Here is a 72089-nt window from a genome sequence, read left to right as displayed (position 1 = left end):
TAGAATTAGGATGAATACCAAGCGTCAGTCCTGCAATTGTTGCTGACAAAAATATTTCATTTTACACCAGTTTATGGTTGCTGACTCCGCCTCGAATGTTTTTTTCACGTTGAGTGATAGCTTCGAGATTTGCAATCATGTTCTCAACTTTATTGACCTTTAATTGGTCCATGACTACGCCTTCTGGAATGATTTCTTTGCGGCATTCCTATATAAATCAATGCGCACTAACTACATTTTGAAACAAGCGAGCACCAGATATGCCAAGAAAGCAGTACGTTATTGTTCAATCGCTAGGCAAGGATTTTCTGTCTTTTACATGTCACATCTATGTTCACACTCGCCTCATAATTATCATAGACGGGTTGTTTTCAACATTTCACATTTATTGATATTAGTAGCTATGTCTCTAACTGGAGTGTTGGTTTCAGCATACTTTGTAACCCACCAAAACAATTCAGCTTCCTTTGTTTGATTGGCTGTACTATGATTCTTACGCCTAATTGGAAATCATACTCATTTAGAGAAAATATTTAGTTTTGTACGTGGAGGCTAGTGGGGCTGCCATGATGCTACTGCTAGAACGCGGTCTCTAATTGAAAATGCTGTTTTTTTAGCAATCATTTTAGATCAGATAAGATCTAGGAGGGTTATCAGAGTTACGGTTATGGTACCATTACTTTTGTCACGTTGAATTTTCTAACGGCACTTTTCATGTATAATCAACTAGACTATTGTGACGAATGTGAGTGTAACGTTTTATGGCATTATTCCAAGTAGTTTAGGAGGCGCAGAGATAGCAAATTTGAATGGACTGACTAAGGACAGCATGCCATTCCACAAGCTCTTCTCGACTAAAAGAGCTTAAGACGCGCGCGCGCGCGCTTGTGTGCGTGTGTGTGTGTGTGTTTTATTTAGATTGCTTTTCAGGGCCATATAGGAGATTAGATGTTTGTAACGCTAACTTTATTACTATCTTGAAATAGATGATGATGATAATGATGTATATTGTATTTACAGATGACATAATGAACTTTTGGGTGGTGAAGACGAACTATGTCAGCTATGCTGTAATATATGGCTGCATTCACGAAGAATCATATGGTGATTGTTCCGACGCAAGAGTGGAAGTCCTCAGTAGAAAACCCATTCTATCTGACCGTCTCTACACCACCGTGAACAGTTCAATCAGATCTGTTTGTGTCAACCTAGCGGACATCAAAAGTGTCCCTCAGAATAACAGTAAGTACAGTATATAACCCTTTATGTACTTCTTTATATACGACTATCGGTCGCTTTTATTTAGCATCATACATAAGGATAATATATTCTGTATTTCAAATTTAAAATTGTTTGTTTGATGTCATTTAATATAGTGGTTTGAGCTGGAGTACAAGATCTCTCCTGGGATTAACTCCCTACCTAGCCTGCTAAATCTCAGGTGTGTCCTATTATTATGAGGATGAGGTCGAGTGTTGTTCTGGAGGTTAGGTAAGCCCTTTGATACCCTGGGGGTTACGCGAGTTTTTAAGGAAAGCCATTTAATACCATTGGGGTTACGCTGAAGGTTAGGCAACCTATTTGAAACCCTGGAGTTACGCTAGAGGTTAGGTAAGCCCTTTAATAACATTGGGGTTACGTTGAAGGTTGGGCAGGCCTTTTGATACCCTGGGGGTTACGCTAGTGTTTGGCAGGCCCTGTAAATACGCTCTCAGCGAGGTGTATAGTGAACTGAGTAGAAATGCCATGAATGTTCATCAGATATAATTAAGGTTGTCGCCATTCGTCTCTTTTTTGATTGCATCTATATCTGGTTTCATTTTGTCTGGCAAAAGATAATCCAATGTCGCTCAGAATAATTTTACCATCTGTCAGACCCTGAAAGAACACCTATCTAGAATATGGTCGAAAAATACAACCCTATTTCAGACAGCCCTTAAACCTCTAGCCCCAACTGTCGGAAGATCTGAACCACCACTTACACTGGGTGGGTCCTAAAGGTAACAGAAGCACATTCATGTCAAGTATTTTGTAAACCATACTACTCCAGTAATTCAGAATTAATATAATTAATACATGTATATGACATTTTCGAAAAATATGTGCGAGTGCATGTTTATAATTTATTTGACATTTATGCAAATATTTCGGAGAGGGAAAAATTCATTCTTAATTTCCATCAAAGATTTAAACTACTAAGTTGCTTCAATTTTTTTATATAGAAGATACTTGAGTAATTACCATTTCCATGCTCTCTGTACATTGATAAGAACATACGGCAAAATTCAATTTTAAAATAGGTGGTCATTTTTCATTGAGGTCAACCTAAAGGTGTGATTCAGGTACAAACCGTAGTGTATGTCGCGCGCTGTGATATCACAATGAAAGCTGCGCCATATTTTTTAAGGTTAAATTCTTCAATCTTGCAAAGAAAGATAGAAATTGTATTGTCGAAAGGTATACCAGTTTAATATAGGTCTTACCGCTTTTCCGACGAATTGGAAGCGTAGAATGTTACCAAACTGAATTAATATTCATGGAATTCCCTCTCAACAAAAGTGTCTGGAGCTTTCTATGTTCCTACAAATCACCAAGCTTAGCAAAATGCTGTTTTTGAGGCTGGTATAGGTGTGAAATTAAATAATATCTTTACCAAACATGTAGATGTATGTTTGATATGCGATCTCAGCGATGATCTTTTAAATACAGAATACGTCAAATCCTTAGATCAATCTTTGTTACTTTCGATTTAACCCAGACAGTTTTATTAAAGACTGCACAACTTCCCTAAGAGATAGCATTGCTACTTAGAAACCACACTTCGTTTGTCATAGTAGAAATGTTGCATGTGACGGAAATTATTGACATCCCAATGATATCCACAACATTAAAATAATACAGTTTTTCTAATCGATGGATAAAACTCACGTCTAGAAGTTGCAACAATTTTGATAAGAACAATTCCTTTGATTTTAATGAAATACGTTTTTGCGTCATTGACACATTTGAAGATAATGGTTAATATCTGGAACATGAAAAGATGCTTTTGGTCATCATTAGTAATTACGCTCTCAAAAAGCGAACATACACCAAAAATTTCCCCACCTCCCTACATGAACAGCGAAATTAGAAAGGCAGTATGTCAAACGTATATGACCTTAACAAAACAAATTAATATGAAATTTAATAATTCTGAAAAACTTGAAAGTCACGTAGAAATTTTGTCATCAACCAAGCACAGAAGACGAACATCAGACTTAATTTCATTGAAAGGTGTAGTGTTGGAAACATAATCTAATGACCATTACATCTTTCTATCAACCAAACGTTCCGACTGTAATACCATTATGATGGAGGGCGAATCCCAGATTACTGGCCAAACAAAAGTCTGTGAAACTGTCAACGAGCACTGCATTACCATTTGATCAACGAACTCTTAGAGAACCATACTATCACAATAGCATCCAAGCTCGGCACTCAACCACCTATATTACCATTTGATCAACGAACGCTTAGAGAACCATACTATCACAATAGCATACAAGCTCGGCACTCAACCACCTAAACAAATATCAAACTCTTAAACATCAACCTGAAATGGTAGAATAAATTCTCAAAATTATGAAAAGCCATCATCCAAAGAAATCCATACTTCTTACAGGTATCAACTTAGACAGTTTTATGCTCAGTAATTAACATACATACATAAGAGGAGAATTTTTCAGATTGTCTTAGAGAATGTCAATCTACAAAATAGATGATCCTAACAGACCAGTTAGCATTTTATCTTGCACTTCCACATTTTAAAGTCTTTTATGTAATGAGCTCTAAATCTATTTTGAAATCATTTTTCATAATTAACTATCTGCTCTTAGAAACGGGTATGGCTGTCAAGCCATACTACTGAAACTGGCAGAGGACTGTATGGGCGCCCTGGAGAATATTTCCAAAATGGATGCAATCTTAATGGATCTGTCCAAGGTCTTCGACAATCTTCCGCACAGCTTCATCATTAAAAAGATGAAAGCCTATAACACTGATCAGAGCACGATACACTAATTGAAAACTACTTTTCTAACCTATAACAGGGTGTTAAAATGGGATTCTCGTACACTAATTGGAATATGGCCTGCAAATTAGTACCACAATGCACAACACTGTGACTTCTTTTATTCAATATTTTCGGTACGACACATTCTAATCACTAAACAGACAACAGCGTATAATTACGCTTTTGACAACACCATATCTTACATCGATTAAGATAAAAAAAAGTCCAATTTATGTGTTACAAAATGAGAGCAAGGTACGAACTGTCTGTTCTGCAATCAATTGCATGCAAGCAGATAGCCTGCAAGGACAATGGGAAACTCAGTGGAGCATATATTGACTCACGACTAAATTTTAGCAACCACGTATTTAAAATCTGTCAAAACAACGAAACAATTAAACGTCTTGCAACATATCAGCCAGCATTTGCCCACTAATATTGGGCTGTTCATCTAAAAATGCTTTATATGGTCAAACTTCAACTACTGCATGCTTATTTGGCATTTCTTTAGCAAACAAAATTCTAACAAAATGGAACCAAAATTTAGTATAATGCACTAAAATGGATGTTAATGATTTAAATAGTCTATATGACTCTCTGCTAAGAAAAGAACATATTCTTATTTTGCATATTAGTACATTAGCATACATGACAACTAAAGCATGTAAGATACTTCACAAGACAATACAGAACTGATTGTGTAATATGGCCGCATTCAAAACCTACAGCTATGATCTGAAATACCAAGAGTTTGGCAACTATCTCAAGAATAAAGATCGCGACGTACGGTAAGCTTCCATTCAAATTTGATGCTCCGCAGAATCCTGAACAACCGGTCCCATGAATTGAGAACAATCACTAATTTCATTATTAGGACTTTTAAAATTTAATTTGTGGATTAATCTTGAATTATTTTTGGATTTGATTCTTAAAACGGTAAATTCTTCTTTTTATTATTTTTAATGTATTTTTCCATGAAAATAAATTACTTGTTAAACTTTTTAAAGCTTGTTATTTTCCCTCTTTCTTATGTTGCTGTTTATTCGAGCCTAAACACGTAACATAAGACATGAAGTATTTCCAAATGAACTGGCTAGCGGAGATCATTTTCTACTTTCACGATATGAATCCTTCCAAAAGTGATTCATATTGTTACAGAACTACATTTAAGCATGAGAGTCATATATATATATATATATATATATATATATATATATATATATATATATATATATATATATATATATATATATATATATATATATATTCTAAAATTTCCATTCTTTCAATGTATATATTAACTAATCCCTTGATCTTCTCTGATCATTCAGAAAATCACTTCGCGGCTTGTCATTATCACACAATGACCAGTAATTGTCCCTTGCTTCTCTAAGAAATTATTCCACATAGTCATTCCAGCCCAAGCCAACCTCGGGCGACCGAGTAGTCTAAGGCGCTTGCCTTTACAGGTCACTTAGAGCTCACCTCCGTCCGCGTGGGTTCGAGTCTCGACTTGACCAACGTGGATAGGTGATAAAGTTTGCCAGTAATTGTGGTTCTTCTCGGGGTCTTCCACCACTAGCTATATTGGACTTCATCTATAGACCTTTTTCAGGAAGTCGAATTTGGGGTTTTCCACTCCAATATCTAACGCATGCGCAATCAACGTAGGACAACTTTTAAGCGATTGTCATTAACATAGTGTATGTTCGTGAAGAAATTTTCAAACAAATTTGTAAAGGTTTAACATCTGTACACCCTTCACAGAAATAGTACAGTGTTTAAAAATTATGAGTGAATAGTTCAGTAATCTGCCTAAAACAGAAAAGTAGATATGAGCCCAAAAAGTATCAGAGAGGACCAGAACAGCGGGAAGAATTTGTGGGCCCTAGGAAAAATTATCCAGTAGGCCCACGTTAAAACAACGGTGGAACCTTTGACCATTGTGGTCCCCTGGAATTTGTCTTACCCTGTCCGCGGTTCTGGATAAGACTTACAAAGTTGGAAGATCCATTTCTGAAAGGAAAGGGGTGGGTGGATGATTTTCATATGTGACAGAATTACAAATTGTACAAATCTACGTGTATTTAGATGACTCTTCAAGACTATATACTCTCGAAAACATGAGGACTTACAAATATCTTTGTTGCGTATAATTAATTGCATAGTGGATGGATGCATACAGGTGAACACAGCATTATCAATACCAACGTAATCAGATCCCAAGCCCAATCCGAGAAGCCATACGAGTTACACATAGTTAACAGTACTGTAACAGCTGGCCATTGCAAACAATTCGCAGGATGAGTTACCTCATCATTATTATCCATATTTGCTCAAGGAGTTAGCAAACTAAGGAGAGAGAGAGACAGAGAGACAGAGAGAGATTCCTTAGCCAATACAATGTATCATAAGCAGTTTTGAGATTCACATTCATTCCCATTTCATTTATTAACTAAATGGCAAATACTTGAGGAATCTACTTAAGCTGTGATGTGCCGTCTTTGGTGTTCATTGTTTGCTGCTAATTAAACAAGTCAACTTGTTTATTTTCGGAGCATTCATTACCATGCAGTCATAAGAGGGGGTTCGGTGAGTTTAGATGAGAGTCACGATGCAGTAACATAAAGTAATTGATACTCATTTATTGTTAAAAAATACTTGATGAAAACGTACATTTCAACTTTTATGCTTGTGGGCTGGCATATTATTGTTCACTACTATCTGCGGCTTTCTAAAATGACAAATGTTCTATTCATGTAAGAAGTGTAGGTCACTCGAGTTGCCCCACGTCAAATGACCGTACAGGATGCGGCTCTGTGATATGTTTGGCCAGCTAAAAATATAATCTGAAAATACTCTATAGTATAGCATGTGCTGAAAATGGCGCTAAACCCTACAAATAACAACTATTCCAGCCCGGCACGACACGTTTTCTGCGGTTAGCACTCTGATGGCGTTATTGGCATCTAGACACACTTTTACAACCTTTTGAAAAAACTTTTTTCATATCGTGTCAATGTCCAGCGTTATTATACAGCAAGACTTGAAAATACATGTGAATGTTATTGATAATTCTGCACTCTAATACAACTAAGATATACTAAGTAGATCTGATGAACACCGATGTGAAATTATATTCTGTTGCCCTTTGATTCACCAATCAAATTACAGCTTTCACGTTAACGAACGCGAACAAAAACATTTGAAACATATAGCTAATAACCATAAAGCTCCCTATCAAGAAATACAATACTTTATCTGATAGGCTGCTGACGATACGTGAGACTGGAATTCAAAACGTTAGCAAAACATAAGCTTTTGTTTATGCATGACAAATCACCATTGTATTCAGCGTCTTGATTTTAATCAGATTTTATAAATTTGTTAAATCATATAGTGTTATCTATATCATTCAATTTATTGTTTTCTTATCAAACAACATTTTGTAGCATGTGTATTGGAATAATTCTTTTCATACACTAATATAGCAGATCCTTACATTGTCAAGTCACTTTGATTTGCTATTCCAAGCATAAATTCAGTGTGTTTTAATGATGAATATAATTTTGTCTTTCAGTGTGCCACATTCCAGGTAAGAAATTTGTATTTTTGTTTAGCGCTTTTAAAGACAACAAAATAAATCAATAAATACACATTATTCTGAGAATAAATCTAAAACTACATTGATACAGCCTAAATATTACCCACTTTTCGATTTGAGGAAAGAAATGTGTAACAAGTATAATAATATACGACTAGAAGCATGCTCATGAAACATGAAAGCCACACAGTACCTGGAAATTGACTCGCACAAAGCTTAACCAGGTAATACTACAAGCTCAAACATAAAAATAGGAGAAAATATTTTTTATAAACCAGTTTTAAAGATCTTTCTTCAAATTACAGAACATACGTTTTTAATTGTATTTGTTTTACGAATAAATCTTGAATGTCTCTAAACGTAAAACTTTAGTAGGCATTATTAAACATATACCTTGTAGGTCACGACTACTTTCCGTTTTCGACTAATATTCTCAGTGTGAAAAAAATAGTCACGCAGCAAAGCTGCAATTTCCAAATTGTATTAATTTTATTTTTATTTAACTTGTTAGGTCTCTTTACAGAGCGTAACAAAAATTATAGATTAAAACATGACATTATAAACATGTACATGAGTAACTCTGAAAACCGGTAAAATAGACGACAAATAAAGATTCAAAATCAATTGAAACAAGTATGTAAATGATAGAAGATCGAGTATTGACATAGAAATAAAACAATATTATATACAAGTTTAATGATGAGATGATTCTAAATAGTATAAACCATAAGATGTAATTTTCTTAGAATAAAAAAGCAGACTTTGCCATAAGTCTAATGACATAAGGGCTGATGCAAAGAAGAACCAATCGGTTTTATACTAATAGGTGATAACCATTGTTACAAATTTGGCAGGTTCCAGTACAAAAAATTAATCTATCACATCAAAATAAAGTGGATAGTAAAATAATGCATGAAATTCATCTTCACTATGGTGTTGTTCTTTAATAAAAAAACGGACGTACAGTTAATGCATCATATCCTGGTAAATCGTCAAAAGAAGCAGCACATCAGCCGTGTTTTAAAGGGGGAAAAACTACCCTAAATAAACACGTGAACATCAAACTAGCAATATTCTGGTTCAAAGCTGCATTTGGTAAGTTTATTTTCCGAGCTTTTTACCTCCTCTGCAATTCAAAACTGTTTCACTTATCAAATCATTTGCAAATATGGTGAAAACACCATTACATACGCTATCAGACATTGCCCTGAAGGAGCATTAGGTATATCTGTAGAATTATTCAAAGTCATTAGATATACGATAGATTTATATTCTAAAACTACAGTTCATAAACATATTTCCTCATTGTTGAAAATAATAAAGGAATAAACACTTACCGAGGTACAAACCAAGCGTATTCAGCAAATATTGGCCAATAAGGACTAAAATCATTTCCAGTCTTACAACTAGAGGTACCCATCACATTCCATATGATTTTGCTGCATTTCAATACCTAATAAAGAACGCACGATGCATGAATGATATAAATGAAGTAAAGTTGTATTGGTCTCTAAATTGATTAGGTAACTCATTTCACAGAATGACAGTTCATTTCTAAAAGATTTTTAGTCTTGCTGAGTTTTAATTCTTGGAACATCTAAAATATTTCTCCGTCCTATGGAAACATTAAACCATTTAGTCGTGAACTTCTTACACACGGTGACACAGGCTGACAGAGGGATTTCAAAGTCTTCAACATTGTATCATACAGGGGTTGTTTATTGAAGTCTCTGGTTTTGCAAGAAATCTACCTCTAATGGCACCTTTTAACCTCTCAAAGAGATAAGTCAGGCATGGTCTATCCACACCTTATGGGGACTTAAATCTACTCGATCCGGCTTTCATTAATTTGCCTCGCCCAATTTGCCCAAAGTCGCATTACTAGCCTACAATTTTGAGCCATTTTGTACCTGATATTCGCATTTTAACCTTCTGTGTCTATATTGAAGTAGGTGGGTGGAAGTTTTGTGGTAGAATGGGTATCTTTACGGGTAAATGTCGTGTTTAATACAATAAATAGTTGTTATTATATGCATTACATTCAAATTTGGAAACTTGAAGTGGTTACGAATATGTTAATTTCATGCAGATGTAAAATATATGTAATAGAAATTTTAAACTATCATTCAATTCTTACTTGATGAGTATTTAATTAATTTAATTAATTTCCTTATTATTTCAGATAACATGAGTCCCGGAAATATGGCTATAACTGCTGAAGGAGGGATGCTTCTCATTGCTTCTTTTGCCTTTATTCTAATACTCTTCACTTCAATCAGATCTCTTTAAGTCTGTTTGAAATTAATTCACATAAAGTTTTTAGCAAATCAGTTACAATCATCTTATCTGAAAATACTTTGTATTTTAGGACAGAAACTAATGTGCTTTAATTGCCATTTTTAATTGTGCTAAAATTACTTGCAAATAAAATTAGGTCAAAAGGACTTGTTTTTGATATGCTGAATTTAAAGATCTCAGAATACAACCCTGGTAATTATGGCAAAATCTATATGCAAAATGGTAAAGCAAAAATAAAGAAGACGGAAAAATTATTACGTGTATAAAATTACCAAAACACCTTACCTTTCTTCCTAAAATAAGAAATGCCTTAACTTTCACTAAGCTGTAAGTTTACGATGGGAGTACTACCGTATCTTAGATAACTGGTTCACATATTCCAACGCTTACGTCCCAATTTAAAACATTCAAAGTATACATGCCTCCATAACCGCCCTGCCCCCTGGTTGTAACACCAGGATCAGACACACCCTTTGCATATGTATCTTCAGTTATGACTGCCTCTACATGGTCTTTTTCCAAAATATTTTAAAATGCCGTTATAAATGAAATTTTGGTACACTTGACATTTAGTTCACACCCAATAATGCTGCCAGATTAATACCCATTTGTCACATGACTATCATGTAAAAAAAGGTTTAGGAGGACACTGTAAGGAAGAGATGGATAAGAAGGTAGAGGGCATCAGAGTGTCACAAGGTAATTGTTACAAAAGCACAGGAATAAAAATACAGACCCGTTTAAACGTCTGAAAACAATGTTTACAGTAAAATATGACATATTATAAAACGTGTTTTATTTACGTGTTTTAATTTGAACACCCAAAACAAGGATGAGTAATTACAGATTAGCAGCATCGTGTCTATTACAATGGAGGAATAGGTTACCTAATGCTTAGTTTACCTGTAACAAAATTATAATTGTGATGTGACCCTAGTGACACAGATATTTAGTTATTAGACAGACAAGGAAAGTATGCAAGTTTCATGTTTCTGTCCAAAAGGACATTTGAGCAGAAAGTGCACAAAAGGGAAATACAATTATTAGTAATCATGACCTTGTATACAACCTTGACTGTCATATATGAGATGCCATCAAACATAACAACATTAGTGTTCCAAGGTTCAGCTCTGAACTTCAAACACCTTTGATAACATAAAGTGGAAACAAACTGAGACATGTGCTATACAGTGGTGACCTTGAAGAGAGGACCCCATAAGTGTACCGCATCTTTTAGTGACAATGGAATAGTATACCAAATTCTACTTGTATAATGATTATCAGTTATAGAGAACAAGGGTAAATGTTACTAAACCTAAAATACTGGCCTTTCACCTTGTCCCTAAAGATAGGACTCCAATGTGATACATTACAAATATACTAAGTTTTATCACTTAAGAATTTCTGTCTTTTTAATATAGCCAAAGAAAGCCAAAATTATACTTAAATTTTAATTTTAAACAAACCCAATATTTGTAAATAATGCTCAAATGATTTTGTAGAAAACACATTTTGAATGTTTGACCTTGAATAGCGAAGCATTGATTTGATAAATGCAAACTTGAAGGAGTCTGATGTATCGATATTCACTGAAACATGGCTTGAACAGACAAATCTGAATTGTGAAATGGCCATTTTAAACCCCTCGAGACCGTTTAGGAAGGATAGTGCTACTCTTGGCGGTATCGTGGCTATTTACATATTAAAAAACAAAGAAAAAAATCTTCTGACAATTCTAAGGTCAGACTTGAATCTTCCTTATCTTGAATGCGTTTGGATATAAATATATTTTAAACGGGAGAAATCGTTAACCGAAGGAATATACAGACTGTTCAGTTGCAATGTATCTGTTTGAGAGCGTTTCGAATTAAGGATAGAGAGAGCCCAAACTACTAATCCTGACTATATAACTTTAATGAGAGACTTTAACGAAATCTGCCTTTTTCCAATTAACAAAATTACATTGTTGTGCCAGTCAAGTAATCTTTGCCAGTTAATAATCAGCCCAAATAGTTTTAAAGAGCATTCAGAGACCAAGATTAATCTTATTTTGGTATCAAACCCGACTTAATATACTCTGCAGACATTTTGGTCTCCTTTTGTTACCACTGTCTATACATGTTACCTTTAAATAGACCGTGTTATGAAAAAGAAATCTGGTCATATGACCAAGGGAATTATACACTTTTGAATTCAATACTGGAGTCGTTTGCTTGGGACAGCGTAATTAACGAAAATGATATTAATGTCAGTGTTGAGAAATGTATAGATCTCGACCAGAATGCAGTAAGGAAGTATTATTTGTCCTGTATATAAGTGCGTGCGGTGACAAAACTATCCAAACAATTACAGAGGTATTTCTGGTATTGATACTCTATGCAAAATCTTTACTAATATATTGAATACTTGCATATACACGTGGGCGGAAGGCAATGGTGTTTTAGACGAAGCACAGGCAGGCTTTAGGAAAAATTACTCCGCATGTGACAATATCTTTATTAATCAGGCTTTAGCTCAGAAATATATATTCAAAAGAAAAGGTAAATTTTATTGTTAGATTTTTTTGTGGTAGATTTTGTTTTTAAAATAAAAGCTTTTGATAAAGTACAGCATGATATATTATTTTTGTTGATAATACGTAAGGGTATCAATGGTAAAATAGTAAACATTTTAACAGACATGCACAGAAATCTAAAAAGCTGTGTCCGAACACCCAAAGGTTTAACTACTTATTTCGAATGTACATTATGTACAAGACAAGACTGTTTTAAGCCCTATCATATCTTCCCTTTTTGTTAATGATTTGAGTATACAGCTGAAGATCTAATGAAACAGAGGTGGATTTACCTCAGAAGATATTGATGATATTTTTGTAATACATTACGATGACGATGTTGCTAATTGCGCCGACACAGTACAGCTACTTCAGAACCTAATAAATGTTATCGAACGTTTCCGTGATAAAACTCGTATAATGGTCAATCTCAATAAAAGTAAAATCATTGTTTTCAGACTTGGGGGATATCTCAAGCAAAAGGAGATAATGTTTTTCCAAGAAAGTCGTATTGAATGTGTGCCTTATTACAAGTACATGGGTTTATTTTTCACCCCAAAGTTGGTTTAAACGAAACCAAATCAGATTGTAGCAGCTCAGACAAAGAAAGAATTATCAAAAACGACTCGGCTGCTTTAGTGTTGAGGATGCATTTAACATATTTGATTGGGTAATAAAACCAATTGCTTGTTATGGGTCAGAAATTTGGGGATATGAATTTAGTAGAGATATTGACATTGTGCAATACAATTTTTGCAAACAGTACATAGGTATTCCTAAATCGACCAATAATGCGATTGTGTTAGGGGAATGCGGAAGATACCCACTTTGTACTTCATAATTTTTACGTTGCATTAAACTCGATACCCACACCAATGTTATTTAATGTTGAAACGATTAGATGAAACTAACCGTGTCACCTGTGCTACCAAAGTTAAAGACTGTTTTTTTGTTTCGGTTTTGGGTATGTTTGGCTAAATAAAGTTGGAGACGAAAAACAATTTTTCGCCCTATTTTTGCAAAGAATTCAGGATTCAACACTACAAAACTGGCAAAGTGATATTAACAACTCACATAAATGTGGGTCTTATAGCATGCGTAAAACCGAATTAGGACCGGAATAATACTTCATGTCGATTATCGTATTTTCATAGGAAATTACTTGCTAAATTTAGATACTCAGCGCATACGCTGAAAATAGAGACAGGTTGCAGGATTGAAATAAAAAATAGGTATTGTGAACTATGTCGGAAAAATAAATGTTTAGTTGGTAGACGATGAATTCCATTTTGTTTGTGTTTGTCCAGTTTACGACCATATTAGAAAGAAATACTTCAATTAAGTTTATTATCCCTTTCCGTCTATAGACAAATTTGTATCTCTAATGAGTCATAGCTGTATATTATTATAAGAAATCTTTTTTACTATACCAACTTGGCTTTTCGTCTTAGAAAATCTTTGATAACTCAAACGAATGGTGAATAATATACTTAGAGGTAGTAACATCTTTATAAAATAATGCACCGATTATTGGAAATTATGTATCTATACTCATGACGAACACCATATTTAACTTCTTTAAACCATGGCGCACATTATATTTACTTGTATTTTATAATATGGCCGGTGGCATAAATTACTGAATAAAGTATTATTATTATTATTATTATTAAAACAATGCACTGCAGACTTCTGAAATAGGTTCATCTTAAAGCATAAACAATACAATCAACGTATGGACGCGACTTTGTAACAGTCTCTTTTATTTATGGTTTATCATGCGTGTTCGTCTTTTTTCTCGTCATTATGGCTATTGTTGTTGCTATTATTATTATTATTATTATTATATGGTTGCAAGTCTGGAACCCCCAGACCTATACCTATTAACCCATACTTACTCTTAAATTCATTTGTAATGAGCTAGTGTTTCTGCCTACACCACCGACAGTGTGTACCCCTCTAACGAATTTTAAACGAAAGTGAAGGATATATAAAATGTACAAGACTTACTCATTTCATTGATTTATAATTTCTAACTCGACTGCCACCAAGTGGACCCTAACATTATCATCTTAGCTTTTCAACGAATGTATGAATACTTGAAAGCCATCTAAGACAGCATGCTTATCAGTTGTTTTTTTTTTTTTTAAACTCTAGCAGTTACTGTGAAGACATTTAATGATTTTGTTTTAGTTTTAGCAACAGCAGCCATATTTAACTGCAGATTAGCATCACTTGTACATACTGAAAGCCATCTCTGTCAGGATGCTTTCTGTCAGATTTGGCTGAATTCTGTTTAATGGTTTTGGAGAAGCAGTCATTTAATGGGTTTTCTACTAATAGAAATGGCGACTATATTTGATGTTGAATTGGCATAATTTGTAAATATGTGCAAGCCTTCAACGGCACAGATGCTTTCTATTAAATTTAATCTAATTATATTCAGCAGTTTCTGAGACACCATTAAAAGCTTTTTAAAAAGATTTTTGTCCTTTTATTATTGGCAACCATACATGGCAGAATGTTATTAAGGCCCTCTAAGTCTGGATGCCTTCCGTCAAATTTGGTCAAAGTCTAATGACTGGTTATTACGAAGCTGTTCAACTTCTGTTTTTAGTAGTACCCATACAGATTGACATATTGGCAACCACTGAACAAATTTTTAAATTCTTGAGGACAGAATGCTCCCTGCTAAATCATGTATAAAACTGGTCAACAAGTGTTTGGAAGTAGTAAATAACAACAAATAATGTATGGTAGATCATGCATGATAAACAACACATGACAGATGGAGGACCATGTTACATATGGTAGCTAAAATGGCCAGGTGAGCTTAATATGTTCAGTGTTAAAGCAAGTCAAACCTGAAACAACAGTACGGTCAACAGCACATCATATGCCAATACTATATTTAATAATACTCTATACTGGAACTAGTAGGGCGTGATAAAACAAATTAATGATAGAAAAAGAGACAATAAGGTGCTCACGACCACAGCCAGTCTGATACAAAATCATGTCATTAATACATTCATAGCTGTTTTCATCCAAGATCTTAGTGTTTAAGCCTATTTATCAAGTTTGATCAAATCTGAATCATAAATACTACGTAAAGAGTGGTAACAAGTGCAGCAAATTATATGCAAGATTACCTCATTAGTATGTGTGGATAATGCACATTAATCAAACTCTTATGTCATCAAACTAATCCAAAATCCTGAAGAAACAAGACCATATTCGAAGTTTGATAAAAACTGAATCAGTATAAAATATGGCCAACAGAGTGATACAACTCAGCCAGTCATATGATTGATTACCTCATGAATAGATCTTGCACATAATTTAACCCACCTAAGATCTTGATTATAAATAATAATACTTCCTGTTTTATCAAAATCTGATCATATACAAGGGCTCCCAAGTGGAAACAAGTTCAGTCAATCACATGCAAGATCACATTATTTGACCCCCAAATCAATATAGACTTATTCCTTACTCCATGTGCAAGTCATCCCCAAAGCTTGGTCCAGGTCTGTGATGTACAACTAATGTTATTGTGCAGAAATTAAATTCTTCTTTCAGTATATTACATTGAACTACTTACCCCAAAATCAACAGACTCCTTCCTTATCCCAGCAGCATGCCATCAGCAAAGTTTGGCAAAGATATATGCTCTGAAGTGCAGTTACAATGCAGACTAGTTAAAGTTAATGAATAGACTGGGCCATAGCACAATACAATCTGACCAAAAGTGGGCATATAAAAAGGTCTCCTATACAGTACATGTTCAGTTCAGTTCTACAGTATGTACCATGACAAAACGTTAATAGCTTGTTCATTTAGGCATGATCTTTTATTCCAGTTGATATACAAATATTGCAAATAATAGTATAGATTCTAACACTCAAACACAAATGGGAAAAATGTCCACACAGTAACTTTCATTGCACACTAAATAATGGCACCAAATTTGAAGGATAGCTTGTTGTTGCTGGAAAAGAGATACAGAAGGAAATAAGCCAATGATGAAGAGCTGGACAGATTTAAAATCAGGATTACAATGACAAATGGTTCTACATGAAAACTGGTATTTTATGCCATCTTCTTGCAACATTCAGAAATGATCTGCTATATTGTCCCAGTAGGAATCTACTGCTTACAGACTAAAAGATCAAAGTCACTGACCCATCAGTTGATATTGTCTAGAGTCAACCATACTCTATTTGTGCCCTCATATTGGAATTATTAATCAGGGGGCAGGCTCATAATGTACCATTCACAGTACTATTGTATCACATGTGATAATGGGAATCAATGGAAAATATTAAAGTCAAGGGACAATACTGAGACAGATAAAAATCCCACAAAATCCACACAACTTCAGCTCTCCCTCATTATAACATGGTAGCAATCAACAACCATGTACCAAACCACATTGATAGTGAAAACTGCAATATTTACAAACTATCTGGCTATCTTTGTCAGAATTCTGTCAAATTTAGTCAAATTGTGCTGAGTGCTCTGGAGAATAAGTCATTTAAATTTTATTTATTTTTTTCATAATGGTGACCATATCTGATGACAGATCTGCATTAATGAACAAAATTTAGTACAAAATGTAAAAACTGGTCATATTCTGCTGAGCCTTTTTGGAAAAGTTGCTGAATTGTTTAAGTTTCTTTAGTAGCTGGCCAAATCAGATTATGTATCTGTATCCAATGAACAAATCTGAAAGGTGCTGATGCCAGATTGCTCCCTGTAACTTCATGTACAAATCAGTCAAGCACTGTTAAGAAGATAGTGATAACAATTGGGAATTTACGATGCATAACTATTATGGGCCATACAATATGCTCACTTGGTCTTATGGGACATATATCAAATCATTGATGCTGAATGTAGAAACTACATTTGAAATAAAAAATGACATCTGTTTGTATAAAACAGATCACTGTGCATCATCCATAAATCTCCCTGTGTGAATATCTTAATATAAGCTTCCCATGCATGTAAAAATATAACATTTAAGACATGCAGGTGGTTAACATCACCTTTATTGTTTTATCACCTATAAATATATTGGCCCTCTAAATTATATCAAATATGGATCAAATTAACTGCAACTTGTAAGAGTCTGGGTTAGTTACAATAAAACGAAGAAATAAAACAGGATTTAAACAGTTTTTCATTTTAAAATACAAAATTCTAATTATCAGACAAGAATTCCAATAAAATGGCTCATGTATGACTATATAAATTCTTGGCATGAATACTTGTAAAATATGTGCACTGACAATTTACAAGATAAATTTTTCATTAAATGTGAGAAACCAATCATGCAGTCTTGAATTCAACAGGACTATCATTTAATTAGCATCATAATTTTTTTAATTAGCATCATAATTATTTTAATTAGCATCATAATTATTTTAATCTGTCATAAATCATTTCAGTCTAATTTGCCAGATAAAAATAAGTGTAGGCAAAACATATAATCCAGCCTAGTTCTTCTAAGTCTTTACATGTGAAATTTTGTATGGTGCAAAAGTCAGAATGAAAGACAGAGCAAAAGGAAAAATAAAAAAAAGGTTATATTTTATGAAAGAGAAAGTGAGCAGGTGAATTACAAAATAGACATCACATTATCCTTTTGTGCTTAAATCTCAGAAGGCACACACTAAACATTTTTTCCATCTGATGTCCTTGAGCTTGTGTAACCACAGAATGACCACAAAGTTTATGCATGGCTAGTCAAATATTTGCTTTTCTTGGCAACAGTGGTGAAAATTATAAAGCTCTTGTACCTCTTTAAGTTCTGACACATTAGATTCTTCAAGTGACAGTAATACCGAATACTCTGTACATAATGTAGTTGTTGTTGTTGTAGGGTTTAACGCCATTTTTCAGCAGACGATAGGCTATACATGGGGGCCAGTATTAATGGTGGAAGAAGAATCCGGAAAAACCACAGAAAGAACCACCGACCCATGAGAAGCTACTGGCAAGCTTTCTCACGTACCCAAATTAGCTGAATCCAAGTCTCGAACCCACACAGACAGAGGTGAGATGGCAGTGATCCATAACGGAGAGCGCTTTAGACCACTTGGCCACTTGGGGCCCCGTACATAATGTAGAAAGACACATGTCCTGAAATATAAGTACATGACGTACTGTCATGTATCTCTTCTAACTTTCAAGAGAATTAGGAAGAATTACAATGTAGAAAAAACATTGAATCTTGGATGAAACCTGCCATCTTGGTACATTTCACTCCTGATTTTTTGTGTCAAGTGAGTAAATACTGAGTAAAAGAATGTATGTGAGAGCAAACAATGACTAATTATAGGTGATCCACCTGATCACCTGATAAAAGAATTCTAGCTGAATCATACTTAAACATGCCCAACTTTCATCCAGATTAAATATTTTAAATCTAAGATTCAAAATTCTCTGTTAATATGACCTCTGATTGGATAAATGTAGAAAAACCATGAAAAACTTGGATGAAACCTGCCATCTGGGTGCATTTCACTCCCGATTCTTTGTGTCAAGTGGATGATGTTGTTGTTGTTGTTGTACGGTTTAACACCATTTTTCAGCACATGATAGGCTATACATGGTGGCCAGTATTAATAGTGGAGGAAGAACCCGGGAAAACCCCGGAAAGAACCACCGACCCACGAGAAGCTAGTGGCAAGCTTTGTCATATACCCACATCAGCTGATCAAATGGATGCAAAAACTTTTATCAAGATTAAATACTTTAAATCTAAGAATCAAAATTTTGTGTTAATATGACCTCTGATCGGATAAATGTTTAGTGTGAAAGGGATGACAAAAGGTAACAATCGCAGACGATCAAATGACAGAGAAAATGAAAAATTAATGTTCACATGATAATTTGCTTAGCAAATGTTGTAAATCATAAATATTCATGAAATTAATTTTTTGGGAAATAGGTCAAACAAATAATTTTGTTGTGATAACATTTCTTAATGTATCAAAAATACTATTATATGATGAATTTACTTTCACAAATAGTATTACCCATGAAAAAAGCCTATTAAATCCTTCAAGAAAATTTCTGATTTTACAGAAAAAGAAAAAAAAGGGAAAAGATAAAGAAAAAAATAACTTTTGAAAAGAGTGAAGACAAAACCTAAATGACTTATGCTGGTGGAGTAAAAGAATGCATGTGAGAGCAAACAATGACTGATTATAGGTGATAAAAGAATTCTGACTGAATCATACATGCAAATTTTAGACAAAGCAAAATCTGTGTTGGAGTCAGAAATAAAATTTGTTCCATAAACGTGACTAAATATTAATAGACTATGACAGTTCCACTATTTCTGTCAACTAAAGATCATCATTTGATACAACAGTACTGGGCAATAAAGAGGAAGTTTTATTTATGTTACAGACTTGCAAAAAAATTATGAATTAGTGCTCAGTCTGCTAAATATACAATCTATGTTGCAATATTAACCATAAATAGCTCAATTTATCTGTTCTGTTGGTTTCCTTGTAGACTTCATCATTTTTTTTAATTTTGCCCAACTATAGCGTACAGATTTGGCCATCCCTGCTGTAAACGCTGTCTTTAAGGTCTGAGTTATACTAATCCTGTAGACAATGTTGGCTATACTTCGTTCAACAAACTCCTTGCAGTGGCTATCATGGGCAAGTAATCGGATAACCTCTTCTGTGTCTGGAATATTTGTAAGATAACGATACTTGAGCTTAACAAGGTTTTTTAGAACCTCTTTTGGAAGTAGATTTAAATGATGAAACTGGGCCACATGGTTTGGATACTGCTCTAAGGTTCCTTTGGACTTGTTCCAGAACACGTGTTCTTCACTCTCCAGAAAATGTTCATAGAGGTGACGAAAGCGTTCAATGTTTGGAGTGACGATGTTGTGAATCTTATTTTTGTCCTCGCCAATTGTCATCCGAAAATCTCCATTGTAGGAAAGACTGGTGATCTTCAAAAATAATTGCTCCTCAGTGAACATTTCTGGAAGCATTAACAATGAAGCATGAAGAGCACTTTGCAGATTTGTTGCCATGGCTTTCATCAATTCTTGTGATGTTGGGTCTATGATAAGTTGTACAGGCTTATGTAACCTGCCACTTACATATAGCGCATCCCAGTCTAATAAATCTACAATCAATCTATTTGTACTAATCACTCCATATTTTATCAATCTTTCTTCAAATGGAATAAGCGTGTTGAAGTATATCCCACCACAAGAATTTTGCAAGATTGATATGTTTCGTGGACCAAAATATTTCACAATGGAATAATGCTTACGATTCTGATGCAAATTTTTCTTATGCCATAAAATAGGATCATCAACAACCAATATTAAATCTAGCATATTTTTGGACATATCCTGACCCTGCTGTTGAAAAACACCTGAGCCATATGCAAATGCCATTTGAATTCCATCTGGAAACATGGAAAAGATTCGACTGAATACAGAACTTGTCTCAATTTTTGCCAGACTGGTAACAGTCTTAGCTACTTGAGTCAGCTTTCCTGACATTATAAAAGGTAAAACCAGTCACAGCACATAAAGCAATAATGTTACTTCACCATGCAAATATTAATACATGCAAAACACGAAAAGCAGAATTGGTACATTCATAAAACAAATGTATTTCCTCAGAAGATTGTCTTACTAAAGATTATATTACGTTTTCCAAGAGATGAGTAAGCTAAAACAAAATTGTTATGTTGTGATCTAACAAAAATAGATGCATTCACACAGATGTTAACCCTAATTTGCCAACATCAATACATTTCATCAACATAAATGATTGTACTTTTTTTTAAAAACCAGGCTATTAAAAGAAGGAAGTTTTTTCTTCCTATGATTTACTATCTATTTATTAGTTTCTCTTGAGAATACACCAATGCTGTTCACTTCTTTTTTCTTAAGCAGCTCTAGCTGTCGTTGTCCTCTGCGATATATGGCTTCTATATGTAGAGAATCTGTACGAGGAATCATGGCATTTTTCTTGAATTCACTTCTTACGAACTCTTTCAATCCAGGGCGATCTTCAGCAGCACGTAAAAACTCCCTGTATAGGCTTAGAACTTGTAGCTGTATTTTGCTGTATCTTGCCATCACAAGTTAGCACCCCTGCCTTGTATCCACAAGTTCATAACACATCTTCTGTTTTATTAAATGTAACTGAAAAATAGGAGGAAAGAACTTGGTAATAACTGTACATAATGAAATCAATACAAACACAGAAAAAATACATGATAATCAAGTGGGTCTGGATTGTCACTAACAATAGTTTCTTGAAGGGGCCAATGTCTACTGGCTGAAAAGAATGAACAGAAATTCAAAATAAGACCAGGGTAACTGGTGGTCAAGTGATGTAAAGCACTTGCTTTTACTGATTTCTGCCATCACATGTCTCTCTATGTAGCTTCAAGTCTTGGCTCTACCAATGTGAGTATGTAAAAAAAAAAAACATTGCCAGCTGCTTCTCATGAGTCACTGGTTCTGACCTGGCTTATCCCAGGTACTTCCTCCGCCAGTTATACTGGTCACCATGTATAGCCGATTGTGTTTGGGAAATATGGCATTAAACAAATAAGAACAACAACCAAAAAAGACCATTTCTTCTTTTGGATGTGGAGCACTTAATCATCTCCTATTTTCTTCAGCCATAAGTTCAAGAGTGCCAACACAGTAGCCATCTCCAGCCATATAAGGTATTTTGGTAAAACCTTATGTTGATACGGTTATCCATTGATGAGGAGTAGCGATAAGATTTTCTGGACAGGCATTGTGGCACTTATAAAGGATGTCAGATCAGCACCATTTTCATTTAGGACCAACTAAACACCATAAAAAGTCTTCTGGTGAAAAACCTAATGTGAATATGACTTTCCAGGAGGAGTAGCGATAAGATTCCATGATGGCTACCACTGTGGCCATTTTGAATGTTAGATCAGTGCCATTTCAATTTACATACGGGAGCAACTAAACGTTATAAGACATCAATTATTGAAAAAGCCAAGATGATATAACCATTCAGTCAAAAATTCCATGTTTTTTTTAGCACTGGACTTTTGAAATAATCTCTCATTTTCTTAAGCAATAAAGGAACTTCAAGATGGGTGTCACAACGGTCCTAATCGATGTCAGATTGGCCCCATTTTCATTTACAGGACCAAACAGAGATAATAGTAAGACTTTTAATTGAAAAACAATTACTGATTTTTTTCATCCATTTAGAAGTGATAACAGGATTTTCAAGCTGTGCAGCAGCCATATTGCATTTCTAAGTGGCACCATTTTTACTAAGGAGCATCATAGCCTTCAGAGAAAAGTGTGCAAAACATTTTCAAGCAATGGTATTGAGCAGAAATCATTTTTCTCCTTCAGTAATAGTGATTTTGATTTTTGACCTTCTTTCAAAATCTACATGTAAAAAGCAAGCCTTCACCAAGTTTGTTAGTTAATCAAAGATGATGGAGAACAAAAGTTACTGTGCAGAAACTATTTTTCTTCTTTCCGAATGACCATGACCTACAAGCACAAAAGTGGGTGTTCTTCCTTACTGAAGGTACAAACCAATCACATATTTCAGTAATTGTAGCTGGTGGAGAACTCAAGATATTATGCAAATGTCATTTATCATCTTTCAATAAGTGACCATCACCTATGACCTCTTGACTCCAGATCTACTAGGATTCTTCCCTACTCCATGTGCAAGCTAGCCACAAAGTCTGGTAACTGTAGACTGTGAAGTCAAGTTACTATCCAGAAATAAGTTTTCTTTTTTTTAGTTACCCTGAACTTGCACCAGTTGATCCCAAAATCAACTGCATTCTTCCTCACCTCAAGTGAAAGTTATCCATGAAGTTTGGTTACCATAGATGATGGAGAATTCAGTTTAATGTGAGGATAGCAATTTCCTTCTTTATGGTATTATACATTGATGTCAACATGTGTGGTACCTGCAGATGGTGCAGAAGTTTGGAAACAAAAATGGTAACAAGATGGATGGGTGGACAGACAGATACCATATGAAAATATACTCCAGCTGGCAATCATATCAAAATTGTAAGAACACAATGATTTGTCGTTATGCAGATTTTCAGTTCATAACTAAAAATGTACAAGTTTCATGGCAATCCCCTGAAAACTGAGATGATGCATGTTTCAGAGGAATGTCAAGAAAGTGAGACTAGTTGCATTCATTTGCTTCTACTACATAATGCATTCAGCTGCAAGACAAATACAGGCAAAAACTTTTAACACAAAAATTATGGAAGTAAAGTAATTGGTTCCTATGTGAATCTTCAAATGATGACCACAACAGGAAGTTTCATACCAATCTAGTGAACACTGTGAGAACTAACTCCATTAAAAAGATTCTTACATACACTAAGTACAAGTCAAAAAGGGGCAATAACTCAAACAAAAATTACAGAAGTGAAAAATTAGTCCATATGTACATCTTCAGAGGTGACTAACTGAGGATCTTAAATGTGTAAAATGATTTAATATTGAATTTATGAAATGATTTTAATAATTTCCAGCTTTTGTGAGCCTTGGCATGCAAAAGTTCAAAATTATTCAAGGAGTTTTTTTAATTCAATACTAAATCATGATCCATTTAAGATTCTATTTATGATATAGTTTAGATTCTAGTGGAAAGAGTTTTAATAGAAAGAACAACTAATATTTAGCATTTAATTAATTCTGTCCCTTTCAATTCTTGCAAGTGAAAAAATAATTCAAGATGCAAGTTGAATCAATACACAAATAAAAAACCATTAATATTTAAAAGTAGATTTTTTATATCAATTAAAAGTCAAGAGAAACTGTCATTCCAAATCACTAGAGCATGGACTGTTTTGGACATTTTTCAACACTGGATCCCCATTGGAAATTCCTCTGTGCTTTAACATAGTTCACTTGGGTTAGGCCAACCTGAGTACTTGGTAAGACCTTAAAAAGAGATGTCGAAAAGACTGCTTATGTTTCCACCAAAAAGATGTAAACTCCACTAAGAACATTTCACCACAGGTGCAAATACATGTATTGGAAAAGGCAGAAGAAAAGTAGCATTCCATGTTGGCTATTCATATGAAGGGACGATTACTGGATGCAGACTGAATCTTGACTATATAGGGGTCGAGCTGTGTACAATAGTGATTCAAGATTTAATGGTCAGTGACTAGATATCTGCATTACTTGACTGGGATGAATGTCACAGCTGCACAACATTCTGTCAGTGGTAGACATGCATTTGGCTACAGTCTTTTCATAAAAGAATACTATGCAAGAATTTCATGGGCTTATTTAGATCAATAAAATTTACAGGAAATGACATGTTAACATGTGGACATAACAAAAATATTAAACTGCAAATACTGTATGCAAAATGTACCACTATGTGATATTAATATTTACCAAGTTTCATGCAGATACATTACATATAGACAAGATTACTGAACAGTGCATTTTGCTGCAAGTCAAAAGAAATTAAAAAATGTAGATTGTTGGAGACAAAAGGCAACCTGCCATTAATTTCAGGTTTGTGCTGGATAGATAAGCTCTGATGAATTATTCAACTTAGTCAAGTACTAATGAATGAGTAAGAATTTCTTCAGGGTAGTTTGTTAAGCATGATTGATTTAAGATGGCAAGTACAATAAGCACTTCAAATTCATTTCTGAGGAAGCAGCCTAACTCAGTGGGGACATTAGTGTGGAGTGGAGGAAGGAATTTATAAATAGCAAAAGATAAGTATTACATCATTAAAATTCATACAAATAAGGAATTATTAAAGTTAGCTGCTCCCCACCCCCCAACAAATCTATTTTAATATCAGTAATACCATACCTGTTGCTACTGCATAGCTGAATTTGTCAGTTTGATGGGAGGCTGACATCTGCTGAACAAAAAACAAACAGAATATTCACCTTCACTGAAGAGTAGAAGAATACTGCGAGATTAAATCCACATGGGCAACTTTATGAGCAACATTGACTGGGCCCAGTGAGAAAATGCTTTTTGCTTTAGTGGACTTTAATTTTCCATAAAAGACAGGTCCATATCGGTAAGGGACAGACAATATAATCCACCTAGAAATGGTAGAAGCTGAACTATCAGCGAAACCTTTATTGGGGAGGAAAAGATGCTTCCTTCTTCCTATAGAAGTTGCCGAGCAAAAACGCGAAGTGTCTATCTTAACCATCCCAAGCAAAGATACAACTGAGACTTGAGTTCTCTTTTTGGAGTGGAATAACCAATGGAAGCTGGGATTTTCTGGCGAAAAAACCTGGTTGGCAATGGAGAGAAACAGACTTAAAATTCCCAGTGTACCTCATACAGCTCTGTTCTATGGATGGGAATAAAGCTTGCTCCTTCATCTCACAAGCACCAAAGTAAGCAAGAAAACTGTCTTATCGGAAAGCCTCTCAAAGTAATCTTCACCCAAAAGTTGATAGGGGAGTTTATTAAGAGACCACAAGACAAAAGAAAGATTCCATTTAGGAATTAGAGTGTTTGTGTGTATGTGTTATTTGGATTTTTAATGTAGCTTTAACAATTTTTCAGTCATATCGCTATGATGTCTGCAGTGTGACAGTTTATAGTGATGTCTAGCACTGGGTCATCATGCCACAGACATGTAGCATCATGTCCCACCCTGTCACATTATCCTGACACGAGGCTGACCAGTCCTAACACTAACCTCTCAATGCTGAGCACCAAGCAAGGCAGCTGTTTTTATAAGTCTTTGGCATGACTCAGCCAGGGATCGAACCGATGACATCCTGCATCTGAGGCAGACACTCTAACCACTAGGCCACCGGAGTGGTTAGGCATTAGAGAGCATGATACTGGTCTTTGCGCTCAAAATACCTGATCAGGTCTATAAAGTGAGAATCTGTCCTGACAGCTGGGCCTTTCAGAAGTTTGAGTGTTGGAAAGGGCTGCTCAACAGCCTTTAACAGTAAAAACAGAGCATTGTTTCTCTATGAAAAAGAAGGGGAGAAGATCAGTCACAGCACTCATGGAGGGCAGCTAGGACAGACACAGACATTTTCTACAACACGAATCACAAAAGATTCTCCATTTGGCATCATATGCTTCAGACACTGACCGTCTCCCGGATTGAATAATACACTTTGGCAACTCTGATTCAAATTGTTTCTTTATCAGGGAGATCATCTGAGATGAGCCAAGCAATAAGGTGGAGAAATTGTGGGTTGTTGTGTAGCACAGACCCCCAGTACTGCAACAGGAGACCCTCCTCTAAGGTAAGGTCTTGGAATGGTCCACCAGCAGATCTAGAAGATCACTGAATAATGATAGCTGAGGTCACAAATGGACAATCAAAAATATCTGAGCAGTGGACTGCCTGTCTTTGGGTAGAATATGTGGGTCCTGAAAGGTGGGAAGGCATAACCAAACAGATGATCGCATTTCAGGCTGAAAGGAACCACTGCCCAGGCCCTCTGGTCCAGGAATGGGATAACATGAAGGAGAAGCTTGTTGCTTAGCTTGGCGGCAAACAAGTCCACCAAAGTTTTGAACAGGGAGTCTGCTATGGATTGTTTGAGTGACCATGTTGTGGGAACTAACTTTACAGACTGTCTGCAAACATATTCATTCTGATGGGAATGTGGCAAATACATTGGGCAATTTGTTCTGAAGTTGCCCTGCAAAGGACATTAAAACCTCCATGCAGAGAGATGGTGCATGTGTACATCCATATTGCCTGAGGTACACTACCACCAATGTGTCGTTGGAGATTACCAACACAAAGTAACATGTCATTTGGTGGCCACACCCTTGAGGGGCTAAGAACACTACCCTCATTTCTAAATTGTTGATGTCAAGGGTAGATTCTTCCAAGGACAATGAACCCTAAAGAATCAGTTCTTCCTGTTCTGCATGAATCTGACACATCTGCAAACATCGGGACGGGGGACTCTGGCCTAAAACCAGTTTCAAATTGTCCACCAAATCAGATGATAGTGGAAATTCTAACCTTGAGAAATCAAAGCACTCATGGGGTCTCTGTGCACTTTCCATGCTACCAAAAGGAGAAACTGTAGAGTGCAGTCTTTAGAGGAAGAAGGTCCACTGTGGAGTTAAAGGCCCCAAAAAGAGGTTGGCATACAAGGCTATAGTTACTACTGAGATGGTCATTTGCTCTAAGGATTCCCCGAGTTTTCACAGGAAACTGAGCCAGGATTTTCTATGAAATGACCAATTGGGCTACTTCAGCATCCAAAGTGGGCTGTTTAGTAGGCCAAAATGAGGAATGGACTTTATAGCCAGAAGCAGCTACTGAAGGTAGCAAGGTAGAGGAGGGGAAAAAAAACATACACTGTCTAGCAATGTCTTGGCCTTGCTAAACCTGCTGCTTAAACAACTGGTGAGAGGGGGATGGGGACCCGAAAGGTGGTGGTACTACATCTACCTGTTCTGGATGGGGACCCAAAAGGTGGTGGTACATCTGCCTGTTCTGTATCAAGCCCCAGCATTCCAACTTGACAGAAAGGACATCTTCACTGGGAACCAGAACTAGGTGACCTGTCACGTTTACTCAGCACCAGTTCATAAGTCGTGTATAAACTAAGGTATCATTACAAGCCATGGTTTGATGTCTAAACATTGCCACAGGCTAGGGTTAATCTCTTATGGAAGGTTTCTGTGACCAGAGAGAAAACCTGTCATCTCGGATCGGCACAGGTGTTAGATTGAGTGACTTCCCACCTATGTGTTACAGCTTAGTCCTAAGATCAGAGAAACCTGCAAGGAAAACTGGGCGTTCTAAATCTGTCTCCACATGGACAGACAATGAGAAGGACATTGTCCACCAAGTTTGATTGGATTGGGTCAAAGCGACACCCAATCAGAACTGTGATAACAATTTCGATCCAAATTATAACTTCTAACTTGAAAGCAAAAATTTAGTCTTGCCTAGGAAGATTGATGAGCAATATACAGGGTTACTCTGAGGAAGCCACTCACAATTTGGTGGTAAAACTTAGGAGATTCTAAGGAAAGACAAAGCTTCACAAAGGTCAGTAAGTTATTTGCTCAATTTTTTCAGACTATTATGGCATTGTGATTGTAATTATGTGTAGTATGTATGCTTAATTAATAGGATCCTTTAGTACATAGAATTACCTTAGTAGTGTTTAATTTGCATGCGTATTTGAAAAATGAGTTTGAGTATCATGTTGAGAGTTATGTAGATTGTTAGCTTTGGTCAGAATTAATTTTGTAATTCTCTATTAGGTTACTTCATAATAAATTAGTGCATTTATTCATGTGATATATTAGAATTTACACATGCTTGAATTGTGAATTTTTGGTTGAAGTGTGTAAGATCAGTTAATATAGATGTATGGATATATCAGAGCATGGATATTTGGATATTTGTGTACTTTGTATGAGTTGTAATGTAAGGAAATGCATCCGATTGTAGCAATATTGTTTAGTATAATGGGTTAGGAATATGTACTGATGTGACACAATTTACTGATGTATGAGAATTGATACCGAGCTTTTATTATGACGTTGTTTTCCCATAGAACGTATGAGTATTTGTATGTGAATGAATGCGTGACCAAAGAAATTTAATAGCCATTATCTGATGATAGGCTGGGTGTAATGTGAGATGAAAGGACTAAGGAAAATATTGTACAATCCTTGTGTTTTCACAGGAAGCTTTTTGGGGAACAGAACTTCCGGTTCAATTACCGTAAGTCCCAAGTCTCTAAAAGGGGAGATGGTAGTGAGACTAACAGAGCAGTCAGAGTCAACAAGTCTAGTCGGTGGAGAGAGTCGAGGAGGAGGAAAAGGAGTCAAGGAGGAGAAAGTGGATCAGGAGGAGGAGTATAGAGAAGTCAAGGAGGAGAAGGAATTTGGTGAAAGCCGGGAGGAAGAGAAGGAACTGGACGAATAGCAGAGAAGAATACACAGATAAGTAGAATACAAGGACAGGTGGAAAGCTATCTCACACTAATAATCACATGATGCAATAGACTATCACAGGGTCAAGCGGAAGGAGAGTACTTGGGAAATTGTAATCATTTGATTATTGAATTGTCATTAAATTGTTGTTCACTGAATTTCACTCTTTTTGTATATTCAGCCATTTAACCATTGGCATTGCTGACTGGGGGCTCAGAGCTTTACATCTGTCATTCACTAATTTAACTTCCAAACAAAACTGAGCCTGGGTGGGACTTCTATAATAATTTAAATAGTATATTGGGTGCACCCCACCCCGACCATAACACCTATCACAGTGACAGCATAACAACCCATCATGCCACATGACCCAATGTATGTTTGTTGCAAAGACACAGATGATGAATTTTTGTCATACTTTCAGGTATTTTCCTCCTGAAATAGTATCAGCTGTGCAGCTACAATAGGTACGGTATTACTGATATTAAAAATTTGTAACTTTTTTATTGGGAAGTGGCCCCAGAATTTAGGTATCCAAAAATGGGGGGGACAGAGTTTCCACTGCTGGGCTCACATAAAGCAGTATGAGCTGATATGAACTGAGATGACAGTGACATGCTCTTTAAGATATTGTACCTTTATAATTCTGTAACCAATCAAAATTGTCTATAGCCTGTTTTATTTGAGAATTTTTTTAAAAGTAAATTATATTCTTCAGGAATACTTACCCATTCACATTTTGTTGGGAATACTGGTCTGCTACCTCGTCCTACTAAACAACAAAAATGGTATTTTCTTGTCCCTATCATATTGATAAAGGGCAATAACTCTTGCCCATTACCTCCCCTTTGCCATTGCCAGATGTCACTAGTTTTTAACTGAGCAATATACTAATGAGGATGCTCACATGGCAGGGTAGTTGGGAGGATTTTTTATGTAATGTGACCAGGTAAGTATTCTTGGAGAAACATCATTTACTAAAATCTGCTTTCTCATTGGAATATGTTCCCAACCACATTAGGTTTGGAGAATAATTAATAGGTGGTGGGGATGCTGAAAATCCGACTTCTATCTTGGGTATCTTTCTAGAGAATGATGGTTGACTCCCTATATGAATGATAACCCATTCTCCTAATTACATAAGCAACACAGCATGGATTACTTGATCTGTGACCTTCACATAGGGTTAAGAAGATAAATGTTGAAATCTTCTTACCGGTGAATCCAGCAAAGCTAATAGGCTGTGTTGATTGATCTAGTTGGGTCTGGAAGCTGTCTGTGCTACCACCAATGGATCAACCAGATGTAAGGCTTTCTTCTGTGACACTAAATCTTTGAGATAAAAACTCAAGGTTCACTCTGCATGCCAGCCAACAGATTCTATTACATCTCAGTTTGAAACGTTATGTTCAGATGCAAGGCCCACAGAGGTGGCTTGAAGCTTCTAAGATGTAATCTTCATGAGGTGACTCTGATCTGGTGAGATGTCAGTACACAGAGCAACAACGCACTTCAGGCACAAAGCAAGGGCTTGATGGGTGATATTCTTTGTCCCAACATTTACCAAAAGGAAGAGGCATTTGTATTTGCCATGACTTGTCTCTATGTCTCTTAAGTAGAACAGCACAAACAGGATCTGGCATGGCTGCTGTTCTCAACCTGACTACAGCAGAGAGTGAGCAAGTGACGACTCTTTGCTGACTGACAGATGGTAAACTATTTTTGGCTACAAAGTCGGGTTGTGTAAATAGAAGCACCAAACTCTCTTATCTGAAATGAAGAGAGTTAGGGTGGACTGGTAGGGCATGCAACTCATTTACCCTTTTGCATACAGAAGCTAAAACTATCATGAAACATGTTTAATAGTAACTATAGAGAAGTGTGGGCTAGTGGCTCGAACTGACTCAAATTGATCCATGTTAAAACCCAGGATTTGGTTCCATTTTCAAACAGAGTGGGATTTTGGTCAACTGAGACCAAAATGGTCAACTGAGACCAAAATGGGCAAAAAGATCAGATAGGTCTTTACTATACCCTGAAACATGTCTCACATTATGCTGGAATGTGTCCAATATCATGGAGTGGCAGGCTTTGATAGAGATTGGCAGTGGCATCCCAAACCAGCTCTGACATGGCATGAAGCACATTTTGTCTTCCTTATAAAACAGGCACGCGAATATATGAACAGCTGCTATATTCTTCTTAAGTGCTGGGAGATCAGTACTGAAGGCATCTGTTGCCACCACAAGAATGGTGTCCCTCCCTCATCATCAAGATCTACCAATTCTTTAGCATTATAGTCCTAAGCAGAGGTAGGGGTGAACAGCATTCTGAAGTAGTCAACACCCTAAAGGCGTCCTTGATGGTGGTTGGAAAGCTAAACTTCAGTCAGTTCCAAGGTCAGATCTAAGTATAATTGAAAAATGGTTGATTTCAAGCAGTTTCATTGCACTCACTGTACACTGAGGCCCAAACTGGGTCTAATTGCAGCTCTGGAGAAGACATACCAGATGGTATGAAGACTCAAGTGAGTCCCTATGAAAACGTCACTGGTGTTTCCTTGTGGACAAGCAGTGAATATACAGAGATGTCCGGCACTGCCAGCTGGATTGGCTGGCAAATGGTTGATCTGGAAGCTGATAGTATTGAAGACAGTCCAGCTATAATCAGTACCAGCTGCTCCAGAGGCCTGGCTGTACAAACAGATTTCTCAATGAAATCTCCATCATAGTAAGAGTATGTCACCAATGGTACAGTTAGATGATCTGTCACTAAGATCCCCATATCTAATAGCTGGCTAGACCGATTCAACTAAAAGGTCCCAACTGGATGGCCGGTGAAGGTAGGATGATCGGTGACAGTGCAGTTTTATTATGCATTGGATGCAATGGATCCAGTACAAACCCCATGCTTCTTGACTGCGATGCAGATGGACTTATGCCCACTGGGCTGCCGAAAATTGGGGAACACTATCCCAATGAGTCCAAAATGCAAGTGACTGGCTAGTTCATCTTCTCAAAAGTTCTCCTGTGCTGAACGGTTGGTGATGTCTGTATGGCTGGTAATGATATGGTGGTATAAGAAGGTGGATTGAGTATGAACCCCATGTACCCCGACTTACAGGCCCAAAGGCCAAGCTTGGACATATGGGGGAACTTATTCCCACTGGGCTCCCTAAATTTGGTAACATTCCCGATGAGTGGTTACTAGCAACAACGAACTGTAGGTTAACTTCTTTGACTTATTTCTTCTTTCCTTCAATTCAATGCCATGTGGCTTATTGATTTCAATGTACATTTGATGCAATTTATAGCCATTCTCCTGAAACAACATAAGAGAAAACAAAGCATAGATTAGCAAATCAGTGTCTGTTGAGCTAATACTGTAGATAAGACATTCTCTGACCACAAATTACACCAGCTGCATGTTACTGACAATATATGCATAGTATACACAAGAGTCATGGTAGACTTCCATGCTCTGAAGCTGCATTATAGCATTATGTGACTAACTACCTACTGCAGCCAACACTTTCTCTGTCCATGAATTACACAGATTATGCTTAAATGACACAAAAAGGAGAAAGCAAAGCATAAATTAGTCATTCAAAAGGTTACTCTCTAATATATATATATATATATATATATATACATACATATATATTATATATATATATATATATATATATATATATATATATATATATATATATATATATATATATATATATATATATATATATATTCTGCTACTAATGGAGTAATCGAAAAAGTGTTGCATTAGAAACTTCTAGATTATGCTTTGAACTAATGCATTCATTAGTAAGAGTTTCCTCTGACCCTTGTCATCCCATTTTTGATATTTGAATATTTATGTTGGGGTGTATAGTCAGAGTCCATCCCCTATTGAAAAGTTGGAATTCGCCATCACCTATTGGTATCTGTATGTGGTAGCCGCTTACCAGCCGACCCAGCAAACTTGAACGACCTTTCATGGAGATATACCTGCATCAAATTAATAGGAATATGATTTATTTTCTCAAAAATCATGAGCACAGCATTCATCAAGTCTTTAATCTGCTGACAGACAAGACGAAAGCATGTCGTTGCTGAAATCTGACCTGGATCTGGCCAGTTGCATCCTGAGTCACATTACTATACAAATCTCGCTACCAAAATGTCAATAACATCTGAGGTCATATAGTCAGATGATAAAGAAATAAAGAAATTTCCAAAGTAACTGTACATAGAAATTGGACATATTACATAGAAGTCACTTAATGTTAGTAAATAAATATAATGCACACTTAATTCTCAACATATTTATTCCGATAACAACGACCATAAACCTGTCGGTATTGCAGTAGGGTGGAGAAAACCATTTTCAAGAAGTAACAAGCACGTGTCAGCGATGCTTTTGTTGGTGTCACATGACTACCACATTGACATGTGCTCTCTGCATAGTGAATCTGGTTTTCTTCAAATTGCTGCAACATTTACAGATTTTCAGTCATTGTTTTTCACAATAAATATTTTGAGACATTTGTGTTTTTTCATTTTTCAATAAAAATTAAGTGACTTTCAATTATATGTTCGATTTGTTTTCCTACAGCAACACTAGAAATTGTTTACTGTCGATATCATGTTACTGTATGACTTCTGAGGTCAATGACATGTAGGGTACGAGAGCTGTGTAGTCACATGACTAGGAATGCAAATGGCCAGATCCAGGTCAAATTTCAGCAATGATGTACTTTCGTCTCGTCTGTCAGCAGATTAAAGACAAAATGAATGCTATGATCACAATTTCTGAGAAAATAAATCATATTCCTATCCATTTCATGCAGGTATATCTCGATAAAAGGTCGTTCAAGTTTGTTGGGCTGGCTAGTAAGCGGCTACCCCATGACAACACCAAATGGTGTCGGCAAATTCCGACTTTTCAACAGGTAATGGACTCTGACCCTACACCCCAAAATAAAATGTCCAAATATCACAAATGGGGTGGCATGGGTCAGAGGAAACTCGGACTATACATTCATGCATTTAGGTGACCTATTTACTGAAACGACACACTGAAGGGAAAATTAATGCATAAATTTGCAATGCAGCATGTATATAATTCACTAAAACCAACTCCATTACAAATGGAGCAAACAAAAAAGTCAAAATTGCTCTAACTCATAATGATCTTTTACAGATCAGCGATAGCATGAGTGACATGGTCTTAAAAGGATGAAGTCCCTAAATGTGACAAAAGCACTCAAACTGTCAAAAACTTTTTAAAAGAATATATACAACCTGCAGCAAAATGATTAATCAACACAATAAATCCAAATGGAACATTGGATGATTCAGTTAGAACACAAAAATGGCTTGAATTTTTGGAGAAGAAACTGTACAATGTTACCAGTACAGCAGCAAAGCTGAAAACTGGCAACACCTGGCAGTGGCAAGGGGAGGTAATGAACAAGAGTTGTTGTCCTTTGTCGATATGAGATAGACAAGAAAAGACGTTTGTATTTTAGTTAGATGGATTCACCAGGTAGTAACCTAATATTCCAAATGTAATGTGACTGGGGAATGTATTCAAGGGAGAAACAAAGCATTTATTTTTTTATCTGGAAGAAACATGAACAGCTTCTTATCATGCTGAATTTAAATATGGTGCTAAACAATGATGGTAACTTTCTCCTCCATGAATATCTCTTTTATTTCTATCAAGGCATATGGTTGACACCTAATTATAGCACTATAATACTTTTCTTCCCTCTCATCTCTTGATACACACTATTCCCTTATGGACTGCCCATATTTAGTCAGTTATAAAACCTTGAAAGTGGAAGTCTGCAATGTTTTAATAATCTCTTCTCATGTCTTTATATATGTAGTGAGCTGAAATGCTTATGGACCATTTTAATTAAAAGTTCCCTTTTTACTATCGTTATGAACACATTTAGCTTCCTATTACAATGAAATTAAATACAATGCACATCAATATTGTCAACTTTCTCTTCACAAATATCCCTTATGTCTAGTAACATCTTGGACACCGAAACCTGTCCATCTGATACAGTTCCACCTTCTAATCTCTTGATACACAAAATACCCTTCTGACTTGACTATATTTAAACTTCTGTTAACTACTACTAAATCGCCTCCTTAGTTTCATTTCTAAAGCACTCACTCCATACCTTTTCAAATGACTAGACTGTAGCACAATACAAACTGACTAACCCAAAGTCTTCAAATGTCACAAATAAAACCAATCAATAGTTAATACAAATACAAGTATTCTCACCAAAGCAGCAACAAGATGTAAGCTGAATGGTTTCCCTATATAAATGATAAACCATAGACTATACAAACATGAAGATATAAAATCAGGCTTCTCAACAGATTTTAAAACTGAAGTCATCTGACCCTCAACCACATAATCTCAAAGAGTCAAAATGAAAATTGAAATCTATAAAATCTTTAGTTTGTGACAGTCATGAGCTCATAGCTTGACTTATTCATTCTGACTTATTGACTCTGTATTCAACAGAAAAAGGATCAGGACCCAAAGAAAACATTTTTTAGATACAGGCCCAGGGCTGGTGACTTTATAAATATCATAACTTTTGATTAAAATTCCATCAGCCCAAACTGCAATTTCCAGATGCCCAAATTGCTCTATTTTTATTATTTGTTGCAAAACAATGTAATTATTGCTTTTCAAATATGAAAATATAATGTGCATTTATTTAGAATTCAAATTATTTCACACAAAGCAAACATTTTCTTCCAGGTCCTGAGGTCAGACATGGTCTAATTGCTCTATCAATATCCTCCTAACTCACTGGATCAACAGTGCTTATGTTCATTAGCTTCTTTAGTGTGTCTTGATCTATACAGTTTATTTTTACACTTTTGATGTTGTTCATAGGTTGCTTATTATGTTTAACCAGTCCTACATTACACTAGTGTAAATGTGAGTAAAGGGACAGCCCAATCATTATTCAATAAACTTTAGCTTGAAACATCTAGAGCAATGCAATAGCAGTTTTAAAAAAATCTAATAAAAAATCTAAACCTTTACTCAACTGCTTTTGCTGAAATAATTTTTGTGGTGATTTTTCCTTTTTATCTTAACTACATCAAAAGACAGCTCATTTATAACCAAAGACTCAAAAGCCAACATAACCACATTTGATCCTTTTAATACTTGTAATATCTGAAAAATGTCCCAAATTTAGCCTAAACTCTCCATATACAACCATAAAGCAATCAATTAACAGCTTGTTGTGTATACAAAGAAATATGCTTTTAAGATGTATAAAAAATCAGAATTTTCATTATCAAACAATAAATATCAGCAACACCAATATTAAATTCACACAATCAGTACGAAACCTAGGTGTTACTCTGGACAGTACTCTCACATTGCACCAACATGTCATGAACATATGCAAGGCTGCATATGTTGAGCCAAGACGCAGCAGCTCAATTCGCAAATATCTTTCAGTTGATGCCACTAAAACACTTGTGTGTTCATTAGTACTTTCAAGACTGGACTATTGTAACTCAATTCTGTCTGGTTCATCTCAATATCTGCTCCAGAAACTTCAAAAAGTTCAAAACACAGCTGCTTGGATCTTACTTAGATTACTACGATCAGAGCACACTTCCCCGGTGCTCTGTACTATCCATTTGATCCAGAATCAAACACAAAATTTGTTCTCTGTGCTACGTTTCACTGTCGGACTCTAGTCCAACATACCTATCCAACCTCACCCATGTGTACACACCAGCAAGATACTTACGCTCCTCTTCTGACAATCGTATACTCATTATTCCCACTATGAAAACAAAGTCACATGGACAGCGTTCTTTTGCATACCAGGGCCCAGCAATGTGGAATGAATTGCCCACTGAACTTAGACACAAAGACATAGTGATCACATTCAAGAGTGCTCTCAAAACTCACTTATTTCGACTGCAAGAACAAACTTAAAGACCTAATAATGTTTCCTACCTTAAATATTCTCAGCATGTTTCTTAATGTTTTCTAATTTCTTGGTGTTTGTTTTTGTAATCATTATATGTTTTTTTATCTTATAGGTGTTGTCTAATGTTGTAAGTGCATCGTAATGTTTGCCACATGTGAAATATGTATGGCTCCTTACGTATGCAAAATGTAACAGTCACTATATCTTGTCTAGTTAAATGCAAAACCATCATTTCAATGTAACAGTCACTATATCTTGTCTAGTTAAAATGCAAAACTATCATTTCAATGCAAGACTTTATCTCTATACATAAAACGCATTAACAGATTGCCGTTATAATTTAGATACCTTTCCCACAATTAGAAGAATCTATACATTCAATTAGGTCTATAAAGTAAATAGTGTTGCATTTTCCACTTATTGTAATCGATATATGGCTATACCACACTCACTCACCCTATGAAGAATATTCGTTTTACCAACAGCCGTTAATGACAAGGAACCAGGCATATGTTCATAAAATATTGATAAAAATGAATGTTCCAATAAATCAAATTTTTTGTTATTTTAACGTCTTTGGTTCGTGAACTAATGAATAAATTCCAGTTTATCAAATCTCAATGACGACACCTCCTCTTCAGAGTACGCGAAGCTTCATGCTTAATTCCACCGTTGTCGAAGAAAGGGTGCACTTCAAGTTTTCCTTAATGGAAAAGGTCATTGATGTAAAATCAGAGAAGGCTGTGCAAAATTAATTTTAATACAGTTTTAGGTTAAAATACATAATATTTATTATAGATTACATACAAACACGATTGTGTACTTTGTCTAATTGTATACAGTACCTTTCATAGCTCAGCCTGTCACGCATGGACTACAGTTAATGACTTATTGAGATTTTAACGGGACATAACTCTCATAAAACTGTATAGACTAACGGCCATTATCAGGTACTGTCCGCAAAGGGGCAGGGATAATATGTTTCCTTTTTTATTATATTTTTTATTGTATTTTTTCTGAGTTGTTCAAGATTGTTTATAAAGCATATAATTAAAAATGTAATGTTTATGCATAAGTATCACTCAATATAAAAAAACTCTATGTAAATAAACTTGGATTTGATCAAGAGTATTGTTCAGTGCGTGCCCAATTTGCACAAGGGAGATTCTCAACTGCAACAAGGGACTTCTTATTTGTAAGTAAAAGCCTTCCATTATTTTAATTTAAATTTAAAGCATATAACTGTTAAAGGAGCAATGGGTGATATATGTTTATGATTCGAAAGAACATTTTAAAAAAGGATGTAAATAAACTTTTGTATAACCAAACTTGTTGCATTACAGAGACTTAGCAAACGGGAATTGTTAAGGGTTTGTAAAGAAAACAATTGTCGGAACATTTATCAAAAGCAACATTTATTTGCTACCAATATGTTTCAAAACTATTCCAACGAATCAAAACATATATTTCGCATTCAGATTTTTATCATAAAAAATGAACACGTTTGCATAAAACATGATAATGATATCGCAAAAACACACACGCGCGCGCGCACACACACACACACACACACAAGCACACACACACATATTTTATTGATTTGAACAGAGTATAATATCAATAATAATAATAATAATAATAATAATAATAATTTATAAAACATTAAATATTTACTGATCAACAGAGGTATTTTTCACGCCTGCAAGTTTAACCAAGCAGCAGCTTTACCAAATTTCGGTTTTTAATTAGCGTTTGGCGTAGCTGATCATTCTGTGCGTTTTGGTTTTGTTTGATATGGGTTTTTTTCACAGCTGATGCTGTCAGCAGAGATCGTCTTCCATTAGTAGCAATTATAAAGTTGTTTTTTGTTGGCACTGTACTTGAGCAGTTTGTTAATTGTCGATATGGAGTAGATGATGATTAAATGCCTCATAAAATTTAAAATTACTCAGATCTCTTATCGCAAGACATCTCTCTGCTTGCTCGCCTGAAACTATATCATGCAATGTCTGTATAATTCTTTGCATTTCCGACACTGTCCAGTCTACGACCGACTGCAAAATATGATTCCCACTAGAGTTTTTGTTCGTCCAGTTTGTTGACATGTTGCCTTTCTTGACAGGCCCCATATCATGGTCAGGCAGCAGTTTGTTATCAACGTATGGTCTTAATTGATTTGGACCGGCATGGTCGTCTTTGATATCAGTACAATCCCTTAATATATTAATATGTGTGTTGTATGTGTCTAAATCTTTACTTTCTACTAAACTATCCGTTCCAAAGACTTCAGTAATTAATTTCTCTCGTACTGGTTTTGGATATCAGATCTTCCATACACCGAACAGTTTTTTACAGATCACAGAAATACATCATACAAAGCAGCGTCGAACTGCATTCCTAAACGCTAACTCATCGTCACTCCCAAATGTACGGTGTGAAACTTCCAGATCGTGTAAGCATGAATGACGAGTAAGTCCCAGTTATCGAAACAGTTTGGAGATTGTGGGTCCAAAGCATACTAGATAATCCATAATTGAACGGTGAATTACCGACAACAGATCGTTGTAACCGGTCGGTGTGACATGTCGTAAGTTTTAAATCTTAATCAATGCTTAATACACAACTGCCACCTTTAAAACAGAAACCTTTAATGTCTTTGATTTGCTGCGCAGTATAAAGTGTCACTAAGGCTACTTGAGGCCTTAGTGATTTGATGAATAAGGCCACTGATGGGTTTGACACTTTTCACAAATTCGTGTCTTTGTCATTGTCATTTCTTCCACACAAATAACATTATCTGCTGCATCGTGGTATTCAAACGGCTGTCGAGATGCTTTATTTATTGCATTTTTCAAGTTTTACTTGTCTTTTATTTCTTTGTTTCTGAAAGTCGCCATCGGTTTCCTTATTCATACGACTTTTCACAACCTTTTCAGTATCCCGATTCAGCTGTTCTTCAATGCATTGTGCACATACTTTTGTTCTTATATAAGCTGTATTCTGATCTGCACGAATGGTACGTGCACATACATTTGTTCTTATATACGCTTTATTCTGATCAGCACGAATGGTATTACACTGACTTTGTATGGGTGGAAACGTACTAATATATTCCACAATTGCTACATTTTTGGTAGACATGTCATGAAGCTGGGACAATTTTCTAATCATGGTATCCTTTGTTTGAAATCACGTTTTCTTGTTTGTGGAGCTTTTAGAATTTGGTATAGCCTGTGTAATGTTAATATGTCACTTACATTTGGTTGTGATACGCGAATATGGAAAATATTAATTTATCTTGTATGGCTCCTCTCTAGCGACAAAAGCAAGATTTTATTTAAAATAGGTAATATAATAAGGTTATATCTATCAACTTACCTCTCAGTAGATCCAATCAGTATTGCAGTTTTGGGAGCGCTCGGCACAAGTGAGGGCCATATTATCGTAGGGCCTACGAAATGATGTTACTGAAAAGTGTATGCACAAAGAGGCAGAGTCATGTGAAATATTTTATTAAAGAAGCACATAGGGCCTACGTGGACCTTAACCCGGCCCTGGCACAATTGTATTTCGGCATTTGACAATGAACTAATATAACGGTCATCATTAAAAAAAAAATATTAATATATACGCCTAGGCAAAACCTGTTTTTGTCATATAAACCAATCATCATTTTATTCTCGGCAAACGTCTTTCATGTTATTTACTGATTTAAACAAACCCTGTCATCATTAACTGATGCTAATTGAATCACAAAAGAAGTAATTCTCGAATGCTTCTAAAAAATGGTGATAAATAAAGTTGTGATAATCCAATATTACTGCTCACTGGATCATATAAACTGTAATCAACACCACGATTCAAATAAACAGAAGATTAAAACAAAGTTGTGATAAGCCGTCTTAATTTTCTACTGTTTTGATTACATATGTGAAAATTAATTGAAGTGACATCAATCAAGATGACGTTTTCGCATGAAGTATCTGGCAGTGAATTGACTTGGCTTTTACTAATTAAGATATATAATAATAGTAGAATAAGTCCAAACTGTAATTTTTAAAAATGAAATAAAGGCAGCAACATTTATATATTCCTCAAATAACTTGTCATTTACTAAATTAAATACATTTAATGTCAATTATTATAGATCTTAAAAGCGTGTTTATTGATAATAATATACTTTTATGTATCCATAAAAAGAAAATAAATATTTACTCAACTTTAGTTATTGCACACACATGCACACACACACACACACACACACACACACACATTGTTTCAAATCATTAGTAGAGTCCTATTTGTACAAGGATGAAATCCTCTTTGCAACCAACGGTAATTAGTATTAACATAAAGGGTCATTGTTTTACACGGGGAAATCCTCTTTGCAACCAGCAGTCCCATTAGTATTAACATAAAGGTCCTTGTTGTACACTATGAAATCCTCTTTGCAACCAGAAGTCCCATTAGTATTAACATAAAAGGTCCTTGTTGTACACGGAGAAATCCTGTTTTTTGCAACCAGCAATGGAATTAATATTAACATAAAGGTTTATTGTTGTAGACGGATAAATCCTGTTTGCAAAAGCAGTCCCATTAGTACTAACATAAAGAGTCATACTGGTAAACAGGGAAATTACTTTTGCGTGAACTAATTTGCTTACTCTAGTTCATTATTCAATACAAAAAAATGTGTTATTTTAATGACCCTTTGTGTACACGGGTAAATCGTCTCTGGACACCAGAAATCCATTTTACGACATTAAAGTCATTTTAGTATTGTCATAAGGGATTTGTGTTGTATATTATAAAGCATTTTTCTTTCAGCAACAATTCCAGCTGGTGTTTAACATATAATTTAGATCCATATAGACAAATACAAACATTAGTAAACTAATATTTAGTCTCATAAATATTAGAGAGAATAAATTACACTTAGTTATGAAATTTTTATTCTGCTTCGTACATTGTAAAAATATGTCTTTTTAAAACATTCGCATTAACATTAAGTGACCTTAATGCAGACGACAATACCTTTCTGCAAAAAAGAAATTCCTTTTTGCAACACATTAATGACTCCTTTTTTCAAAATGCGTCCTTCTTGCCCAAATTTTGTTGGCAAAACAGAGTCCTTTTCGCATTTTATACCTATCGCAAACCAGCCCTAAATTGAAACATTAATTATTTTACGTCAGATGGTCATTTGTGTCACAAAACGATGCTCACGGTGTAAAAGCAAACCCTTTCCTTATGTGATAATTTTGAAGAAGAAAAAACTGTATACTAAACAACTTGATACAATTCAAAATAGTTGCAGCCGATGTCTTTTGAAATATTCTGTTGCATTCAACACATGTCAACCGCTGTGGGCGGCTAGCACAGCTTCCTAGCCCATTACTGGTATTTCACTGTCGATATACTGTTTAGTAACTATGGTTGGTGTAAATGTCTTTCACCGATTTGAAGAACAGCACAAGCGAGAAGTACCTACTTCACAAATATATCCATAGTTTTAATTATTAAACAATAATATCTATAAAGTTCCCACTATAACCTTAAGTAAAGAAATATACGAAACATTCCACTGCTATCTAAGGTTTCAGACCACGATTAGGGGGCTCCGAGAGGCCGAGTGGTCTAACGCGCTCTCCGTTACGGATCACCGCCATCTCACCTCTGTCTACGTGGGTTCGAGTCTCAGATTAGGCCATTGTGGGTATGTGAGAAAGCTTGCCAGTAGCTTTTCGTGGGTCGGTGATTCTTTCGGGGGGTTTTCCCGTGTTCTTCCTCAGCCATTAATGCTGGCCGCCATGTATAGCCTATCGTGTGCTGAAAAATGGCGTTAAACCCTACAACAACAACAACAACAAAAGACCACGATTAGTTCCCCTTGAAGTTCCCCCCAAACCAGGAAGATATTCCAAAAAATAGTACCAAAGTTCAATGGTGTGTTTCACAAATGACTTGTTTTGAAATGTTATAAGCTATGTTGCCACTAAAAGGTTAGACTTCAAAGTTTTCAAAACTGTATGGATTTTTAAAATTGCCTGCTCTGCAATGAATACAATAACGTATAAAGTGTCATCTAACTTCATGTCAGTCAATAAATTGTTTATTAGTTTAGTTGAGTCAAATGAGTTTACCGTATTGATTCATAAATAAGGCCGGCCAACCCATGTTGAAATTAAGAATATCACGTTTTTACGACTCTATGGTCACAAACAAAATAACCGTAAAAAGCGAAACCATCAAGTTTTATAAAACTTAACAAATAATTTAATTATCAAAAGTCATAAAATGAAAATGTGAGAGGATTTTACAGTATTTTCATGCGAATCCAGAATAACACTGACAAAGTTCTGTGAAAGTCCTAAATGAAAGAAAAGTTCTGTATAAATTTCAAGATCGGAAATGTAATGGTTTTCCAAGAGCCGTGATGTTATCAAGATGGCGTTGTCCAGAATTTATTCGAATAATTTATAACAGTTCCAGAATAATATTATGATCCAAAATAATGAGTACTTTCTATTTCCACTGAACAGTCCAAAAAATGTTGTTTTGTGTCTCTCGAAAAGTATTTAAGTACAACATAAAACACGTCTGCAGACTTACAAAAGGAACTGAAGAAAGGAAAATGACTCCCAAGTAGGAACGAATCTGATTGCTCAGTTCTCTCCTTATACACACCTTACATTACCACTCTTATTTCATAATATATCCCACGTGACAGATCACTCTACTCATTTTGCGTCAAACTTGCCCATTCATGTGACCTTTCTTGTAGAAACGTCTAATCCCCATCAGCCAATGAGAAATTAATCCAAACGCATCATTAAGTCTTATTATTACGGCTATTATTAATAATTGTCAACTCATGCTTAAGCATCTATTTATAAATCCTATGTAATATTATTATCTTAACAGAATCAGATCACGTGGGAAAAACTAACTAAAGATATAAAACTTATACGAATTAGATAAAATCATGTACCAGGATTTACCCAAAATATAGATATACATAGCAATGTAATAAGGTGACTTTACATTTAGCAGTTATTAAAAAATAGGGATAACGAATTTTGTCAGGTGGTAGACAATACCAGCTTCTGAAAGTGCAATGATTGAATTACTAAATATAGATAATGTAAAAAAAGGTTTTTTGTTATAATTTACCGCTTAAGTTTTTTTTAACATTTTTTTTTTTTTTTTTTTTTGCGATGCACATCTGAAGTAATGCCAAGCTGTAGAAGAGCTTGACAACGTGCATACACTACGTCACTCTGCACTCTCGCCGCTAAGTAAGCATCACTGCTATCACACGTATGCATGTTAAGAATGTAAAACAACATTTGGCCCAAGTGTGAAGTTTGCTGTTATGACACACTAAAGTGAATCTAATGTATCTTAAATCTTCAGATTTTGAGGCGCGTTATTTGTTTTTATTTCTTTGTTGGGGCGGGGGGGGGGGGGCGGGGTGCATGTGGGGGGGGGGCGGGGTGCATGTCGTCAAGCTCTTTAGTTTCGAATGCCAATACATGTTTCAGGCATTCCGCAATCCCATAATGCTTCAGTAGAAGTGGTCGATTTTGAAAACATCGGAACTTTTGAAGTTTTACAGTACTCTCTTCCCATGAAACTGAAGTTTTGATAACAGAGGTGCTCCAATGAGTATGGGCAATTTTACATTTTGCAAAAGTAAATATTAGCACATTTTTACGAAGAATTTTCCTTAATTCAAATTATAATCAAGACATATATTAGGCTCACTTTAACAAGTCATCACATTAAATTACATTATGGGGCAAATAGCCCGAATTATTTTGCTATACCAATTGCATACACGCGTGTCCACGAGCTGGTAGTGCTCTGTATCTCTATATTGTGTGTTTAACTTTTGTCCAAGATTGTTGATTGTTAGGGTTCATTGTTAAACAACTTATTACATAGCTAACGTTTGTCCATGGTTGTGGGCTGAACATTAGGATAATATTTGTAAATATGAATGGCTTTTTGACTTTAGAGGGTTCTCATAAGAGAACGTGTTTACTAATTTGATGAGGAAAACTATCCACATCCTGGTCATCCTATTGTGTCTAAGATTTTTATATAAGGTTGTGATAAACAAACTGATTTATTCCTATTTTAACACCTGTTTAGTGAAATCACTTGTAGTTTTGTTCAATTATAATTTGAGATTAATTATTTTTTTAATTTAAATTACTCAGTGTAATTACAAAGTGCTCATTGACTTTTCTGACCAGAACATTGCTTCGCGATTATTGTGACTTCATTGAAAGACATTCTGGGTTATATAATTGTGACACAGAAACATTAGTAATGCATCGGCACATTCAAGGATATTTGTGCATCGGCACATTCAAGGATATTTGTGCATCGGCACATTCACGACTGGAATACATTCGGAGCACTAAACTTTCGGACTTATGATAGAACTTTCCGGATTATTTGGGATTTAATTCACAATACTGTAAAATTTCTCTTAAGTTCTCATTTTATAATTAGAGAATGAAATTACTTGTTAAATTTTGACAAAACGTGATGGTCGTGCTTTTTCTGTTACTTTATTTAAGATCTAATAGATAGCTATATTGTGTCTCTAATTTTTGTCCATTATTGTATTTATTTGTAGAGTGCGGCTTTATTAATAGTCCTCTCCATTGTGTAAATTTGTCATCAACCTTAGTCTCAGGACAAGTGACAGTCAGAACAGCCAGGCTTGTACATTTATCAGAGCGATTTCAAAAAGAGCTCTTGAGAATGACGTTTATTGTTCAATCTTTTGATTATGTCACTTATGCTCCTGGTATTCATCAATCAACTCATTGTTCTTATTCTAATCAGGGTAACAAAAGACAATCTCCAATCTCGAATAAGATCCTGAGATCTCCTGTTGTTTCAGAGGGCTATTAGCAAAGCTGAAGGGTCGCAAGTACCAGTTTGTTATTTTGCATGTTAAAAAATGGGATCTAAATACTGTAGATCGTGTCACACATATCAAACAGTAGGAAAATCCAATCAGAAGACACACGAGGCTCGTCTGCAACCCATTCCAGCATTTTACGAACTGTTTAGCAGACTAATGGTAGACAGTGTCAGTTAATTTTTACTTAAATCTAAGTCAGGCAACCAATACGTGCTGACCGTAATGCGTGTGCACACAAGATTTCCATTTGCAATTCTTTGAGGAGTATTGAAACCAAAACCATAGTAAAAGCTTTGATCGTTTTTTTTGTACACTTTTTTGACTTCCCAAATCTGCCCAGTCTGATCAGGGGTCAAGTTTTATGTCATTGAAATTCGTAAAAGAGAAACTTCCTTCAAATGAAGATTCAAAAATTAATCTTCTTGGCTATGTATCGGATTTCAAATGTAAGTTGTCAAAGGCGTGCAATGCAGAAACAACTAAACTTCACTCTACTCAGTGAAAAATGAAATTAAGGTATGAAGAAATACAAAGGAAACGCGTTTATAGCCTGGTGATAGAGTTCTGGCTTTCTTGTCTGTACCTCAAAATCCTCTTCAGCTTAGTACCATGGTCCTTATACACTGAAAGAGGGATAAAACGGAACAATAAAAAGAAGATAAAAGTCAGGACAGATTTATTCAATAGTTTTTCGTATATATGGAAAATTATAGTCTTCACCAGTTTACAGATTTTACGTGCAGAAATATACCTGTAAATACAGCCTAGAGTATTTATACAATTCCACAAATTTGAGACTCAGCCTTTTTGCTAACAATATAATGATGGCAAATTATGTTGCTTGAAATAAACAGTTTTAATTTCTTAATCAAAGTTTGTGTATCCAAAATTTGCGTGTCGAAAATTGGTGTTCTTATGAGAACGTTTAGTTAGAATTCTTGGTTCCAAATTATACATTAAAATTTAATACATAAAGTTTCCTTTTCAAAAGTTTTTATCTATTACCTCTCTCATTTTTCTGGTTCTATCAGTCTCTCATTCAAAATCTTTACTCTAGAACTCAATCTGTACAAATCCCTTTCTTCCTTTCCTCTGTCTCTTTACGGTGTGTCCCTCCCCCCTACTTTGCACAAAGACGCTCTTTATATACAAGTTTGGCACGTGTAAACATTCTGGTAAACAAAGCATCTATTGGTGGATATTGCAATCGATTAGCCAATCCAAATCGACCATGCTGATGAACTGTGACCTCATGACTGTAATACACACACAACTTCGTGCTTCATTTCCTCTAAATTTACATAATATTATAATATATGATCAGTAATGACAGACCTACCCGAATACATGATTGTCATGTTCGAATGTTTGTGCAGGTAATTTAATTTAAAAATCTTGTATTGTTGTACAAAATACGCGAACGGGTAATGCTCGTTTCTATGTACAAAGGGACATCTCAAAATAGATACGCTCTACTACAATAACGTGTTGTGATTAAAACCAGCTGATCTGAGAATGCAGAGCGTAGTGGCATAGCAATATAAATATGTTAAAGGAGTACGTTCATAGAGATAGCCCTGTTAGTCATTCGGTTAAGAGATAGCCCTGTTAATCATTCGGTTAAGTTAGTTGTCCATGTCCCACGCAGTGAGGATTTAAACGATGGCATGCAAGCAGCATATAGTGACTTTGGCGTAATCAAGCTTCAGAATTCAGAAATATTAAGTAATCAAGGCCAGATATTTTTGCATCTGAAGCAACGAGAAAAGTGCAAACAAAAACAGCTATTATATGAATATGAGCACTATTTTTCCTGATGTTCCTACACGAACAAAATCAACCGTGACTTTGAAATTGAAGATTCCAACATAACATGTTTACAGGATGTGTCCTATCAAGCAGAACGTTTGAAATGAAATCCAATATTTATTGGAGAATGGTTTGATAAAACTAAGTAAGAGCAACTGGAGTTCATTGTGTATTCTTGTGCCGAAACCAGATATTACTTTCTGCATGTGTACTGACAATAGAAAAGTGAACAGTGTCACCAAAACAGATTAATGTCCAACGCAAGGAATCGACAACTGCATTGATAAAATTGGAAATACAAAATGTCACCATGTTTGACCATTTGAAAGGATTCTGGCCAATTTCTATCGAGTTCAAGGCAAAGGAAATTTTGGCATTTGTAACTCCAGATAGACTTTATCAATAAAAAGTGGTGCATTTTAGTTTCAAAACGTCTCCTTCAACTTTCCAGCGTTTAGATGGGGCTCAACAGTTTCGTATTTTGCGTAGGGTTATAATTTTAAAGAAAGGGAATTTCCCCGGATGTTTAAAAAAGACCTTGTATATCTCATGTGTTGTTCAAAGAACATTTAATTCCCTTTATTTTGGTGTATGATTGATGGGTCTAATATGGGTTATAAAGTATACAGCTTGGACTTACTCCAGATGTGTACCTTTAAAAAAACTGCAAGCGCCACTTGATCTCTTTAACTTCCTGGACTTCTGCTGTAGAAAGAGCCGATAGTTTTTTTTTTACATTCTATATATTTGTTAATTCAGCCATTGTACTTTCAGAAGCTGGTATCGTCCAGTTGGGCAAAATTAATTTTCCCTATTTTAATAGGTGCTAAAGATAGTGTACTTTAGATTAATTCAGGCTGATTTTTGAGGACAAGGGAGCTATCATTTTAGTTAGCAGTGTGTTTAGATCATGTACAATTTCCATAAATACAATGTCCAAAAAATGTCAGCCATATTACATCAAAGTAGCACAGAGGTATGCCAACAAGCAGCAGGGAGGGTGAATCCTACAAAATTTAGAAGGTTCCAAATGTCGAAATAAACCCTCCACAAGGAGGGGTTTCAACCGGAAATAACGTCGACTACGTTTCAAGAGGAACTCTCGGAGAGATAAGCCTCTTTGGGAGGTCCTCCTGAGTTAGTCCAAATACGGTGTCTGGTTGAAAAACCTATTAATGGCGCTTCGATTACAAAAAAATGAACCAACTCGTTGTCGTCGCCCTCCCTGCTGCTATGAATTAAATTTGCTATACCAAATAATGGTACATTCGGAATCTTACACAGCTAGACTAGCTAGAGTGCGATTAGAAGCGATCAAAAACTTTCTTCCTGTCAGAGAGGAGTTCAGAAAAAACTTACAGGCGCGGCAGGAAGCACAAGTTGAGTACGCAGCGGAAACGGAGCAATTATTTAAGCCGGTCACTGCGGTTACTGGAAAAGTCTTAACTGCTATTAAGGGACCTGAGAAAGAGCCAGGGGAAAAAGAAGAGAGTTTAATTCAGGTATTAAAACAGACTGCTGAAAAATAGCTGCAGCTCAGCCTCAACCCAAAGGAAGATCTGAAGTCGCTGTTGGTGAACCCTCCCCCACAAAAAAGAATTGAATTTAGGGAAAAATATACTGAGGAAGCTATACAAGAAATTCAAAAATATAAATTGAAAACTAGACAGGATAAGGCTAAGTTTGGTGAGTTTGCTGCTAAAAATTATTACTCCAGAGATCGATTTTTAAACACTAAGTACGCTAAAAGAGTAAATAGTAGTACTTGGAACGATTGGGTGTTTAAAGTAAATCGAGATGATGATAATCCTATAGACAAAGAAGATATTGATTGTAAAATTTATTCATCAGCAGCAGAAGCCTATCGTCATAAACTGAAAGAACAAAAAGAGCAAGAAAAGGAACAACAACAAAGAGAAAAAGAACAAAAACGAAAAGAAAAGGAACAAAAACAAGAACAAAAACAAAACAAAAAACAAAAAAAAAAAAACAAACAAAAGAAATCAAAACACCAGCCAGACTTTCCGATCAACTTTCTCCGATTGTTGCAGCGGAGGAGAAAGAAATGTATCATCCTAGTGATGTTGAACCAGATGCTGAACCAAAATCCGTCGAGGGTTTGGGAAGTGGTTTTATTTCCCGCCCTGATAATATTTTGAATGACGTTTCGCGGTTAGAAGTTCTCATAGGAGGAAAACGAGCTGGAAATAACTCACCAGAAATAATGAAGCAGCTGATATCTGTCGGCGATTATTTCAAGATGGTATCATGGACACTAGTATATACCGAGAGCTCATTGATGAACTCGTTGATGATTACAGCGATTAAACAGTAGCAAATAACATAACATGGTTATGTACAATAGACACTATACGCCCATGCAGGTCAGAGTAGTAAACTCACTATTACCAGTCTATAGAGCAACTTACGGAGATGGACTCGGCGACGTGGTTCAGGGGCTATTTGCGGGGTTAGCACCAAAAGTTGGTCCTCTTGTAAAACAGTTATCGATGAAAGCTATTAATGTTGTTGGTGAAAAAGCTCCTGGTGCAATTGTTAGTACTGCTGGTAAGGCACTTTCGGCAATCAAAGAAAGACTAGCGCGATTAATGCGACGAAAATCACCACCGGTGAAATTACCAAACACAGAAATTATGCCAGCTCATGTCAGTAAGGTGATAAATCAAGCTGCAAATCAGAAACTTGCGGCATTGATAGATCAGGAATCTGACGCACAAAGAAATGTAACAGCGAATTTGATAGCAGGAAGTGGACTTCGTGTGCGACGACGATAATTACCATTTGAAAAATAGGCAATTGTATAAAATGTTCAAACGCATATCCGACCCAGCATTTGACATAGATACGCCGGTCCAGAAAGATAACTCACTGCGTGATTATATATTTTATTCCTATAATGCAGTTAAACCGGAACAACGAGGGCGTATTGAACTTCAAGTTCATGATACAAGTAGATATTTCCTGCCTTGTGAGGCGTTTATTGAAGTAGAAGGTGAACTTGTAAAGGCGGATAATTCTGCATATGGTGCCAATGACCGAGTTGGTTTTGTCAACAACGGGATTATGGCATTGTTTAGTAGCGACACCTACATGATTGATGGAAAAAATATCGAATTGATTCTAAATGATGTCGATATTGCTACAACAATAATTGGTCTAGCAAGATATTCTGACGACTTTACAAGATCAGCTGGTCCATCGATGATGTTTGCTAAGGATATTACCGACAACGCCAATCATATTCAATATATCAAGTTACTTACGCCAGCAGGTACTGGAAATCTTGATCAGCTAGAAGCTGCCAACCCCGACCGCGAAGCTAAACCAGCTGCTAATTTTGATATTATAAAAAGTGTTTGCGGGACTTACAACTTAGGATTTGCAACACGCCGAGCAATGTTAGATTCAGACAATAAAAACAGGTTTTCTTGTGCGATCCCACTAACTCACATCTTTGGATTTTGCAGGGATATTAGAAGGGTCATCTTTGGAGCTAAACACACAGTTGTGCTTTACAGAAATGGCGATGATAATGATGCGATCTGGCGAGGAGCTGGTGTTGCTGATGCTGGTATGGTAAATATAACAAAACTTTCACTGTGGATGCCGGTATTAACTCCATCGGTCACAGAAGAACCGCTATTACTTTCTTTTATGAATCAAGGTGGCAAATCATTGCTATCGTGGTTAACAGTAACCACAGACACCATTCAAAGTTCCGTCAAAGATGTATTTACTTGGCATATAGCATCACAGCAGGGTGTTTCTGCGCCACGACATATTTGTATTGCGCTGCAAGATCTTCGTCGGGTGAATAACCAAGAGCGCTCGCATATGATATTTGACAAACTTGACGTTACCGAGGTTTCGTTGAGAATAAACGGACAACAAGAACCATCCGAAGATATATCATTAAGTTTTACAAATAATCATGTAGCGCGCGTGTCAACTCTGGCTGACGTTTTTGTCGCGTAACACAAATATAGATACTGGGACGCAAATATCACAGCTTGATTTTACAAAGCTGTACCCGATTTATTACTTTCCGCTGGAGCATCTTGATTTATCCAAGCAAACTGTCGTTGATATACACTTTCGAGCTCGCGTGGGTGCATTACCAGAACTCGCGGCTGGTCCGCCAATTGTTAATGGTCCTTACAGAGCAAAGCAATCGCGGTCATACTCGGTGACAAAGCAATGTTACTTGAAGGTATTAGTGGTCGAATGAGAGTTGTTGATGCACCAGTAGAAAAAATGTAACATTGTTAAAATACTCTCTAGACAATTAGATCAATCGCGTTAATTATAACAGCGTCACGTTAATGTTACTCTGACTCCCGGTCAGGTAAAGAAATTACAATCGAAAAACGCGAGTGTGTGTGGGACAACGATAACACTAAAAAACGATCAAATTGCTAATGGTGGCCCAAACAAGTTATCATTGACTAAAACCCAACTAAAACATTTCAATAAAGCAAAACAAGCAAAACCCGGAACTCAACTTGATTTTGCTCCAAAAGCCATCAAGGACATGGTTAAAACCGGTGGTATATTTCCACTCCTCGCCACGTTACCAGCAATAATAGCCGCTGCTGCTCCAGCTGTTGCAAAAGCAGCCGCTTTAGCAGCTGTTGGAACAGCTGCTGGGATGGCATTAAAGAAAGCAACTGGGAAGGGATACAAAAAAGGACAGGGTCTATGACTTCCAGGAACTCCACCCTCATGGTACGGAAAGAGCCTAAGACTTACAGGAACTCCGCCCTCATGGTACCCCAAACGCCGTTGACAGACGCAGCGCGTCTCGTACCGATGTCAAATTTTGATTTACTCGATGCTGCTAAACAACATAAAATAAAAAATTTCAGAGGCGTCTTCATGCGAGATCAATTACCACAACAACCAAATAATCCAGAAACTGGAATTATTAATCTCGATAACAGCGATCGTCCAGGAACTGATTGGGTTGCTTACGCGATACATCCACGTGGAATTATCTATTTCGATTCGTACGGGTTAGCACCGCCAGTTGAATTTCTAAAATACGCACGATCTACTCCCGCTCCCATTCCAGTCTGGTATTCAACGCTACCAACACAAACATTAACCGATCCGCCAATATGTGGCCGTGAAGTAATTAATGTGCTTGACGCGTTATCAAAATCAACCAAACCGCCTCACAAAGTCGTGCACGAGTATACCGCGGGCCGATTTAACATTTTAAACAATCCCTAAAGAATAATGGTTGATATTTACGGAAGATCTCTTATTGAAATAAAGACAAAAAAACTCGATATAGATTTATCAAAATATGCGACCAAAGATGAAATCGACAATCTTTTAACGTTATCCGGGATAGACCCAGATGAGGTTGTTATTTTTCAGGACCGATACGGAAAACTAAAAACCAGCAATATCAAATGGAATGACATAGTTCGCAGGGTTCTTGGAGCTACCGCGGATAACATCCCCGTGTTTACTGACAGCGGAAAAATCAGAGACTCAAGTGTATCGTTTACAACCGTCAGAGATCAAATCGCAGCAAGTGTGACTAATAGCCTAAAAAATACCGGTGACACAATGACAAGTGAACTCAACATGAACGGGAACAAAATAGTTGTTTTAAGAGATCCAACATCCGACGAAAATGCTGCAAACAAATTATACGTCGACAACGTAGACAGTAAATTATCCACGCTGCGGGACGATTATGACGTTCACGTAAACGCGTTTACAAATCTTCGTAGAAATTTTAGAAAAATTAATGAAACCGCAGAAGAATTCTTCGGCACTCCGCTCATCGTTGACATAAAACTTTTTGATATCAACACGAACATCGACACAGTCAAACAAACACAGCAAGATATCGTAAGTGGGATTCCTGAAATTGTTAATAAAACCAGTTTGATTAAAATCCCACCTGGAGTTACTCCCGGGCATTTTACCAACATAGTATACACGGTATATATTTTACAACATAGTATATACGGTATATTGTTCGCAACATGGTCTAGACAGAATAATACTATCAAATACACCGCAACAGCCACTGGTGTGTATAGGTTTTCTGTGTTCAGTGCTGCAAAATTTGAGATTTTCACAACATATCCCTGGCAACATTCCACCGACAAGTTTTTCGGGGTTATATTAAACAAGGGAACCGAAGAGGAGTTTATACTGGAAGTAGCCGATAAGAAATTAACCGCAACATCTTACTGGTGGTGTTTGGAATTCGTAGCTGACACACCTCAATTGGTTACTGCGTAAAATAATAAATAGCATCCTTAACAGAGTTAAGGACGACAAAATCAATGACAGCGTCAACGACAACATTAGATGCGCAGCAATATAGATACGATCAAGTACGCGAATGGCAATCAGAGTTAAAAACCCTCATCGACAAATACACAACAAAAGTAGAGAAATATAAACGACGTGTAGTCATCCTGGATGCTATAGTATACTCAGTATCCGCGTTAGTTGCATCCACCGGAGTAGTATTATCAGCGCTAACACCAGTAACAACTGCAATCGCAGTAACAATATGCGTTTCATCATCAGCGGAAATTGCAGGTGTTTTTAATATAATCGCGAAAAAAATATCTTCATGCACGAGCACAAAATTGCACGATTATGTCATACAACTAAACACAGCAACAGCAGCATATTCAAAATTATCGTCGCTGATATCATCAAGCCTCAACGACGAAACAATGTCAGATTCCGAATTCGCTCTAATGGTTAAGATATACGAAGACTGCACCCGCCATTTAAAAACAACAAAGATAAATAATGACAGAACTACTTCAACAGATAGCCGAAAATACAAGTCCCAAAAAAACTTCGATGATAACAGTAAGCTAGACCAAACCATAATTTAGTATTAATTTTCCAACTGCAATTCCGGTGAATGAAATCACACTATCAGAATTACGAGTATATCACAGTTGGCCCAATATCAGATCAAAATCATTTGGTGGATTACTAGCAAATAAATCGTTTGTGTTTGTGAATAAAAATAAACAAGATGGTACACCCGACTGGAACTTACCTGTTAGAATATCAACCGGGTCTTATCAAATTGATGAAATCAATGAGGAATTACAACGTCGAATAAAAAATATCACAGGAAAAGAATCCAAGATAGAAATAACTGTTCATGAACCAACGCTGTCTTCTGCAATTGAGATTAACTCTCCTGACTATGCCGTGGATATATATCAGAGTTCAATCAGAACAGTGTTAGGATCGCATGAAATCCCACCTGAAGCACCAGCGATACCACCAGAACCTAAAAAGTCTGATTATGTCACGGACAGGCAATCATACCACGGAATTTTACCATTATACGAGGAAAATTTAATTCACCTAAAAAGCGCAACGTTGGGTAGTATATTTGAATTTCACATTAAGGATAACATCAAATGGTTTTTCGCTTACGAACGAGATCTCTCAAGAGGAAAAGCTAAATACATGACTATACGCCTAGATGAGATCAATGATTACTTTAAATTCATTGATCAAGAGCATAAAAGACAACTACAGCGACTACTGCAAAGTTTTCAAGAACATCTTTTTGATATAACTTTACGCAGCGAAATTATTAAACAAATTGAGATATTAAATCAGCTCGCATACGATATGGAATATTTTAACCAGCGATTAGTTCAGGCGATAATTGATCATTTTGACGGCGTAGCCAAATATAAGCAACAATTTTTAGACTTCTTTAGAATATCAGAGGCGAATCTACCGAATTTTAAACTTCCTTCGTATAACGCAACTGAGCTAAAAATTCCGTCAGTAATATCATTGATGAGTTCTTCCCTGATATACTCTCAGAATGGAGAAAAACACTACCACCAGCAACTATTCTCCGACACAACAATGACCCCGAAGGGACAGGGCGACATGTATCCCCCGAAATCGTAAATATAACCCCTGTGGTCGCGGTCAATCTTGTGTGTGATGTCATTGATGGCAGCTACAGCACATACACGACAGTATCAAATCAAGCCCAGCAAGGATTTGTTCTTTATTCATTCACCCCGAAAGAACCACCTGGATATCTGATTGTGCAAGAGCCGATCAATCCAGTCTATCTACATTGTCATAATCCTCTGTTTTCAAGAATAAATTTCAAACTAACAGACCAATCTGGCCACCTTCTGGATTTGAGGAATGAAATAGTTAATATTAATTTACTTGTGAAATCCTAAAGATTTTGTCTTAAGGATCTCGTTCAAGAAACCAGTAAAAAAAAAATTCTCCTGACAGTCAAGGTGGATATTTTTTTTACTGTCTCTCAGTATTATAAGAAATTTATTTTTTGCTGAAAAACTCAACGCTCTCAATTCGGAAAGGTAATTAACTAGCAAAAAGCATAAAAATCGTCCGATTTGCTAATTCTGAAGGGTATTTAGCTAGTAAATATCATGGAAATCAAATTAAATTCACAAGCAAGTATAATAATTTTATTTTTGTGCACGAGCAACAGTAAAAATATTTTATTTATATACATTTTGTGCACATCGACTGATTTGCTAATTCTGAAGGGTACTTAGCTTGTCAAAATCATACACATCGACTGATTTGCTAATTCTGAATGGTACTTAGCTAGTCAAAATCATACACATCGACTGATTTGCTCATTCTGAAGGGTACATAGCTAGTCAAAATCATAAAAATCGTCCGATTTGCTAATCCTGATAGGGTGTTTACTAGTAAAAATCATGCGAATTCAACGTTTATCAGTAAAAAGCACCAAAAAAATATTTATTGAAATCTGCAAGAAATTTATTTTTTACTGACAGACCCTGATTTCTAATTAATCAAGCGAGAAATTATATAATGTACCAGCACGTGAAGGTTTTTATACACGACAAACAAGCACTTGAAAACTACATCAAAGAGGTGTTTATGCAGTCCCCGGTCAACACAGTTGATTTAGTTATTGATGTATTCGGTAATGAAGATTTTTATTAACGCAGGGACAGTTAGACGAACTGCGGCAAAAACGTATTTCTATGATCACATGTGACAGAGACCAGATTTTAAATTATGCACATTCCTGCATTAAATTTGATCGGCTTAAGGCAATATTATTTAACTCATCAGATTGATACAAGTAAAAAAAAAATAACTCATCAGATTGATACAAGCAAAAACAAATTATCTAACTCATCAGATTGATGTAGGTAAACAGTACTTTTTTACTTTCGATTTCATTTCTACGTACTTGACTTCCATTTCCCAATCAAGGGGTCTAACTCTCGATCGTTTCACAATCTGACAAAATTTTTTTAGTTGCCTTACGCGAGTATTAATTATTTTTTTTATTCGTGTTCTTGAGACAATGCTGATCTAATTTTTTCAATTGCACGAGACAACGAAACAAATTCATTTATTTGTGCTTCTTCTACTGCAGCCAGTGATTTATATAACTCCGTCTGGATTTTCTTTATAAATCTGTACTGAGCAGGAAAAATATACCGCCCTTCGCATTTAGCTTCATATAGTGTTTCAAAATCAGATATGATTTTTTTCAGGATTTAATTCATCAGATATATTAATTCCGTTTCTTCTAAATGTTTAATAGCAACAGTTACATCATTGATATTTTCGTAATTCATTATATTATAATTAAATATTTAAAAGAAAAATATTTACACCATTATGTGAACTTCTAGGTTGTCTTACAATATCCTAGCAAGTCCAGAATGGTGTTTTTTTTTTTTTACACTATTTACCGTGCCTCTCTAGATTGTCTTATGACATTCTAGTAGGTTTGACGGATAGTGTAAGGAAGTACAACATATATATATACATAACACTATTTACCGTGCCCCCTCTAGATTGTCTTATGACATTCTAGTAGGTTCGACAGTTATGGATAGATAACTTATACTAAGGACAGCACAGACAGATACGGGATTATATTCTACGTTCAACAGGTTTGCACACCTCCCCGAATCAATCCCGCGAAGTGCAAAATGTCACCGCGTCGTGGCGATAACGCGGAAGGTGTGCAACTTTGTTGGGTTTCGAAAACCCCGCAGATAATTCGGTCGCTATAGTATATAAACTGACTGATACTTGGAAATTCAAAAATAGCTCACACGATGGGCGTGGCTTAGTTTGCTGTTTTTCGTATTTCTTTTCTTAAATATAATCGCAGAAAAAATGCAGATGAACCAAGAAACCAAACGACTTTAATAAAACAAGTATATTGTCTGTGAAAAAAATATTATGTATTGTAAATAAACGAATACGCCTGCCCGTGTTGACAGTCTTTGATAAAATCCTTGATAAAATCAGGGAAAAGTAATTGGAGATGTTTTACTTCCGTGTTGTAATCGTACAGGTAACACGGAGAATTGTTTACCTGTAAAGGTAATGACGTGGGTTGTGCAGGGAGAGAAATCCATAATTGACTTTTGCACAATCGTTGCAGAGTTATCTCCGTTATCTGCATCTACATAGGAAAACGAAATCCAGCTATTAAACTTGTATGAAAAAGTTGATTTGATTATTTCATCTGCAACACGTTGGACCGAACGCGGGTGAATACCGAAGTACTTGCCAGCCGCGCCCATTGACTGAAAATTTCTCTCTTCACCGGTCGCTATATTTAAAGATTGAACCATCTTAGGCCTTCTGCTTCCTCCAGTATTTCCTCGTACTGAATTCTCCCTTTGTGTGATAGCTCGTAAATTTTGAAGAGAGTTATTAAGTTTATCTCCGTCAACGTGATCGATCACAAGACCGTCTTTGATCTTCCCAAAGGAACACTCGTACACGAAACGATGGCAGAGATAATTATTTTTCTTCCAAACACCAAACCTTAGATAACCAGCATTATTAACAACACCCACTGGTTTTTTCAGCTTACAATGCCTAACTATTCCATCACGAGACGCTTCGTAATTCTTGATGATGGGGTGTCTGACAAATTCTTGATTCATTTTATATAATAATGTATTTGTCTAATTTATAATTTGTCTGAGAACTTAGTTATATAATCGCGCTCACATTTCAGCGCATCATTATTATTTTTTATCATAATATCGCTTAAGTGCACGATATCTATTTGCGCCGCAACTTGCGCATAACTGTGTCTTACCCCTGACTCCAATACCACATCGCAGACACGGTATTGGTCCTGAACTCCCTTTTCGAATGCTTTGTAAATGTTCCTCGCAGAATTCTTTTCTGCAGGATTTGTTACAAGGAGTTACAGATCCCACTTTAAACCACTTGCACTGATTGGTTTGAGGCATTATATATGTATATTTTTTCTTATTTAAATGTTTGTCTTAAATATAATATGGATGAGTTTGAGAGGTTATCTGCAATCAAGCCCTGGAAAACTTCTAGATTCGATCTTGACAGACTAAGCCCTGACTTGCGGAGGCAAGCCCTGACTGATTTGATTGATATTATCAGAGATGACAAAGAAGAATTTCGTAATGATGGAGCATCTCACGTGTGGTCTACATTCAAAATTATACACCACGACGATGTCAAGGACTCTACAATGAGCGATGCACGAGCGAAAACGATCATCGATTACCTCAGTCAGAAATATAATTTCAGAATAAAGTTTATTGTGCGTTCGGATGATGACAGGTGGATTATCCGTGACAAACGTGACCCTGTCCTTGCTAATGGAAAAACCGCTCTGTTAAGTAAAGATTCCAAACCAGGAATGTTAACTGGGATTGATAAACCATATTACGCTCGATCATATCCTGTGACCGCGGTCATTTATGAAATCTATCCGATAAAAAAAACCCAACATTAATGATCTTTCCCCAATGAAATTTTCATCACTGAATTGTGTAGCTGAACGAGTAACAGAACATTTTACAAATGCGATGCGCGGAAACGGTCTAACGGCTTCACGACGTGAAAAAATAAACAAATGGGCTGAACGGGTCAAGGATACAGGAGCTACAATAAACGATGTTGCCGAGTTAGAAAAAACATTAAGATTCCCCATAACCGTAGCAACAATAACAGGGGAAGTATTATACAAATCGAAATATAATCGGAACGGAGCTCCAATAAATATCATTGATCATAACGCTCACGCTTGGAACAGTGCAGTCACGAGATCGAACTGTAAGATTAGTAGTGCATGGGGTCACCCTAGCGACAATGGGAATTAGCATTACAGACCCCCCCCCCCCCGGGACACTCTAGCGACAATGGAAATTTAACATGGGGAAAAATCGGGGGTCACTCTAGCGACAAGGGAAATTAACATGGGAATAAATCGTGGGTCTGTTGAGCGACAAGGGAAATTAACATGGGGAAAATTGTTGGGTCACTCTAGCGACAAGGGGAATTTAACATGGAATTATAGTGTGGGTCTGTCTAGCGACAAGGGAAATTGAACATGGGATTTTTATTTTTTTTTTAAAAATAAAAAATAAAAAAATAAAAAAGGGGTAGGCAATCGAAAGTCATTCTCTTTTCGAGACCTATGAGTGGCCCTGAAAAGGGCCTTTGGTTTCATGTTAATATTAATATTAACATAGATGGCATCTGTCACATCTTCTTCTTCTTCTTAAACTCCTTCTAACTGCAGGTCCATACACAAGTACCCTCTTGAGACATCCTTGTCTTTCTATGTAATCTCTTCTCATCCATAGACTAGTATCTGTCCTATCAACAACAGTCCATGAGCATGTCCGTCCTAAACATCACTGAAGACACAATGGTGGATGATTCGACTGTGGTCCACATCGTGAGGCGACGAGAACAGGTGAATCAATGCAGTGAACTGCGCTTATTTATAGGTAGACGAAGGATTGAAACGGATTGAGTTCATTCAACAATCCGAACACGCGTTACAAAATTCGGTCATCCCGCATCCAATCCGAAGAGAGCAGTCTGTGACGTCACGTGATCTATATAGATTCGCTTCGCTAGCGCCTGTCAGCAGTCAAACTATGCGACAGTGATTCAACAGACGGAAACTCAGAAAACGATCCATTGGGGAGCACCAGCAGGGGAGACCGCCCAAGGGAACCCGGACTTACTTTCAGAAGAGGTGAATTGGGATTTTGTGGATTTTCTTACCTCGCAAGAATTTGTTCCGGAACCTTCATTACCTTCTTCATTACCGCAAGTGGAGAATTTTAGACAGAGACAGAAAGAAGAATTGGAGAAATTTATACAACGACAAAAGGAAGCGGAACAAGCTTTTCTCCTACAGCAACAGCAGCAGCAAGAAGAAGAGGTTAGAAAACAACAACAACAACAAGAAGTAGCAGCAAAGAAACAAGAGGGTGAAAATCAAACGGTTACGGTACTGTTGGACATTTTATCGGAGTTAAGAAGTCTGAAACAAATGTATCAGACTTTTTTATTACCACCAAAGAGAATACGACCTTCCCGAGCTAAACACGTCAACCCTGTGACTAAGCCTACCGTACCACTCTTAGTGATTTCAACCCAATCATCATCAACAGTACGCAGTCCAGAAGTAGGCCTTGGCCGTGGCAAAGGCTTAAGGCAGTTAAAGTTGATTGCTTAAACTCACCCCTATACCAAAAAGGCCCTTTTCAGGGCCACCCACATTTCTCGAAAAGAAATACAATTTCAATTGCCAATAACTCAAAAAAAAAAAAAAGAAAAACCATTTTACCCCTATAGTACGTGTATGTTTATGAGTGCGTGAGTGTAGCTTCTTATTTTAAAATCAAAACTCAAAGACACTTACCTTATGTAATTAATTTATTCTTTTATCCATAGTTACAATCCAATTCACAATTCACAACAGATCACTTTAAAAAGTTCATAGACTTCTTCTGTCTCCTTGTTTAGTCTCTCTGTTTTTTAAATTTCTTCACCGTCACAGGCTTTTCCTCTTCTTCCTCCTCACTTTCTTCCCTTCTTCTTTTCTTCTCCTGTTTCTTTTTCTTCACCTGTCTGCTTTCTTCCTCTGGAGAATCCCTCTCTTCTTCTGAAGAATCCCTCTTTTCTTCTGACTCCTCTTGTTTCTTTTTTGGGCAATCTGGAGACCAATGTCCTTTTTCTTGACAATAATAACAGGTATCTTCACTTTTGTCTTTTCTAGCCCCTTTTTTTTCTTTTTTGACGGTCTGGACACTCTGAAGACCAATGCCCTTTCTTCTGACGGATATAGCAAGTATCTTGACTTTTATCTCGAAAGGAAGGAGAGTAGTCCGTCGGCTGGTCTGAAGAGAATTTTCTAATGACCCCTCGCAAAGCTCTGATGAAACGTTCCATCTGGGTAGTCTCTTCCATCGTTGTGCTCGGTTTGAGAGTGAAATGAATAGTGAAAGGACAAGACACACACCCTTTTATATGCGCTGGTCTGCTATGACTATAAATTAGTCTATGGTGTTTAAACTTGAGTCATTTGACGTTTTGCACTCAAGATGAAACGATCCTATTCATTCGAGAAGAAAGAAGAAGAAGAAGAAAGTAAGAGGCAGAAACGTGATCTATCGCCTCGTACCAGAGCTGAAGTCTTGGCACAAATTCATGCCAGTGATTTTGAAGAGGACATGAATGAACCAGAATCCGAACCCTCTAAACAAAGTTCGCCACCCTTAGTCAACCCTGAAAAATACTATTCCATTCGAGAGACGGAAAAGCGCTCCTCTAGAAAATTTAGAACCACGGCTTACAAATACACGGTGAAGTTTAAAGATTTCAAGGCTGAAGTACCGTTAGAGAAAGCAGAAGGGTTCATCACCGGAGTGTGAGATTCTTTGCTCACCACACTCAAGCGACAATGTCAACCCAAAGAAGACGATCGCTTGAGACTTTCCATACAACACGACGGTTTGAAATCCCCTGTTTGGATCGAGTTTAGCACCCCTGCAGAATTGACCACTTCCAAAGTCATCGACAAAATTCAACACGTACAACAATCTAATGATCAGTTTGACATCACCGATGGAAAAGCCACACTGGACATGACCCACGGATATGTTTATTATTGTGAGAAATGTGACCATGGTTATAATAATCGAGAGCAACACAAGCATTGTGGATTGAAATGCTCAGGATGTTTGGCCTCTCAACCCTGTCTGAGCGAAGGACCAGTGCCTTGTTCAACTTGTCTGCGCACGTTTCTCAGCCCTACCTGTTACCAACAACATTTGAAGACGCAAGGTTCACAGCAGAAATGTGCTTGTCAACTGCTGAGATTGTGCCCTACGTGTGGACAAGGCCTACGTACCAACAGTACCAAGGCACACGTATGTTCAGGAAAGAAAAAATGTCACATTTGTCACCACATCGTGGACTTGGAACATCAATGCTACGTTCAAAAATACCAACCCCCATCAGAGAAAGAGGACGGTCACAAGAAGAAAGGCAATTTCATCTTTTTCGATTTCGAATGCATGCAAGAGACTGGCATTCACATTCCTAATTTCTGCGTGGCTCATCGAGCGTGCGAAAAGTGCATTCAAGAACCTATCTTCAGTCATTGCCCTCACTGCAGCAAAATTCCTGGAGGGCGTGAAAAAATCTTTCGGGGACCGAACACGTTAGCCGATTTTGCCCAATGGGTCTTAGACCCCATCGACAAGACGTGGAGCCAAGAGGACATCGAACGTTACGGAGATTGTCATCGTCATGCCACGGTGATGGCTCACAATTTCTCCGGATACGATGGACAGTTTCTTCTCAGATACTATACGGAACATGGCACCGAACGTCCTAGAGTGACTTTGAACGGAGCCAAAATCATTTTCATGCAAGTGGGACAAGTACAGTTTAAAGATTCGATGAGCTATTTGGCCATGCCTTTGAGTCGAATGCCTAAAACGTTTGGAATGACAGAAATGGCTAAAGGGTACTTTCCACACTTTTTCAATACGGAAGCCAATCAACACGCCGTTCTACCCCATTTACCTGAAGCTCACTATTACGACCCCGACAACATGCGTACCGAACAACGAGAAGATTTCTACGCTTGGTACCAAGCTCACGCCTCGGACCCTTTCGACTTTCAGGAAGAAATGCTAAAGTATTGTCGTTCCGACGTGGACATTTTACGACGTTGCTGTGGAAAATTTCGAGAACTGTTCATGGAACACGGAGGGGTCGATCCTTTGAAAGAAGCTTGCACCATTGCCAAAGCGTGTTCCTTAGTGTACAGACAACGATTCATGCCTGAAAACACCGTGGCTGTCATCAGCCCTCAATCGACCCACTATGTCAAACGTCAATACTCGGTCAAAGCCCTACGCTGGTTACATTACTTGTGCGACAAGGAAGACAAATGGATTCAGCATGCAAGCAACGGAGGGGGTGAAAAGACCATCGGAACGTATTCGGTCGAAGGCTGGGATTTAGAAAACCCCAAGATCGTGTACGAGTTTAATGGTTGCTTATTTCACGGATGTCCCGTCTGTTACCCTGATCGTAGCACTAAAAATCAGTTTTTACAACGAACCATGGAAGACTTGTACCAGGACACTTGCCAGCGACGCCTAAAGTTAGAACAGCAAGGATACCAAGTGGTGGAAATGTGGGAACACGAGTACGATCACCGTTTGAAAACCGTTCCCGAATTTAACGTGGAAAGTCACCAGTTCATGGATCCGCTGAACCCGAAGGATAGTTTGTACGGAGGAAGGACCAATGCCACCTGTTTGCTGTACCAAGCCGACGAAGAGAAAGGAGAAGAAATCAAATACTTGGACGTGTGTTCGCTGTATCCCTACGTGTGCAAATATTGTCGCTTTCCTACAGGGCACCCACAATTGCTGACGGAACACATCGACCTGAAAAACATTCGACAATACGAAGGTCTGATCAAGTGTAAAGTTTTACCGCCCACGGACTTGTACCATCCCGTGTTACCTAACCATTGCCAAGGCAAAGTGATGTTTCCTTTCTGCCGTACTTGTGCCGAAATGTGCAACCAAGACCAGCCTTGCCATCACACCCAAGAAGAACGGGAATTGACGGGGACGTGGGTTAGCGTGGAATTGTTCAAAGCTCTAGACATGGGATACCAACTGTTAGAAGTGTACGAAATTTGCCACTTTCCCAAGACACAACAATACCACAAGGGTGACCCCAGTCAGAAAGGCATTTTCGCCGACTACGTGGATGCCTTTTTGAAACTGAAGCAAGAAGCCAGCGGCTATCCTTCCTGGTGTCACACTCCCGAAGACGAAAAGACATTCAAAGAGAAATACTATGAACAAGAAGGCATCACTTTAGATCATATCGAGAAAAACGAAGGCAGGCGATCGTTTGCCAAAGTGATGTTAAATTGCTTGTGGGGTAAAATGGCACAACGACCGTGTTTACCCAAGACGGAATATTTGACAGAACCTTCCCGCTACTTCCAGATGATTCACGACAAAACCAAATACATGAAACACGTGGACGTCGTTCGCGAGGATTTGATCTTGGTCAATTACGAAGAAGATCTGGACTTTGTACAAGACGACCCTTTTGGAAATGTCATCATTGCGGCTTACGTGACAGCCCATGCTCGCTTAAAATTGTACGAAGCTTTAGAACTGTTAGGGGAACGCGTCCTGTACTTTGACACGGACAGTTGCATTTACATCCATCACCCGAGTCAACAGCACCCTGACATCGAAGGAGACCGTTTAGGAGCCTGGACAGACGAGCATCCCGACGACAAGATTCTAAGTTTCGTCAGTGGCGGTCCCAAAAATTACGGCTACGAATACCGGGACAAACAAGGAGAAGTGCACACGACGTGCAAAGTGAAAGGACTGACTCTGAATCATCGTACCAGTCGTGTGGTCAACTTTGGGGTATTGAAAGAAGCCTTGCAATCGGGAAAGGATGGAAACTTTAAAGTGACCACCTATCAACCAAACAAGATTGTACGTTTACCCACTCACCACATCGTCAGTCGACCCTTGGAAAAAGTCTATCAAATCGTGTACCAGAAGCGAGTGCGACTACCCAACCACTTTACTTTGCCGTATGGACACGTTGGTATAAAACATTGGTTGTAAGAGGATAGTCACCCACTAGAAGGATGACTTCGCCACAGCAAGAATCGAGTGAGAAACCCGACGAGAACTGTACGATGCTGTACGTCGTGACCTTAACGATGCCGAAAAGCATCAACGGAACTTTAGTGTCACTACCCCTATCATGGAAAGTGATGCTGTGCGTGTCAAACCGGAGGGATGCGAAAGCGATGCCGCTCGTCCTCTTGGACATTTTACTGGGTTTCGTTTTAAAGGGGAATGTTCACCTTCACGTCTACCCCCCTACGGATGTCATCCAGCCCTGAGCAAACTCCTGTTCATGTCACCCAACCCTCATCGAAACGAACCTGTGAAAGACGAATATTCGTTTCCTGTGCGTTTGTCGGAATACTGCGACTTTGAAAATCGTCTTCAATCGTTCAAAGGAAAATGGCCTAAGTATCTGGGAGGACCGACCCCCGAAGAATTAGCCAGAGCCGGATTTTTCTACTTGGGCGAAGGAGATAAAGTCAAGTGCTTCAGTTGCGGTGTGTCACTTCACCACTGGGAACCGCAAGATTCGGCCTACGTAGAACATGCTGGATGGTCACCGAATTGTCATTACTTACCCTTAGTGGGACCGAGACACTGAAGTAACTTACCATAATCTGTTCATGGATACTTTACACGAGAACATTCGTGCTTTGCCTGTGGAGTTGAGAGAACGCATTTACCGAGAACTGATCAAAATACAAGTGAAACACAAACGCAAAGTTATTCAACCGTTTTTAAATTATGCTCTGTTCCAAAGTATAAGAAGACTGATTATGAGTGGATATTACATCAGGCACAAAGGTAAACGAGGCTATTGGCCACCACCGAAGGATTCCAAAAACAGTGTATATACTTATGGATACTTTACAAGAGAACATTTTGGGCTTGCCTGAGGAGTTGCGAGAAAGGATTTACCGAGAGCTGGTGAAAATACAAATCAAACGTAAAGAACAATTGCATCCGTTACGTCACCAGATCTTTAACCACTGGTACCTGAATGGTATAAGAGGACTGATTCGTTAGAAATTGTTTCAGTGGTCAGACCTTGTTAGTGAGTTAGTGAATGAACGAAATGTTCATCATTTTGGTTACTTCGAGATTCACCTAGAGCAACGTATTGAGGAAGACGAGTTAAAGGATTACCAACATATGTTACGTGGAATCTGCTTAGTAGAAGAGAAAACTTCTAACCGAAGTTTGAACTGTAGGTTACAGTATTCTAGATTTCCTACTGGAGAACGAAGATGTCTGGGTAGAATGTACGTGTATTGCTTCCGAAAAAAAGAGAGCATAAAAACAGGAATCCATGCCACGGCTTATGTCACAAGTGATTGAACAGATTCCGTGGAAGGAACTCAATGACCATATTCAAACCGTGGATCATTACCATCGATTATTACAAGAACTTTATCCATTCAATTTGGATCGACAAGTGGTGTGTGTCTTAGTGACTTGTTTTCTGGGATTTCGTTTACCAGCTGATTCCTTGTGGACTCTTTACGATTAGTACTTACCATACCCCCATGGCCTTAAATGGTCACGAAAAATTCCTTTTCCTCAAAGCCTTGCGTTTTCATCTGGATACTTCTCGACCTCAACAGGAAAAAAAGATTCGTCAACTTTTAGCTACCGAAGACGTGTATGACGATGTGTGTATCGCTTGTGACTTACACCCCCATTGGACAGATGTTCGCGACTGGAAAAAGGGGGGTTTTGAGGCTTGGACCCAAGAAGTGGCTCAGTATGCACAAGAGTTGTTCAAGGAAAAAAGTTACTTTTCAACCTGTGTTAGTGACAGTGCCAGAAGAACCCGTCACCGAGAACAACCACTCGCTTCAGGACAGGACTGTCATGGACATTCCTGAAAGGTCATTCCGGGAGGACACTTGTGTCACAATACCTCATGTAGAGACTGTAAGAACATTACACACTGTCCCTAGGACATCTTGGTTACCCAAAACATGTTGTACAGAGACTTGTTTATATTCCACTTTGATCGTTTTGATGTGTTTTTTATTCCTGTACATAACTATTTAGCATTTATGTATTTTTGTCTTTCTTGTTGTTCATATTTGAAACATTTAATAAACGTGTTCTGAAAAAAGTATATAAACTCTTGTCTTGTTTGTTTTCGTGTCACAAGTGACATTTCTCACACTATGGCTTCCTCTGTTGTCTCTGCTCCCTCTTCCTCTACTGTCAAAGTCATCGACGAACACTTAGATCGTGCCAGTTGAGAGGCTTTGTATCTTCGCCATCCCTTTAACATGCTCATTGCTGGACCTAGCGGTTCATGCAAAACCGAATTCGTCAAACGTTTGATGGAACATAAACATCATTTGATCGATCGGCCACATCAACGGATCGTGTGGTGTTACAAAGAGTGGCAATCGGCGTACAGCCTCTTGCGAGAAAGTCAAGGCGATTCCATCGTGTTTGTGGAAGGCATTCCTAGAGAAGACGACGGCATCGTCTCTGACTCCCGTCAAACCCATTTGGTCATTTTCGACGACATGTTAGGAGAAGACGAAGAAGAAATTAAACTGTGGTTCACGCGCAAAGGGCATCACCGTAATGCCAGTGTCGTTTACATCACCCAAAATTTGTTTCAACAAAGTAAAGCCCATCGCACCATCAGTCTCAATGCGTATTACGTGGTCTTGTTTAAAAGCCCTCGAGATAAATCGCAAGTGCAAGTCTTAGCCAAACAGTTAGGAACGCCTTGGCTGACTCAGGCGTACGACGATGCCACTCAAACACCACACGCCTATTTACTCGTCGATTTGAAACCGACGACCCCCGAGGATTTGCGATTTCGTACCCACTTGTTTCACCACTGGTGCCAAGACCGAGGGCCTGTCCTGTACACGTCTCCGTCCTCGACTTAATTTCACTCCACAAAAAAAAATCTATAAAAACCTCAGACCCTTTTCGTCTGTCTCACACAACGTCAACATGACGTCCCTTCAGTCGCATCTTCCCGTCAAATTGATTCGTGCCTTGTATGGCATCAGTCGAGAAAAAAATCCACAAATACGAGCTCGTATCTTAGAAGCTAGTCTCAAAGAAGTCTTACGATGGTTCACGGTGACGGCACGTCAATTACTCCAAGGAATCATTCAGATTCCTCATCAAACCAAACGCTTTTTTGATCGAAACAAAGTCGCTTTGGTCCAACTGGCCGATCCCCGCATCGACACTCAAACCAAAAAACAAATCATTTTGAAACCTGGAGAGAGCGGTACTCTAGGAGGGGTCATCATTCGCTCTCTCTTAAGATGGGATCCTAATGCCCCCAAACTTCTCCCCAAGAAAAAAGTCAAACGAAGCCCCAAGAAGAAGAAGAAAAAAGACCAGGTCCCCAAGAATAACTTCTCCAGTGGCGGGACCCTCCTCTGACCAGACACCACCCCGGAAAATGAAAAGAAGCCCCCAGAAAAAGAAACAGACAAAAAGTCCCCAAAAAAAGAAAAGTCCACAGAAGAAAACTAGTCGCAAGAGAGGCACTTCGGCCAGGACGCAACTTTACACTCGCACACCACGACCTGCCACGGCGGTGACCGCGTCTCCGGCAGCCTCACGTTCATCCACTTCTCCGTTGATGACACCAAGAACTGAAGAGTGCTTGGAGACGTTGATCACACCAAGAACTTCTCCGTTGATGACCCCCAAAAGAACTTCCCCAGTGGCAGGACCCTCCGATTTAGTGGAAGTGGCTGCTGCTCACAAAGTACCTTCTCCCAAAATCAAAGTCCAAGAAAGATCGGGCATGTTACAAAGTTTACTGGATTTGTCCAAGCAAGAACTGGCTCGATTTAGTCCGTTCCGTACCCCTGCACGACGTGTCATGCCTGTTCTCAAACTGATACGACGTAAAGACAACCAGTGGCGACGCGATCCAGTATAAAAAAGGCCTGTGACCAAGTCAGGGTATCAGTGTTTTTTTGGTGCTCCTGAAGACTCAAAGATGTCACCCTCCAGAAAACCCCAAGGAAAGAAAAGGAAAGGACTACCACCACGTTTAGTCAAACATGGGGACATGTTATCTGTCCTGTCCAAAGCTTCTCCACCTCTACGAAAAAAACTCATCCAATCGGCCTCCAAAGAGGTCATCGATACCGTGTGCGAACGTTGTTTGAACGTCTTGAAAGGCACGATCCCTTTGTCCAAACACCAGAAACAATGCTTAGGCAAACATCGTCACGTTATTCGCCAAATGGTTCAAAAGAAAATTCCCATTCGTCAAAAGAAGAAGATGTTGGTCCAACGTGGAGACATTTTACCCCTCTTGTTAGGTCCCTTACTGAAAGGAGTCTTGGGAACCATGTTGGGAGGACTGGTGGGAGCAAGATAAAAAGGCCCTCGGAAGTCCCAAGATCTCAGAATCGACCCCTGACAAACCCATGGAAGGACGAAAACTAGCTTTAGTGCCTTACAAACGATGGATGGAATACCATCGTTGGCATGAACAACGCACCCCGCATTTACCTCCCAATCCCCATTTGAGCGAGATGTCCCAGTTACAACACGAATTGCAGTCCTTGATGGATCGCCAAGATTTGTCCGAAACAGAAAAATCGCAAAAGTACGGTCAACTCTTGCAACGACTGTAACTCTTTCACCAGAAAGCTTTAGACGAAACAGCTCTACCCACTCTGAAAGATTTTAAGACCTTGATGAAAAGTCCAGCACCATCACCAGTACCAGTACCAGTACCAGTGACCAAGACAGAAAAAGGAGAAGAAGAAGAAAGGTTTCAAACTCCACCAGAAAAAGTACGCAAGTTGACAACACCACCTACCTCCAGAATTGGATGGATTAAAAAGATGATGGCCACCCCTTCTTCATCACAAGAGAAAAAGAAAGTGAAGACAGAAGTGAAACAAGAACCGATATCCCCCGCTCAGACATCCTCCTCTTCAACACCTATTGCCGGTCGCACACGCAAAGCATTGCAATCCAAGAAAATACCACAAGAGAAACAGAGTAGCATCCTCCAAGAGTGGGTGTCTTATTAACACACCAACCAACACAAAAAAATGGAAAAAGTCTTATCCATCATTTACTACGATCCCTCTTTTCCTGCAGGTTATGCAGGAGTTCAAAAATTGTATCGTGCTGCCAAAACTCGACTGAAAAGTCTCCGTTTACCTCAAGTGCAACGATGCTTACAAGAACAAGCTACCTACACTTTACACAAACCCATTCGACGCAAGTTTGCCAGAAGTCGCACCCGAGTGGAAGGCATCGATCATCAATGGCAAGCCGATTTAGCCGATGTCTCTCATTTGGTCAGCTACAATCGTGGCTACAAATATTTGTTTTGTGTCATCGACGTCTTTTCCAAATTTGCCTGGGTCGTGCCCTTGACTTCCAAATCGAGCAGCGAGTTAGTGCGAGCCCTGCAACGGGTGTTGAAACAAAGCGGTCGTCACCCTCTTCGATGGCAAACGGACAAAGGCACCGAATTTCTGAACCAAGCTTTCCAAAAAGAATTAAAGAAACGTGACATTCATTTATTTTCCACCGAGAATCCCGAAACCAAAGCCAGCATCGTGGAACGTTTTCAACGCACTTTGAAAGAACGCATGTGGAAATATTTTACGCATCACCACACTCTGAAGTACATCGACATCTTACCGCACCTGGTGCAAGCGTACAACCAATCTTACCATCGAAGCATCGGACGTGCCCCGCAAGAAGTGACTCCCGAGAACGAAGTGCTGGTGTTTGAGCGCCTGTTTGGTACGTCCCCGACGAGGGCTGTCCCCAAGAAAAGTGGAGAGTTGGTCGTAGGAGATTGGGTGCGCATTGGCAAAACCAAACGCACTTTCGACAAAGGTT

The 72089-nt window shown here is 37.3% G+C and overlaps 2 protein-coding genes across 2 annotated transcripts in view; one reads left to right on the top strand and one right to left on the bottom strand.

The window, feature by feature from the left end:
* The window catches only part of LOC149804635 (retinol-binding protein 4-like), a 16211-nt gene extending 6112 nt beyond the window's left edge, over positions 1 to 10099 (top strand). The window contains exons 4-6 of the mRNA XM_089942764.1: positions 1021 to 1242; positions 7632 to 7646; positions 9838 to 10099. Of these exons, the coding sequence (XP_089798890.1) occupies positions 1021 to 1242; positions 7632 to 7646; positions 9838 to 9944 (344 nt within the window). The 3' untranslated portion in view covers positions 9945 to 10099. The remainder of the gene's footprint in view (positions 1 to 1020; positions 1243 to 7631; positions 7647 to 9837) is intronic.
* A 7444-nt stretch (positions 10100 to 17543) lies between these two features.
* Positions 17544 to 38375, bottom strand: LOC149804634 (phosphatidate cytidylyltransferase, mitochondrial-like). Its single transcript, XM_089942754.1, has 2 exons — positions 38312 to 38375; positions 17544 to 21706 (listed from the first exon to the last, which is right to left on the bottom strand). The coding sequence occupies exon 2, from the start codon at positions 21053 to 21055 to the stop codon at positions 20006 to 20008; it is 1050 nt and encodes a 349-aa protein (XP_089798880.1). The 5' UTR covers positions 21056 to 21706; positions 38312 to 38375; the 3' UTR covers positions 17544 to 20005.
* Positions 38376 to 72089: the final 33714 nt, after the last annotated feature.

This window comes from Sinohyriopsis cumingii, chromosome 2, assembly GCF_028554795.1.
Source record: "Sinohyriopsis cumingii isolate HCF-2022 chromosome 2, ASM2855479v2, whole genome shotgun sequence".
NCBI classification, from domain to species: Eukaryota; Metazoa; Mollusca; class Bivalvia; order Unionida; family Unionidae; genus Sinohyriopsis; species Sinohyriopsis cumingii.
The sequence above is the reverse complement of the archived record's forward strand: the minus strand, read 5'-3'. Positions and strand labels throughout refer to the sequence as shown.

Bases quoted from the DNA above. Each gene is read 5' to 3' on its own strand.
- LOC149804634 (XM_089942754.1), bottom strand. From the start codon at position 21,055: ATGTCAGGAAAGCTGACTCAAGTAGCTAAGACTGTTACCAGTCTGGCA.